Source organism: Apodemus sylvaticus, chromosome 21 (genome assembly GCF_947179515.1).
Source record: "Apodemus sylvaticus chromosome 21, mApoSyl1.1, whole genome shotgun sequence".
Classification (NCBI taxonomy): domain Eukaryota; kingdom Metazoa; phylum Chordata; class Mammalia; order Rodentia; family Muridae; genus Apodemus; species Apodemus sylvaticus.
Window position 1 is genome coordinate 36905528 of NC_067492.1, and position 72089 is coordinate 36977616.

General features: G+C 41.6%; 1 protein-coding gene across 2 annotated transcripts; it reads left to right on the forward strand.

Annotated features, from left to right (window-relative positions):
- Window positions 1-316: 316 nt before the first annotated feature.
- Ces5a (carboxylesterase 5A) lies at window positions 317-30368 on the forward strand. 2 transcript variants are annotated; one of them, XM_052166599.1, is made up of 13 exons: window positions 317-401; window positions 1303-1507; window positions 4611-4749; window positions 6695-6828; window positions 8886-9039; window positions 11858-11962; window positions 14618-14722; window positions 16003-16143; window positions 18782-18850; window positions 21429-21576; window positions 27832-27981; window positions 29980-30052; window positions 30137-30368. In XM_052166599.1, exons 1-13 carry the CDS (start codon window positions 317-319, stop codon window positions 30366-30368), a joined length of 1740 nt encoding a protein of 579 aa, XP_052022559.1. The 2 variants fall into 2 exon arrangements, with proteins under 2 accessions (XP_052022559.1, XP_052022560.1); XM_052166600.1 differs by having other exon boundaries at window positions 317-389.
- The last annotated feature ends 41721 nt before the right edge of the window (window positions 30369-72089 follow it).

The following is a 72089-nucleotide window of genomic DNA, read 5'->3' on the forward strand; positions in this document are numbered from 1 at the left end:
CTGTGAGAACCCTGGGTTAGAAGATCCTAAGAGTCCTTCCAACTTCTGTCATCCTATGAGTTCGAATCTATAAGGCCCTTTTCTCAGGACAAGTGTTAATCATTACCTACTCTGTATGTAAATCAGAACAGGAAAGTCCTGTTTGGCCAATTCTCTGAAAATCTCATCTTGACGTTATTCTTGATTTCTTCTGTGCCCCGTGTCTTGCCTGTTTGGCACCTGACTACTCGCAGGCAACACTTTCTGGTCCTGGACTGAAGTTCTCTGAGGCCGGGAGGAACTGTGGATATTCAGACAGTTCAGGCAGGCCAACCAGATGAGTGGGGACTGGGTGTATCCAGGACAGGCCCTAATCTGGGTCATTTGGATCTTTGCAGCCGTCATGGAGGGTGCAATGGCAGGTGGGAGATGAGGGCTCTCAGGCTGTGGGAGAAGGGCAGGATTTTCTATTAGGGGAAATGAACCTATTTCTCAGTGGTCTCGGGAAGGTGGGCATGGAGAGGGATGTGTAGACCTTGGGTTCCTCACACCCTGTAAGGAAAGGTACCATCCTGGTCACTGGCTAGACCTGTGGACTGGAGCCTGTGCTCTGTGGTGTTGGCTGTGGAGACAGGACTTGCCCAAATGACAGAGCAAATGATGCCAAGATTCCTGGGTCCTGCTAAGTAAGTAATTCAAGGCTTCATGCTCTGCAAAACTCAAGGCACTTGCATGCCTAGTTTCTCAAGGCACAATCTTCAAACTCTTGTAAGTGGAGGGGCTGATTTTGGCTATCATTATCATGAGAATTTTTTTTTCTGTATTCTCATTGACATATATTCACTTTCATTTGGAACCCAAGCAACTACCCTAGTCATCCAAAGAGTGACTCTATAGATAGCATTGCTCAGGGGTCCATCTAGGCTAAAATGTAAAGGCCGTTTACTTCATTTGTAAAAATGTCCCCATCTAGAAACTGCAGGCAATGACTGATGCATGGTGGCTTTGTCATGAGTATGGAAACGACAAGATTGTACTGGACTCCACAGTCCATTTGGCAGGGTCTTGGCATCTATAGAGTGCCAAAGAAAGGGCAACTTTGGTGTGGTACAAGGCAAGTTCTTTGGGGTGGTGGTGGCCTCTCAGAAGCAATTGAGGCAGGGCCCTGTGGTGGTGGTTTCCAAACAACCCTGAAAGAAGAGGACCTTGCTTCAGAGAGAAGGTCTCAGCTACTGTAGCCCCTGGGTGGTAAAAGGGCCCCATCATGACTGATTGTCTTTCTCTTTCCAACCAGCTTCTCAGCTTTCTCTTGTGTTTCCTCAGGGTCTATGACTGAAGAGCCGCATAGGTATACCACTGTGGGATGGGTGCAAGGGAAGCAAACTACTGTGTTGGGAAGTGTGGAACCCGTGAACGTGTTTCTTGGGATCCCCTTTGCTGCACCCCCTCTTGGACCTCTGCGGTTTTCCAACCCACAGCCTCCGATCCCCTGGAGTGATTTTCGAAAAGTCACTACCTACCCCAATTTGTAAGTCACAGGTGGCGTGTGTCTCTGGGAACTTGAAGAGATTGTTGAGGGGGAATGTAGGTCATGACGTCCGGGAGCAGAGGAAAGGGAAGATGGGCCCAGAGGTGGGAGGACATAGACCCGGGTGAGTGTTTCTGTGCCTCAGCTCTTCCACACGGCTGCTCAGCAGAGTTGCTGGAACATTGTTAGAAATGAATGTGTTCCTCAGTCTCTTCAAAGCTTCCTGAATCAGATGCCCAGAGCTGAGCCCAAGAATCTTAATGATCTGAAAGCTCTTTGGGGGTGCTGAGTCCCGAGCAGGTGTAGGAAGTGCTGTGAAGGGATCCCCGAGTCTTTCAATGCAAGGGACTTTCCTGGTGTTTCTATGTGCCTAGGCCCACTTTGTGGTCAGTCTGGGTGAGGGCTTCAGAGTGCAGAACCACAGTGTAAGTGTATGTGTATGTGTGTGTGTGTGTGTGTGTGTGTGTGTCTGTGTGTCTGTCTGTCTGTCTGCTAATGTCTGTGTGTCAGTATGTATCTGCCTGTTAATATCTCTGTGTGTTTGTCTGTCTGTTAAATGTCTGTGTCTGACTGTGTGTGTGTTAGTTTGTTAATGTTCCTGTGTGTGTATCTGTCTGTCTCCGTGTATATATGTGTGTCTGTGTGTCTATGTGTCTGTGTCTTTCTGTCTGTGTCTGACTGTGTGTGTTTGTGTCTGTGTCTCTGACTATGTGTATGTATGCATGTGTGTGTATGTGTGTGTGTGTGTGTGCACATACATATGTATGCTCTTAACTCCCATACTCTTGATTGTGTTTCATGCAAGGCTGGGTCCATGGTGGGAACTCCATGCATGCCGGTGGAATGGCTCTCTAAATGGCTGCTGCATTAGTTATTTTTCTAGTGTCTATGACCAAATTCAGACAGAAAACTACTTAAAGCTGATTTTGGTCCATAGTTTGAGCAGGCATGATCAACCATTGTATGGAAGGCTCAGCAGAGTCTGTGGTAGCAGGAGACTGCAGCTGAGACTCCTCATATCTGGCCGGATGAGGAGACAGAGAGAAGGATTTACTTCCCCTCTTCACCCCTTTCCTTCATTGTGAGACTTCAGCCCATAGGATCCATGTAGGGTAGGTCATCCCAGAGGAGCATTCCCTAGAAGACTCCAAATCCAGTCAAGTTAGCAAAGAAGATTAGCTGTCACAGACGCCTCTGTGACACAAGAGGCTTGGGAGGCAAGCAGCTCCCAGCCAGTGAAGAGTCTCAAGGCTAGGGGGAGTAACAATTTACCACATTAGTTGTGGAAGGGTTATAGAATGCTGTGTGGGGCAGGAAGTGAAGAATCTCCTGCATCATAAGGAAACATCATGTATCAGAAAAATAAAATGCTGTTGGCAGAAGCTTTAAAGAGCCCAGGGATGTCCAGTTCTTCTGATTTTCTAAGTTCTTAGGTTGAGTCACATGGGTCCCAGGCTTAAGGAGTACCTTGGTACCAGGATTTTCCCTACACCACAAAAGATGACTTCATGTGGCTCACACGTGGACTGGAAATTATATGACAAAACTCATTAGTTGATTTACTTATTTGTTTTTTGCTTGTTTACCTATTCAATTATTCATTCAACTCATTCAGAACCTACTCCAGAATCAGATACCATTGGGGATTTCCACAGTGGACTGAGGAGATTCTTCAGTTTATAATGGATTACATCTTTGTAATTTGTACATTGTAAATTAAAAATATATTTACTTTACCTACCTACCCTACCCTACCCTATATCATCCCCCAATCATAAAGTACATAGATATGTTTCTTGAGACACTGTGACCATTCACCTATACAACTGAATATCTCTGGTATTGGTCTACACAAAGTTCACCCAGATAAAAATAAGAATTCAGCGTTTGAAGATTATATATTGATTTTTTTATGTTATAAAGTTGAGAAACCCACAGGATCATTGGGTGATAAGTACTGTCCCTACAGCTTCCCTCAAGGAGCATGCAGACCAGTAAGGAGGGGGGGTAGAGAAAAATATTGATAATTAAAATGTAAGGAGTCAAGGCATCACTAGGGGTCAGAAAAGACAACTGAGAGAGAACTACCCAGCCCAGCTTTAAAGAAAGGTCAGGCGTGCCTCAGGCGGAAAGCAATGAGGCCTGAATTTATGAACGACAACATACAAAGAAGCCGGGAGCATAAACACCCCCAAAGGAATGCATTTCAGTGGCGGCTTCTCCTTGTTCATGAGTGTCCACACCTATATCAAGGAAACAATAATAACGGAGCACTAAAGTATGGAGGAAATATCCACAGACACAGTTTCACTTAAATCACCCCTTAGCCCTTGGGCTAAGATCAAATGTAGTAGGTTCTCACTGTGTGTGTGTGTGTGTGTGTCAGGCTCGGTGCTAGGAACTGTGAGATGCACAAGTGATTAATCCAGACTCAGAGGCTTTTGAGCTGCTCACAACAGAGCCGGAGAAGGGACTGATGTCATGTACAAGCCTGGGCCAAGGTCTAGGGCATAACCCACATTCTGCTGGGTGTTTCTAAAGAAGAGCTATGGTCATTTGGTGAAACCTCAGAAGGCTTCTTGGCGGAGGGTATTTGGACTGAATCTGAAAGGAAGGGATGATGGTCAACCAGAACATATTGGGAGAAGCAATCCAAGCAGAGATAGAGTGTGCAAACCCTGGGTACAGGAGCCTTCCTGCATCTGTCTGGGTTCTTGGTATGAAGGATGCTGAAAGATCCCTTTGCTTTTTTGGCTGTAGAAGAGAGACTGGTGGGAGAGGGCCTCTGCAAAGCAACTCAGTGGTAGGCACAAACAGTGCACGTGCTTACAGTTAACGACACAACTATTTTGGAAAATGAGTTTTCCTATCCAGGAACTGAATTAAAGGGGCTCATCACATGTTAGTGTGCTTACTTGTTTCTGAAAGAAGAGGCCTGGGGCACAATCAGATTCTGTGCCAATAGTTTTGACATGCCTCTGAGCTCAGAAGGGATGCCTGGTTCTTGCTTCTGTCCCAGGAATGGGCCCCCTCTCCAGGAAGGCATGTTGGCATAGATGCTGGAGAGACTAATGCTCCCCCTCCCCCTCTCCCTCCCTCTCAGGTGCTTCCAGAACTTAGATTGGTTATTCATATATCAAAAACTGCTCAAAGTACATTACCCTAATCTTGGAGTGTCAGAGGACTGCCTGTACCTCAACATTTATGCACCAGCCCATGCCAATGAGGGCTCCAATCTCCCGGTAAGGCTGCCTGATGCACTGGGGGGGGGGGGGGTCCATTAGCAGGTCTGGGAACCAGCTGGGCATGGGGCATCTGGGGTTAGACCTAGCCTCCTTTTGGGTAAGAGGAAAAGTCCATCACACAAGTAAGTTTAAAAATATATATATATATATAACATAATGGAAGCTGTCTTTGGTCATTGTCTCTGTTGAGTATTTCAGTGGTAGTGGTTTAACATCTAATTTTCATTTTGTTCTCTCCCCACACGATAAGTATTAAAGTTGTCTGTGCCTCTTAGAAAAGATACAGTTTTATTTTTTATTTTTTATTTTTTTAGTTTGAGAATGCCCTTTTAAAAATATAATTGAATTATTCAGCTTTTCTTGTCTAGTTGAGACAGTCAGGTACTAATATCCAGTAATTCTCTTGTCATAAGGAAAGAAAGGAAGGAAGGAAGGAATGAAAGAAGGAAGGAAGGAAGGAAGGAAGGAAGGAAGAAAGGAAGGAAGGCTTTCTGTGGTCTGCATTTTAGCTACCCCATCTCTCAGCACCCTCTCCCCATGCCTATCCATATATCATAGCATTAACATTTATCAAGTATTTACTGTGCACCAGTCATTGGACACCGCATCATTTAACACAGTGTGTAAGAGTGGTTGAATCCATTTTACAGAGGAGGAAGTTGAGGCACAGGGAGTGCACACATGCATGCTCTATGTTGTACAAAGATTCTGCTCCATGGCTCTCTTCTCTTTCCCTGACTCAAGTGCTATCGTCTCGGATATGGAGTTAGAGGAATGGAAGGGATTTATGAGCTATGACAGTGACCATACGATTCGATTAGTATTTTGTGTTCGTTGGTCCTACTTCTTCCTAGATAAGAGATTTCTGTACTCCCCTTTGCTCTCTTTATACTGAAGATTAAAGAAGGAAAAAAAAACTTAAAAAAACCCCTCTTCTCCTGATGTCTTAGTAATTAGAACACCCAGCAAAAGCAAGTTTAGGAAGAAATAGTTGATTTTGGCTAATGGTTCTAGGGGCCAGTCCACCATGGCAGAGAAATTCCAGCCTCTGCAGACTGGGTCAGCTGCTCCCACTGTATCTTTACTCAGAACCAGAGTCATGGATGGGGGTGCTCTCCAAGCTGCCTTCTCTTAGTGCAGCCCAGGACTCCAGGCTCACATTCCGACGGGATGCTCCACCTCCGTTGTCCAACTGTAGACAGTCTTTCACAACCATGCCCAGAGGCTAGCCTAATCTAGACGGTCCCTTACACACTCATTTGCAAGCACATCTTCTAGGTGACTGTAGAGCCTTCCTAATGCTGCAACCATTTAGTAAGGTTCCTTGTATGGTGGTGAACCCCACCTCCAGCTATAAGATTATTTTCATTGCTACTTTAATAACTATAATCTTGCTACTGCTATGAATCATAATGTTAGTATCTGCATTTTCTGATGGTCTTAGGGATCTCTGATAAAGGATCTTTTGACCGCAGAGGGGTCACAAGTCACAGGTTGTGAAATACTGTTTTAGAACCTATGAAGTTGAGAGTTTTAACGTCGTCACAGCTTTTGCTCTTAGGAGCCTTATAATGGTTTCTGTCTTCCTGTGAGTCACGGGCTCAATGGGCTTCAATTACCAGGCTCTGAGCATTTACAGATTCTTATTTGGACCTCACAGAACCCTCCTGACGGAGTTATACTTGTCACAACACTTACTACAGTGAGTGGGAGAGGATCTCAGGGTAGTTGAGTAGCCTGTCTGTCCTCACTCAACTGATCTAATCTACACACTGAGATGCCAGGAGTCTCTATGCTTACCTTTGGGTCTATACAAAAGACAAGACTTTGGAGCCTACTTAAAAAGAAGAGTGAGACACTTATATTTTCCTCAATTTTTTTTTTTTTAAAAGAACCCAACAATCATGGGAAAGGACTGACTGGAGTGATTCTGTCTCTTCAGGTCATGATGTGGATACCTGGCGGTGGCTTTGAGACTGGCTCAGCCTCCATCTTTGATGGCTCTGCCCTGGCTGCCTATGAGGATGTGTTAGTTGTGACCATCCAGTACCGCCTAGGAATATTTGGCTTCTTCAAGTGAGTCTCTTCTGGTGAATGGCACTCCAGACCGCAAAGTGAAGCTGTGTAGCAGCTGTGGGCTGTCTACCTTAGGATCAATGACTCTTCAGTGGCATTGTGTAAATGAAGTCCTAATTAGTTTGGCAATTTAGCACATTAACACAAAACCTCCTTAAATCTTAGCAGTTTAAAAAGACCTCTTTCTCATTGAGGACAGTCCACGTTTGTGCCTCTGATGAACAGATGTCCTTGCACATGATCATCCAGGGCCCTAGGACCCTTCTCTCTTGTGACTGTGATGCAGATGCTCTTCATTTGGCCAGCAAGGAAAGGCCACATATAGGGTCACACCCAAGAAGTGTTCCTGGGTCAATCTCAAGGAGGCACTCTCCACTCTGTTCACCTACCATGGGGTAGAAGATGTTCACATGGCCCATAGGGCTGCAAAGGAGGGAGACAGAGACAGAAATGTAGCCCAGTGGCGAGACCTGGAATATTGTGAATCTGATGTGGGGGCAGGCCTGATTCCACAGGGATAGATGCCATAGTGTTCACGGAATTTGGAACGTTATCTTTTAAAGACTGTGAGGGTCCTAGAAGTGCCCTGCTCAGAGAAGTGTAGCAGGAAGCGTTCTCTGGATGGGACTGGAGGCTAGACCTTGCTTGATGGATGTTCTTTTAACAAATGGGGGGTGCAATAGGGAGGCTACTGCTGACTTACTGAATCTATAGAGGGTTGAATCATAGGCTCAAGAGGACGCACATGTAACTTGGCGTGCCTGGCATCTATCTTTCCAGCAGTCCCAGAGCAGGTACTATGTTTAACCCTAGTTTCAGGAGGAATTCAAGGCCAAGCGGTTAGATGACTGTCCAAAGCTGCCCAGATAAGCAATGAATCCTATGCTGCACTTAAGAGATCTTAGTGATTTCTGTGAGATGCTTCTCCTTCAGGGAGGAATGGAACCATTGTGGGTTACACTGTGGAATGAGGGTTAAATTGGCAGGACGTGGAGAGGGCTGAGAATGAAAACACAGCCTTAACCAGCTGATTACAAACAAAGGGATAGAGGAGGAGGAAAAGCAGGTTGGAGAACTGGAGGATGGTAGGGGATAGGGTGCTGAGGTTTCTCTCACAGGCTGTAAACCCCACAGTAGTTCTGGGCCCCAGTGTTTCTGTGTTCTCTGTTATTTTCATGTGCTTCCCCATGAGCTGCTCAATAATTCTTGGAAGCATTCAACTTTCTGAGACACATGCATGGAGTGTGATTAGGCGAGTGGATTCTGAGGGCAGAATCATGGACTCCTAATTCTTTCTGACAAGGAGATTTAGTAATCTCTGTGCCTGAATTTCCCGGTCTGTTTAAAAGGAATGATTATCATGGTAGCACATTCACAGATTTATCTGAAATGAGTTGGCACAAGCATGGTCATGGGGTTATCGTGTTACTGCCCTATCCTTTGTCCAGCACGGAGAGCTCACAGGTGGCAGAATATCCTCAACCCTCAGTACCTCCTGCCAATGGCACAGACTGAAACCTAAGCAATGCAGTTTCTAGAAGCTAATCATTCAGTAGCAGGGCAGAGAAAACCCAGAGAAGCAGAGAGGACAATGACCAGAGCCATCTGTCTCACGGGCTATGGAAATTTTAGGAGTCTTAGCCGAACATTTCTTGGGGCAACGCTGGGCACACTTGCTGCTGTGGGTGCTGTCTTTATTGTTAATAAGGAGGCAATTTGGGATTTTTGTCATTCATTGGAATTTCTTTGTCCAAGAAAGCTTGGCTCAAGAGGCAGAGGTAACTCTTAGCAGCAGAACATTTTAGGGATCCCTGGGTTAAGGGGAGCCAACAACACCCTATCATTAGACATAAAATATTGTCTTTGCACTTAAGAATTCCACCATTCTTGAGGAAATCTCAGGAAATGACTAGGTCTAGTGCCCTTAGCTCATACAGGACTCTGATTCTCAGTGTCCTGCCAGCTCACCACTGACTGAGACTGGGGACATGATCTGACTGGGGACTGCGGGATTCATGCTAGCCAGCTAAGAGCTCTCACTTTGCCTCTTGCTCCAGCACACAGAACCACCATGCCCCTGGGAATTGGGCCTTCCAGGACCAGCTGGCTGCCTTGCTGTGGGTCAAGGAGAACATCAACTACTTCGGTGGAAACCCTGACTCTGTGACCATCTTTGGTGGCTCAGCAGGAGCCATAAGCATTTCTAGTCTTGTGAGTTTTCTGCTTTATGACTTTGCTGTGGTGCGGAGTGGTGTGGGCTGGTGGTTTACAATCATAAAGACAAGAGACCATCTACATTTGGTTGATGCCTGTCTTAGTCAGGGTTTCTATTCCTGCACAAACATCATGACCAAGAAACAAGTTGGGGAGGAAAGGGTTTATTCAGCTTACACTTCCATGTTGCAGTTCATCACTAAAGGAAGTCAGGACTGGAACTCAAGCAGGGTTGGAAGCAGGAGCTGATGCAGAGGCCATGGAGGGATGTTTCTTACTGGCTTGCTTCCCCCGGCTTGCTCAGTCTGCTCTCTTATAGACCCCAAGAGCACCACAAGGGGCCCTCCCCACTTGATCACTAATTGAGAAAATGCCCCACAGCTGGATCTCATGGAGGCACTTCCCCAACTGAACGCCTTTTCTCTGTGATAACTCCAGCCTGTGTCAAGTTGACACACAAAACCAGCCAGTACAATGCCCTTGTGTTGAATACATAGAACAATTTTATTTCCTTAGGGTTAAAGAAAAAGATACTTGTATCAATTCTTTGAGAAGTTTATGTGTGCACACAATAATTATGTCCATTCCCTTGATCCTCTCCTAAATGCCTCCAAGAGCCAACTCTCCAAACCTCACATCCCTTTTTATTTGAATAACCCACCTAGTTCAGCTTGTGCTGCCCACATATACATTTTAAAGAATACACATTGCTTCATAGATAAGTCATGAGTCTGGGGCACAGTCTTATTTCATGAACAAGACAGCTGCCACCAAGGAGAGTTTAGATGAATTCCTAAGGTCACATAATGAGTGATGATTTGAGAGGGAAAAAAATCCCGTGTTTGTAGAGTTGAATCTCTATAATCTAGTCATCTGGACTGGTAAATTTGTAGTGTTCTCTCTCTCTCTCTCTCTCTCTCTCTCTCTCACACACACACACACACACACAAATGGCAGCAGGTGGCATCACAGGGTGGGAGGCCCTGAAGAAAGAACATCACATCTTGAACCAGGAGGTAGAGATGCATGCAATTGGGCCTGCTCAGTTACCTCTCTCTCCTGAGATCCACTTAGATACTTTCTGACACTGGGGTTCCCCCCCCCCCCCGTCCTTGGCTTTACCCTTTTTCACACTATTTCCCAAATACTGTTAACCTGGAGACCAAACATCTAGCATTTGGACCGTCTTGCGGGCAGGGGAAGTCACACAAACCATAGCATTGTTCACTAGAAAAACTCATTTAAGCAGGAATAATGAAAGACATTGAAAGACCTGTAGATGCACACATATAGCATTCATTTCTCCCTGAAACAGGATCTAGGAATTGTCCTTTTAGAGACTGTCTGCTGTCCAGAGTTTGGATATGGATCCTTCTGTACAAATCAGCTGCAGAACTCATTGCGTTTGAGTTCAGTTTCTGAGGTTTTATTTCTTTCCAGTCAGCACCCATTTAAATATATATACAAGATAGTTTGTAGTCTGCAAAATAGTTTGTAGCAAACTGTTCTTATAGTACTGTAACAGCATATCATGTTTTTATAGTTTTCTCTAAAATATTTCATTCTCACCCACACCAATTTGACAGTTTTTTTTAAGCTAATCATTCATATTTACCAGTTTTTCCCTAGACACAATGCTTTCTTTTTATATGTGAAGTCCATTGGTTCATATGATAGTCCCTTGACTGTGTAATCACAATTAGTACAGCTGACAATACAACATTAGAAAAGCATACCTGGGGACTGGAGAGATGGCTCAGTGGTTAAGAGCACTGACTGCTCTTCCAGAAGTCATGAGTTCAATTCCCAGCAACCACATGGTAGCTCACAACCATCTGTAATGAGCTCTGATGCCCTCTTCTAGTGTGTCTGAAGACAGTGAGAGTGTACTCACATACATGAAATAAATAAATACATCTTAAAAAAAAAAAAAGAAAAAAAGCATACCTGACTATTGGCACAAGTCTGATGGGAATAGAAATGTATGAATCTGCTAGAAAATGACTGTCCCCACGTGGTCAGCATTTCCCTGACATAGATTAACATGTTAACCAGAGACCAGTTACATAGTAGTAGGTTAAGAGGGTTTCTGCTGTGTAGTGGCCACCAGTACTCAAGGTCACTTAATGATTTCAATATTGCCTTTTAAGGGTAACTATGTTAACCTACTTTGTATATACAAGGGCCATCTTTCGTCTTTCGTGAATGAAATTGACCAGGCACTGAGTGGATGTTAGCAATCAGGCAATCTCTGTGGAGGGGGAGTGGCTGGCCAGAGAGGGGGAGGGGCTGGCTAGAAGGGAAGGGAAAGGAAGGGGGAGGGGCTGGCCTCCGAAGGGCTAGCTACAGAGGTTGCCTCATATTCATTACTTCTTCCACCCTAAATAATGATAGCTATGACACTGATGGCATTTTTGCTACAGTGTTTCAGGGGGAATAAAGCAATGCTTGCAAATTAAGTGTCTTGCCAGTTACAAGGGGATAAAGACACTGGAAACTATGTCAGAATAGCTGACCTAAGGGTTCCTGAAGTCAATCATGGAGGTACATGCCTGGAATCCTGGCACTCTGGGACTGAAGCAGGAGGATGGAGGGAGCTAGGGCAACAGAGTAAGATCCTACCTTAAAAGCAGAAATGAGGACTCACAGCAGTGAAATAACTCATTTAAGCCTTGAACTCCCAAGCAGGACTCTCCAGGCCCAAGCGTGGATTCCAAAGCAGGCTTCCTGGGAGGAAGTCTTTAAGGAATGAACTGATCACTATGGGTGTGATTGTGGGATCACTAACTGCTGTATCTCCTACATTCTCTTCTAGATCCTGTCTCCTTTGAGCACAGGCTTATTCCACAGAGCCATCATGCAGAGCGGAGTGGCTATCATCCCCAGCCTGAAGAGCCTTGATAATGAACTGAAACGGGATGTAGGTATACTGTTCGTATCTCTCAGTGCTCCAAAGCCCACAGGCTGCCTGCTTCTCATCATATGCTTAGATTTCCTTACTATGTCCAAAGAACCTCATGCCAGTCCAAGGGCTGCCTTGTGCCTATATGGAAGATCCATTCAACAGGAAAGGAACCAGCTACACAGCACACCACAGTACTATTATTGTACCCATGGGTCTGTGTACATACAGCAGGTTTTCAACCTGTGGGTCACAATCCCTTGGTGGGTGGAGTCAAATGGTCCTTTCACAGGGCTTTGCTTAAGATCATCAGATAATAGAGATATTTATATTACAATTCATTATTTCATTTATTTTTATGTTTGTGAGTATACTGTTGCTGTCTTCAGAGACACTAGACAAGGCCATCAGATCCCATTGCAGATGGTTGTGAGCCACCATGTGGTTGCTGGGAATTGAACTCTAACCTCTGGAAGACCAGTCAGTGCTCTTAACTTCTGAGCCATCTCTCCAGCCCCTGGGAATTATATTACAGTTCGTAACAGCAGCAAGATTACAGCAATGAGGTAGCAATGAAAATCATGTTATAGTTTGGGATCAGTATAACATGAGGAACTGTATTAAAGGGTCACAACATCAGAAAGGTTGAGAACCACCATCCTAGAGGGACGGAGTCCAGCTATACAATGAAACATTACTGTTCTGCACAAGTGCCTTATAGTTCTCAAAAAATTTTGTGGGGATACAAATCAGCCCCAGTATTCTTACTCTGTGAGGTTAATCTTATGTGTCTGCCATATTTTATGCCACCCGAGTGTAATGTTGAGAAAGACTCTGAGGCTGTTTCCAGGGGTATGGTGCAGTGACTGATAGAATTCAGGGGGTATGGTAAAGGGTGTATCCCAAGTATTTGTTGGCCCCTGGAAATTAGTGATTCAAGTGGTTCAGTGTTCTTTTTTTCCTTCCTTGCTTCCTCTCTTCTCCTTCCTTCCTTCCTTCCTTCCTTCCTTCCTTCCTTCCTTCCTTCCTTCCTTCCTTCCTTCCTTCCTTCCTTCCTTCCTTCTCTTGAGGTGGATGTCTCACTATGTTACCTAGTCTGGTCTCAAATTTCTGGGCTGAAAAGACCTTCCTATCTGTCTCTAGAGAATATGGGAGACTCACTACACTGTGAACCCCTTCATTGGGCTCATGTGGTACATTTTCTTAAACATGTTGTAGAAAATAGCATACACAATCCCCAACATCTAAATAATGTCATAAGACTGTGAACTAGCTTCAATGCAGATGAATACTGATTTGGGTAATAATTAAACAAAGATACTTTCACCGTATGCATCATTCATTCACCCCCAAAGCAGCCATCGAGCTCGTGTGGTTTCTCAGTGCTCTGTTAGGACTCATGTCTTTATCAGTAGAGCAAGAATATCAACTAGAGAAGACCATGATCTTTTTGTTATGGAGGATGTTACTTGGAGTCTGTAGATTGGTGTGGAAGGTTGTTCTTGAATGACCTACAGTCACATGTAGATGCTATATGCTGGCCATGTATGCAGCTTAAGTTCAGTCCTCAAAGCATTCATGACTCCCAGAAGCATGAGGACAATTGTAAATGAATGAGTTCTACAAGTATGGGAAGCTTGAGGATAGGGTGCAGCGATGCCCAGCAATGGCTTGGGTGGCAAAGGTGGGGACACTGGAGTATATGAGATCAGGGGACGAAGAGCATTATGGGACTTCAGTGGTCTGGAAGGATGTCCTAGAGAAGGCATGGCTTGGGCCTCAACTTAGGGAGAAAAGTAAATAGAGGCAAATACAAAATTATAATTGTGAAATGAAAAAAGTAAGATCTTTAGAGACAAAGGACCTCTAGAGATTCTTAGCCATGAATGGGGCTAATCATTCGAGATAACTCAGCATGAATCCCAAGTCATGCCTCAGCTGATGATTCGAGCTCCTAAAGCTAGCCCTCACTCTTGAGGTCCAAGCTCTACTTAGCACCCCAAGATCAGAACCTTGTGGCGTTGTAGCTAAGTCTACTCCAGTAGACCAGTTCTGTAGACAGAACCAGTGGAATTCCACCACTGACAGAATTCTAACATAGGTTAGTGGATGAGTTTAAGGCTATAGATTCTTTGCCCAGCAGTTGTGTTATCTGATTGTTTTAAAATAGTAATGCTGTCTGCTGTTTTCCATTTGTATGACTCAAGTGGGCAAGAGAAAGGGCAAAGCCTAGGTAGTTGTAAGAGGCTTGGTGGAGCTAACTGGAGGGTGATTGGTCAGTGTAGAGAGACTGCAGCTTCCAGCATTCATGGGAAAAGCGTCATCTGGCAATTGGTAGAGCTGAGTGAGGCAGGTGGCTACTGATCACGGAGCCTCGCTGGGAGCGCAGAGGAACTCTTGAGAAAGAGCAAGCATGTTTTTAAAATTGCATGCACCAACCAGGAAGGAACTCTGATTCCAAGCCATGGCCACAGACTGAAACCTCTTTCCCCCAGCCCTGGTAGTTAGGATAGCACAAAGCTAACTTCAAAGTAGCAGCGTTGGCCTACAGTGAGTTGGGTGGCATGCTGAGCCCCACATGATGGACCACTTGTGGCTGCTGGGCTCCATTTTCCAGGTTTTGGTTCCCCTGGATGCATCCAGCATCACTGTGTCTGCCCTCTCTATAAACAGTTGCAGGTGGTTGCGGATATCTGTGATTGCAACGTGACAGACTCTGAGGCTTTGCTGAAGTGCCTGAGGGAAAAGTCTTCTTTGGAGTTGCTGGACCTTAGCCAGGTAAAGAGGGATGGAACAGCTGAGGGAGGGTAACAGCATATGGAGTGGCTATATAGTCTATCCCTTTTTATTTTTATTTTGACGAGAGGGGTTGGAGATTCATGGCAGCATCTGAATGTTGTGGGGTTTCAAATTCACTCTTACAAGTCATGTAAAGATCATGGGTTAGGTACATTGCTCGGCCCAGGTTGTTGCGTAGACATTGAAGGCATCATCACCTGGGGAAGAAGGCCATGCTTGTACCATGTGATCCTTAAGCTAAAGTCAAGACCAAGAGCTGGGGGTTCTGATTGGAAGGAATGTTTTCCTTGTTGTAACAGAATATTCTAAAACCTCGGATGCCTGAAAAGGAATGGGCAGAGAGACAGATGCCCACAGCTATAAGAATTCAACCAAAGTCTGGCTGGCACTTGTGGATTTCCACTATTAGATGGCTAATTGGAATGGGTGGATTTTAATAGCCCTTCCGATCTTGAGACTCTGCTAGTCCTTAAATAATAAAGATTGCTACTTATCAGACTCAAACATTTGTAGCTACTTGGCATGGATAAAACATCTGCAGTCTAGAGTCTACAAAGTGGGTAATAGTGACCCACCAATGTGAGCTCTTGCGTGGCCCCTTCTACACAATTCCCTAAATGCGACCCTAAAAAGAGTAGATATAATCAGGGCTGGTGAGCTAGCTCAGCCAAGAAAAGCATTTGCAGCATAAGCCTGATGAGACCAATGTAAAGCCCAGAACCCACCTAATGCTTAAAGGAGAGAACCCCACACAGGTGTCCCTGGCCCCACAGAGACACTATGGCATGCACAAATCACATGCCACAGCCCCTCTCCCCTGATAAAAAATACCAGAAAAAGATCTTGCATTCTGAGGCCCAACACACAGGACATCAGTATCACCTGGGGGCAGCCCCAACAACAGCCTGCTAGACTGCCCTTAGAGTTCTCTATTCAGCAGATCTGAGAATTTATGTATCTAATAAACTTCCAGATGCCATTGATGCTGGTCTATGACCCCCTTTGAGAACTACTGTGCTAGGCTCTTATTTTGCCTTGAGTGATATTGTTTTATTATTTAGCAGATGACAAACCAAGGCACAGAAAAGATTAGATACTTTTTTCCCTTAAGTGCGGGGCAGGCCATGTCAGAAAGAAATACGTTTGTTCAGGCAATAGTATTTTGCTTTTCCTTTTTTTTTTTCTGCATGCATTTGGACTTCTGAGGACAGTAGATTTCAAACAGAAACAACTGTTGGTTTTCTTTTTCCCTGTTGCAGAAGGCAAAGTCGTTCACTCGAGTGGTCGACGGTTCTTTCTTTCCTGACGAACCACTAGAACTGTTGTCTCAAAAGAAATTTAAAACAGTCCCTTCTATCATCGGAGTCAACAACCAGGAGTGTGGCTTCTTATTGCCCATGGTAAGAATTCTGGTTGTCCTCCCTGCCTCTTCCTCTTCAGCAAGGAAACTGTTTGCTTCCATAGATGATTCCCTGTGTGATAAGAATTGGGAGCTCATGGGTCTTTATGTAGCAATAACCTTCCCACTGACTGGAAGAGGGGTTGTATTCTGCTTGGAGGGAAGGGGGTTTATTCCGCTTGTGATTTTGGTCAATAGAAGTAAAAACAGTATGGTTCCAGCATTTGGAGATGACATCACATGATGGCCAAGTAGAAAGGGGAAGGTTGCATGCAGAAGGGACCCAACATAAAGAAGCTGCCCTACTTTGTAATGACTCATCCTCTTGAGAACTAACCAGGTCCTAGGAGAATTATGCTAGTCTTTTCAAAGGACAGTGCTCCTGTGGCTTAGTGACTTTCATCAAGGTCCTACCTCTTAGAGATTTACCATTGTACAATACACTTATAATGGGAACCAAACTTCCAGCACATGAACACTTGGTTGGATATACTCAATCACATCTAAACTATAGGCAAGAAGAACTGGAGTCTGGAGGATCAATGATGTGTCCATCTTGGCCCTTATACTGATTTATTGAAGTAACTGCATACAGAAAGAGTTGGATCCATTTGCCATTATTAAAAATAAAACAAAACAAAACACCCCTACAGTTACTATTTCAGATAGATTTTGGAAACTTCACTCCTTCAAATTCCATCCAGTCTTGGTCCAGGCATTTTGACTTCTAAGAACACTTTCAAAATTTGCATCTGCTGTAGAATTATGAAATGTAGAGAAGTTGTATACACTTAGAAACACAAACCTTTGATAGTAGCCATTCACAGCTTCCTACTTCCTGTCAGGTCACATTCTCTGGGGCCATATAGTGGATAGTATAATGAAATGATGCTTTCAGAGAGCCCAGAGTAATGAAGAGCATGGGGTAGGGAAGAAGTCTTCATCAGGAGTTTCAGAGGGCAGTGGGGACAAGCATTCTGAGGAGGGGTGAATGTTGCACAGAAGCCCTGGGTGAGCAGAGGGAGGGACACTTTCAGAGCTTTGGGAAAAAAGCTTTTCATCTGCTTTAGAAGTTTGGAGGAGGTCAAATTGATCATGACGTCCAAACTCACTCACCTAGGCAAACCACTGTTTTAAACGGGGACATAGGACTAAAATAATGGAATCAAGGATTGGAACCACTGGGACCAGTCCCTGGAGTGTCTTCCAATATCAGGCACATACCACCTGAATGAGAGCTAGCAAACAGGCGGCCTCTGTTCTACTTTATAGTTGAAAAACCTGACCTTCAGAGGGTAAGAATAGTGTTCCTGTCTCCTAGCCAATAAGTAGACAGTGGTGTATAACTTTTATGCATTTAATCTCTGCTTTTCAAGACAGAAACATTAAATAGCCTGGCGTACTGCAAGCCCTCGGTAAATGCTATCTCTTGGAATAATGCTGAGGATAAGGGGAGTCAGTACTCAGATCTGCACCGTTCAGGGGATACCATGCCTATGGGTTTCAGCCAAATCTCTTCTTGTTTCCTGGAGACCTAAGGCAAATCCAGTTCTTAAAATGTGTATGTTGGAAACTATCAGGGAAGAAGATAAGATTTTCAAGTGAATTTATTTGACTAGTGAGTTGTAGGTCTACCTGATGAGAACCACCACTGTGAGTGTGTTTCAAAAAGCAACTTTCTACTCCAGCATCAGCACTCTTTGTGAGCAGTTCATTGTTTTTATCCCATGAAGAATCTGAGGCATGAGGAATTATTTACAAAGCCCTCACCCCAGACCCCTGAAAGGTCCTCTACCCGCAGTCCACTGAGAAGGTTTTGGAAGGAGAGTAACAAGCCAGTGGCGTCTCTGTGAATCTGGGGTGCAAGCCCAGTGTGTATCAGTTCAGATCACCATAATGAAGTGAATCTTTACCATGGAAGTGCATCTTCTCTAAGCTTTGGAGTCCCCCGTGCCCGAGACCAAGCTGTCATAAGTTTGGTTTCTCTTTGAGTTGTGGATGGTCACTTTCTCACTGGGTTCAGTATAGTGCTTATTCTCAGCATTATTCCAAGAGAAGAGAGCATTTACTGAGGGCTTGCAGTACGCCAGGCTATTTAATGTGTTTCCATCTTGAAAAACAGAGATTAAATGCATAAAGATTACACACTACTGTCTCCTTATTGTCTAGGAGACAGGAACACTATTCTCACCCTCTGAAAATCAGGTTTTTTAACTATAAAGTAGAAGAGAGGGCTTGGATTCTAGATCGGTGAGTCTAAATTTCTCCTCTCGGGGTGCCTTTAGTGGCCTCATTGAAATCATGTCACTGCTTTAAAAACCAAATACTGTTATGCTCTGATGTACAGGGGTTTGGGAGGGGTGTTCAGAACTTCAACCAGTTTAATCCAGCTGGTAGCCCGTGATCAGTAGGACCACACAAGGCCATAGGTGTGACAGGGAATGACTGTCTTTAATAAGATATGAGAAAGGGACATTCATTGACCAACTGATAATGGATGCTGCTCCTATGCATGGCTACCTGGGGCTGAGAGGGCTCTTATCTTTTCAGTCTCCCCTGGAAAACATGACATGTCCTGGTCCTGTTTTGCTTTCTAATGCTCAGATAGCTGACAGAGGATACCCTGTTTCTCTCCACAGAGGGACACTCCTGAGATTCTCCTCGGCTCCAATGAGTCTACTGCCCTCACCTTGATACATATTTTGCTGGTGAGTGACTGTGGGTGATGTGGCTCTCCAGAGAGTCATTCACTTGGTAAATATCCCTACCCTCCTCCCCCACATGGATGGAGCTGAGAATACAGACATTCCTCAGTGAATCAACGAATTTCAGTAGGCTCATCACTGGCTCACAATCCCTTATTCCCATAATTCTTAAGCCCTAAGAGCTCTAAAAACCCAAAGGCTTTTGTTACTCTCATATTAGTCAAAAGAGAACTGTAGCCTTTGGGCCTTTTTCACTTCTAAGCATTTATTTTCTTTATTTATGCCATTATCTGTTTCTGGGACATATTAATGTGGATTTTTGGGGTACTTTCACCCTCCCCAAAGAGTGTTAAATACCAGCACATGTACTGAATCATCTATCATTTGAAAAGTTATGAATTATGAAATATACAAGGCGCTAAAATTCTATATTTACTATGTGGCCATCAAACATTGTTTTAAGTTCCAACATTAACAGCATTAACATTTCAGACTTTAGAAACAAACATAGCATCAGGATCAGGTCTAACTCTAGATAGGAAGAATGTTAGGATCGATTTATTTCTTTCCTTTCTGTTCCTTCCTTTTATCTTTCTTTCCATAACATTTATTTAGCATAATCTCAATGCCAAAGTTCATTGCCAAAGTTGATGGAATATATATTTACTGAGAAAAAACACTAGCATTTTCCCTTGCAATGAGATGTGGCGTAAGGTGGACAGATGTGACCATGACTGCGACATTGAAGCAGAGCACCATGGCCTGTGATGTCCTCAGTGGGATCTGGGTAGCCCCCTCCAAGGAGAAAGCATTTTAGGGAATCTTGAGTGAGTGGAGCATGGGAGGACCTATTGAGATCCACCGGGAGCTGGAGAATGTGAAGAGATCAGCTGTGGGGGTGACTGTGGCCAGAGAGGACCCGTGAGACTATTGGATACCAGAGATGGAGAATGAATTAATCAAAGTGCTAAGAAACAGAGAAGGTTTCCTTCTAGCTGCAGACGGGCCTGCCTGGGCGGTCCAGGGAACCCATTAGCCCCTAGGATGGGAAGAGAGATATGTAGTGAATATTGACTATCCAATGGAGTGAACTGAATCTGAAGATTGAAGAATAGTCAAGGTATAAACTGAGTAATGGGTTCTCTCTAGTTGGCTGTTCGATTCCCCTTGGAGGAGATTTCCAATGGTCTGGGTTATAGGGAAAGGGACACTGGAGAAGAGAAAGGACATTTTAAATGTTGAATGTATCTTGAGCTGAATCAGGGGTGGACGTAAGTAGGTTTTCTGGGATGGCAAGAGTGAAGGGTGTGGTGCAGCATCTCTGAGAAAGACCTGGTAGCAGACAGGAACTGCTTCACAAATGGTGAGCAGTTAGTTCTCTGACCTTGCTTCAGAAGCCTAAAAGTCCACCTTGTGATTGTCTTTTGGTGACATGCCAGTGGCTGACAGCCCCTCTCTATTCTGGACACCTCCAGGCCTCTAAGGTCCATTTATCCCATAGTCCAAGTGGACAGACTTGGACTTCTGTACCACAGCCTGTACTGCTGCAGTCCTTTCTTGGCATGAGCCTGACTAAAACAGTCTCAGCCCTCAGAAGTCCTGAAGAGTGAGTCTCAGCTGCTATCCCAGATGTGCCTTATGCATCCTTACCTCCAAAATCCACAGAAATGTGCCCATGGCTGTGTTGCCAAAGTAAAGGAGTAAGCTACAATCAATTTCCCAGGATTCCCTAGACCACTGGACTCTTTTAAATAGTCACCATGGTGACAGGTCCTTTGATCCTCAAAAAAGTTGACCTTCTCCAGTCTGCCACTGGTGCTCAGGACAAGGATAAGGTTAGAAGACTGGGAGGCAGCTAGAGTTGGTTCAAAGAAGACACTCAATTGTCCAATGGAAGCGCTCAGCAGTGATGATCAGGAATCAAGAGGTTCAAGGCCTGCTCCCTGTCAGGCAGCACGCTCTGTTTGTCCTCTCATATAGTCCTTAGAAGGAGCCATTTTTAAAATGACAGATAAAGAGACTGAGGCTGCAAGACACCAAATGGCTTAGAAGCAGAGATTGTCTGAGGACAGGGACAGTTTTGTGGCTATGTGGCCAGTGTGCCAGATACCACCTCCTGTTCCTTCAGCTCGATGCTCTACTGTCAATACCCAGAAATTCTTAATAACGTTGGGACACAAGGTCTCAGATTTTCATTTTGCAATGAGTGCCACCAATGTGTACTGCATGTGGCCCAGGACATGGAGTTTGAATACAGACTTGTGAAAGAATTGTGGTTCCATCTGTTTGGACCAACCATTTATTCTCTTGACGTCTAAGTTTCCAAATCTGTGGTGATATTCTTAATGCATCCTAGGATTGCTGTGTGGGTGAGACGAGGCAATGTGTAGACAGTATTTACACCTCGACCTTCACAGGCTAAGGCTTCATTAACAGGTTGGCCAATGTTGACTTGGATTTCCCATGACCATTATTTTTTTCTTTTTCTTCACTTTTCCTCTTCCCTCCTCCTTCTGTCCCTCCCTCCATCCCTTCCTTCCTTCCTCCCTCCCTTCTTTCTTTTCTTCCTTTCTTTTCACAGCATATCCCCACCCAGTATTTACACGTTGTGTCTAAAGAGTACTTCCATGGCAAGCATTCTCTGACTGACATCCGAGACACTTTATTGGACTTATTTGGAGATGTGTTCTTTGTGGTTCCTGGGCTGGTCACAGCTCGATATCACAGAGGTAAGTTCCTGGTGAGCACCTTTCAAGGACACAGACAGTGAGACAGAGTGTCATGGGGTCCATGTTGCCCACTGAGGACCCATCCCTGGCCTCCTTCACCATGAGGATCTCTTTGGTGTGTTCATGATGGAAGAACACTATACCCGTCTTTGTGGCTCAGGAACATAAACTACTTATTATTTCAGTCCTTTACTTCTTCACTGGCTGCTTATTCAAAAATCTTAGCTATAGGAATAAGGGGGAAATAAGTTGAAGGAAAACATCTTTGGGGAGCAGATATAAAGGTGATCTTTTCCCTTTATCCATTCTTCCCCCTCCCCTTTCCTCTTCCTTCATCTCCTCCTTCCCTCTGTTTTTCTTGTTACAAATACTTATCAGCAACTTCCTTTGTACTTGATTCTGTTCTATATCTTGGAAGTTTGACAGCAAGCAGAATAAATACCCTGCCACTGTTCTAGTGAGAAAGACTGGAAAAAAAATAACCAAATTAATTTAGATTGTACTCAATGGTGATAAGTGTAGCGACATCAGAGAGGGACAGAGGCCATGGGCCAGGTTGCCTTGGGAGGTCACCGCTGCATTATGTCTCTTAATGACAGGCAAGGTGAGGACTGTTGAGATCACTGTTAAGTTTGACAACACAGAAGTCACTGGTGACCTTGACACTGACTTTAATTGAATGATAAGAGAGTGAAAGACTAATTTAAATGGTTTAAAGGAAGAGGGGGTTGGTGGTTGGGGATTGGGATGGGGAGTGCAGGACTGGGGAAATTATCTGTAGGCACACTAGGAAACTTCAATTCTTTTGTAACAGTTTTGTAGAGATTAACAACCTAATTCCAATTTTTTCATGAAAATGCAGGGATAGCAAAATCAATCTTGAGCAAGTGTAACAAAATTAGAGAAGAAACAATTCACTTGATTTTAGGACTTATCGTTGAACTAGAATAATTGAGCAGGCCCCACCTCTCACTGAGGAGCTACTGGCAAGGGACAGTTGCTGGGGTAGAGAGAATAATTTTTGTGGATGTGAACGCTGCTTGGTTGCCAGTGTTTCAGTGGGTCACCTCACCCAGGCACATACGGGTGGCACTAACTGAGTTAGTAGGTTATAAAGTTAAATATATGAAATTGGGGGGGGGGAGAGTGGGCAGATATAGTCTTATTTCATTATATACATGTACAAATGTTCAAAAATAAAGAAATGTAAAAAAAAGGAAAGCACATTCCTTTAACCCCAGCATGCACGCAGGCACACACATGCACACTCAAATGAGTCTAACTGAAAGGACTGTGACGTGAGCTACTGTTTTTCTTTCTCTGCTCTGTGTCTTTGGTCCCAGAGATTTATGGAAATCTCAGCTGGCCTACTATGTCATAAACTGATCACTAAGTATCAGAAAATAGGCCACAGTAACTACTTTATAAAGTTAGCATAGTGCATCAATTAAAAAAAAAAACCAAAAAACCCAAAACAACAACAACAACAACAAACCCCACCATAACTAACAACAGCACCCTCAAACAAAATTCTATGCAGTTAGTAGGATTAGATTCCATCACTTCCATACCACAACTTCTGTTGATATTGTTTTCAGTTTTGCTTTTTAAAATTAGACAAAGAAACAAGAACATATTGATTACATACAGGAAAAGTAAATGAACAGAAACTGTTCTTTTTTTTTTTTTTTTTTTTTTTTTTGAGGAACTCCAAACATTGCAAATACCGAACAAAAACTTTAAATCGACCATTTTAAATATGGAATGGCAGGCATGCTAACCACCGTATCACCAGTGCCTGAGCCAAAATTTACTATTTTCAATATATTCAAATGTCTAAAGGAAACCGTGAATCTAAATTGTCACTGAAGAGTGGCTATGAAGAGATAGAATTTATTTCTTAAAAGGGAGAAAAAAAACTGAATAAAGTGTAAAGATAGACTAGCTGAAATGAACAACTTGCTCTAGGGATCCATCACAGCTCTGAGCACATGAAAGAAAGAACAAGGCACTTAGCCGTGCCATTCCAGACGCAGTGCGAAAGGGAAAAGAATAAAGGAAAATGAGCAGAGCAGGGATCCGTAGGACGAGCTCCCACCGTGTTGCTATTTGTTTTCTATGTCTCCTACAGCAGTTTGGATTTTAAGTGGCTCCATGACTGCCTTCTTTTGCATCAGAATTTTCTAGTGCGTCATTCTGATCCACCTCTTGGTTTTGTTTTTGTTTTTTTTCCAGATCAGGAGATTTTTAGTTATTTTCTAAATTAATGTTGAGGATCGAAATTCACATCTTAAGTTATAATAATCAAGTTCAAATTATTATTAATTTACTCTTGATAGAATACAACTTTTATGTTATTAAGACTGAAGTTATCTCTCTCTATCATATCTTCCTAACAGATTTACAATTGATCTTTGCAATTGTCTTTAACATCATTTAGGTAAGGGGATGTTGTGAACAAAAATGGACTGAGAATGATTTCCGTGTTTACTTACATGGTTAGTTTTACTGTATTATCTGCTACGTGGATTTGAATGCTTTCTGTATCCTTTCGTCTCAGCTTAAAATCTCCAATGGACTCCCTTTCCTTCTGGTAATTTTGTTAGCTACATTCTGTGTACCTGGAAGTCATAATTTCTCCTTCTTTTCTGAATGACAGTTTTGCACAGATATCTAATTCTTGGTTAGCAGCCTTGGCACTTTGAATATCTCATCCCCATGCTTTCTGACCACTGTTGTTATACTTAATAGATGCTATGATAATCTGATTCATAGATGACAAGTATCAAATCTTTTCCTGTGTCCTTGAAGCTCTTTTATTTATCTCTGACTTTAGATATGGTGTGTCTCTTTGTGGTCTCTAAGTTTTTCCTATATGGGGGTTGTTAACGTTCTTGGATGTCCAACTTTTATTAATTTTGGACCAGGAAGCAGGGCAAGACACAGTGAAGGACATTATAAAAGGGCAATGACACCGAGAAGGCATCACAATTAAAAACCTACACGCCCCTTATGATAGAGCCAAAGAATATATGAAATAAAAGTGACAGAAGCAACTTGAAGGGATGGTTTTATTATAATAGTTGGAGACCTGAATATCTGACTTTCATTGGCAGAACAATTATGTACGGAATGACGAGGGAAATCGATGAGACAGCTGTAAACCAGCCAGATCTAACACTGCACAAAGAACATTTCATCTGATAGCTATCAGAGCCTCCATTTCTCTCTTGCACTTGTAATGTACAGGATAAAGTACACATTTGACCACAAAACAAATCTCAGTGAATTCAAGAAGGTGGAGTGTGATCACAGTGGCGTGAAATCAGAAATCAACAAGAAGAAATATGAAAACTCAAGCATGTAAAAATCAAACAACACAGTTTTACACTTAAAATATTATGTTAAAATATGCATGACAAAATATTTAGTACTTTAACCATTTTACATATATTTCCTATAAGCGAAATGCAGTATTTGTCATTTCTGTCTACATTATTAACATAATGCCTCAAGGTCCATCTACTCACTACCACGTATGAGAATTTCTTTCTCAGGCTGAGGAATACTCTCTGCCTGTACATACCATGCTTGTTTATGCATTCATCAATGGTCGTTTGAGTGGATCTACCTTCTGATCATGGGGAATAATGCTGTTTGAACATGGAGAGTATAGAGATACTCACTCTTTTAGATGCATATTCCTAAACCACACAATCATTCTATCTTTTGAAGAACTGTGTGTTACTTTCATAATGGCTGTGGTGATTTCACACCCTCCACTCAGCATGAGAACAGCAGCTCCTCTGCACCAACACCTGCCTTCCTGCAGTTTCCGAAGGAATAAGTATCACATACATGTATGTGTGGGTGAAATGTTATTCAAATATATGGTGTTTATATGTGTTTCCCCAATGGTTAGACAAGTTGGGGATGTTCCCATGTACTTTTCAGACATTTTAAAATTAAGTTAAAAAAATACAAAATAATGGATCTCATGGTAAGGTTTCCATACACAAATATCATCCATTCTCCCTCCATATATCCATCTCCCTCCCCTCCCCCATTCTGGTGTTTGTTCCCTTCCTTCCCTTAAACTAATATTCCTATGCCTTCTGTCTCCTCTTTTCTCTCTTTTGATATCCCTCCATATGTGTGTGTTCATATGTTTGATATCCCTCCAGATGTGTGCATGCACACACCCACACCCACATATATCACATGTAAGAGAAAATGTGAAATATTCTCCAAACATTTTCATGCCTCTTAGCAAAATGTCTATGCAAGTTCTTTACACTTTTTTCTTTTAACTGAGAATTAATTTTTTGTTTTAGAAATCCTTTGTGTATTTCTATTGTACAGACAATGGTATAATTCTTTGTACAGACTAAGTCCATCTGGGATATGGTTTGCAAGTATTCACACTAATTTGCAAGACATTCTATAGGCTGATTTCTTGCTCTGTTGATAATGGATAACAGGATACTGATTTTAAATGTTCATGCATATTGCTTCGCTTATGTTTTCTTTAATTGTGTATTTTGTATTGTATCTAAGAAACTACTGCCAAATGCAAGACAGTGGGAATTAAAATGTGTGTGTGCATGTGTGTGTGTGTGTGTGTGTGTGTGTGTGTGTGTGTGTTTGTGTGTGTTGGGTTAATGGATATATTCTATTTGATGAGTAAACGATTATGCATTTAGATTTACAAAAGTTCCTCAAATTCTACATGTAAAGTAGGTGCATTTGACTATGTGAGAAAGAGACATGAAGAGAGGGAACGGAATAAGCAGAAGGCAGACGTATTATACTGTCTCGTTGGAAGAGATGCCAAGAAATGAGTCAATAACTGGAGGAAGATACGAGACCAAGCATGTGTTTTTGCATGTGAGCGCCTGTGTGCTCAAGTATGTCTGTGTGATGTTACAGAGACAGGAGCTTTGTAAGAGGAGATAGGATGGAGGTTGCATGTGTGCAGACTGTGTTGGAAAGAGGGAAATTCTGGATACCTCCAGACATCTGAACCAGGGAGAATAATAACAGGAAGTTATAAGGTTTCTTTTTTGTAAGTAAAATTCTTTCCTTCTCAGATTGTGCTTAAGGTTGTTACATCTTTGTAGTAGGGGTAAGGTGGCTGCTATACAGGGAAATTTCAGCCTCAAATAAGGAAGAAAGGGAGAAGAAGAAGGAAGGAAGGAAGGAAGGAAGGAAGGAAGGAAGGAAGGTAGGAAGGCAGGTAGGTATGCAGGTATGCAGGCATCAGGCTGGTTTCTGTAACTTCTCTGAGCAAGCACACCTCTGGGTCTGTAAATTTAGCCTTGACAGGTAGGAATGCAGAACCAAGCCTGTAGGGCACCTTGATGGCTTGTAGTGTGCATGGCTTGGGGAAAAGGGGAGTGGGGGAAAAACCAAGTCTCACCAGAGCTCGCTGGCTCTGGCAGGGCAGACTCAGGAGACTGTTGGCGCATCCCCATGCTACTGGGTGGGTGTTTGGTTGTGAGAAGTCACGGAATCCCAGTCCACAGGGGTGGGAAGGTAGCCTCTAGGCTTCACGGAGGCCAGGGGAGACAGGTTCCCTAGCTCTTGGGCATCACAGGATACCGCAGAAGAGCTGACAACCGAGTTGGGGGGGGGCAGTTCCGTCAGCCCTGGGGCCTAAGGGGAAAGGGGTGTGGCAAGGGAAAGAGTGCTGGGTGGTTCCCGCACTGGTGAGCTTCCATGATGGGAGTCCTTGGTCCGGTTTGGCAGCTGGAAACACTAGGAGATGATCTATGGTTTTAAAGTCTTATTATATAGAAGTAGAAGTCAGCCATGACCATGTAGAGAGGGGGAAGGGAATGGAGAGAGAGGAGGAAGGGACAAGAGACAGGAGAGAGTGACAGGAGAGTAAGATGATGAGAGAATTAGAGAGAGAGGAGGGGTCAAGAAGCCCCTTTTATAGTGGACCAGGCTACCTGGCTGTTGCTGTAACTGTGGGGGCAGGGCAAACTTGGCTATAGCCAGGTAACTGTGGGGGTGGAGTCCACCCAGAATACTAGGGACTTGGGGCGTGGCCCTACGTGACTGATAGCCACAGGATTATGGCTCCTGTCAGGAGCCTAAGTGTCTGGGAGTATAGTTAACAGGGTCTGTCCCATGTAGATTAATCTACTGGGTCTCCAGAAGTTAGGCCTTGCTCAACCAGAACACAGACTACCTTTCACGGTCTGACACATGCCTGCCTGATGATTTTTGCCTTTTTATTTTTTTCTTCAGATGCTGGTGGACCTGTCTATTTTTATGAGTTTGAGCACAGACCCCATTGCTTTCAAAACACAAGGCCATCCTTTGTGAAGGCTGACCACACGGATGAAATCCGCTTTGTCTTTGGAGGCCCTTTCCTGAAAGGCGATGTGGTCATGTTTGGTGAGGAACTGGTAGTGGGCTCCTCTTGCAGGGACATGGGATGTGGAATGCCCTGAGAAGAGTTAGTTTCTCAACTGCTTATGTAATGTCCCTGATCATCTGCCCCACCCCACTGTGCAAGAATCAGTAAAGGCTGGCTGACTAGGATTTCATCAGCTCAGTAGTTTACAAGTGTATACATGTTACACACACACACACACACACACACAGAGGAAAGAAGAGGGAAGGAGAGAGGGATGGGGAGAGGGGGAGAGGAGGGAGAGAGGGAGTGACAGAGAGAGGGAGAGAGAGATACTGAAAAGTTATAAGCAAATTCTCCATAGGAGGATTTGCTAAAACATTTAGTTTAAAACACCATTAAAATGGAGGATCTTAATTCAGCCTTTGACAGAGAATATGAGATTTGTGGATTGTGGTTTAGTCATTTTGTTTGTCTGTCCATCCTCATTTTAGAGATAATGATGGCAGAGGTTTCTGTTTGTTTGCTTGTTTGTTTTTGCTTTTTTAAAAGTAAGGATGAAGCTAAATGACTGATAAAGCAAACAGTAAGTGCTTAATATATGCTTTTACTCAGCAGTGGCCTCACACTCTGGGTGAAGAGAGGCCTCTCTAAACTGGAAACAATGACTAGCCTTAGTGTTGTGGAGGGAAATTCTTTGAACTCTAGAGTCTTTAAAGTCTGTAAGAAAAGAACACGCTAATAAAAACTTGAACAACTTATGGAAATGTAGATGTGTGGGTAGCTTTTAATGTATGCAGCCCGTTCAATTTCAGACACAGCAGGAAAACAGCAGACGACCCTTGGCTAGTGAATCATTCTATCCTAAATCAATCCTTGTTTGGAAGAATGGTACATTTTATCTGGTCTATTCCAGCAGGTGTGGGAAACAGACAATTGCATATGTTAGAAGAAGACCATAAATATTTACAGTATGAACAGTCCTTAGCCTAACAATTCTGTGTGCAGAAGTTTTGGGTAATTATATCCACATGTGGAAAAACAAAAACATATACAAAACATTGCCTTTTCCAACAAAGATGAGATACCATGCTAATATCTGTCAGTGGAATGTTGGATACACATACTATGTTTAATACTTTCTTATGTGCAATTTCTTTGAACATTGAGTATATTATGATTTTATAGAACACTAATTGGCAGATTTAAAGATGACAATGTAGAACTTGTAGATATAATTTCCAGATCCAGCTTCTTTAGAGAGAACAAGGTTTGAAACATGTGCCCATGCATGAACAGATGTGTAGAGAGGTGTGTCCACCTGTGCCGTGTGCCCATCTTCCTGAACATATCCAAAACACTGATAATAGTGCTTGCCTTTGAGCTGGCAGTTAATATCTGCAGGGCAGTGATGAGATTTACCTGCTCTGTATGAGTTATTGCAAGTGATGGAGGAAAAGTGATTTAATGTGTGTGTGTGTGGGGGAGGTGCAGATGCTATATGCAAATTGATGTTTTATAGAAGGGTTGTTAATATCCTTGGAATTTATTACTGTCAGGGGCATCTTGGAAACAACCTTTAGCAGACAGCAGTGGATGGCTGGAGAGAGAGAGACAAAGAGAGAGAGAGACAGAGAGAGACAGAGAGACAGACAGAGACAGACAGAGACAGAGAGACAGAGAGACACAGAGAGACACAGAGAGACACAGAGATACACAGGGAGACAGTCACATACACAGAGACAGAGAGAGTCAAAGAAACAGAGAGACAGACAGGGAAAGAGAGAGAGAGAGAGAGAGAGAGAGAGAGAGAGAGAGAGCAAGCAAGCTCTATGTCCAAATGGGAATGGGTAGAACAGAGGATCAGTGCATTGTATGGAAGCCAGGATTCCTTGGGGAGGTGCCTCTGCTGCACATTGGAGCTCGGACTTAAGGATTCGGTGAGGGGGGGTCAAGGCATGACTGGGCTCACCAGTGGGAGGAGTCTTGGGATCACTGTGAGCCAGGTAAGCATTTGCATTTCTGTTCATCTCCTACAGAGGAAGCCACTGAGGAAGAGAAGTTGCTAAGCAAGCAGATGATGAAATACTGGGCCAACTTTGCCAGGAGTGGGTGAGTGAGCCAGCCAGCCTCCTTGCAGTTGGGGGATGCCCAACTTAGGATGACCCTCTTACTGGTGTCTGCTCTCGCTTTCAGGGATCCTAATGGAGACGACCTGCCTCTGTGGCCAGTCTACGATCAGAACGAACAGTACCTGAAGCTGGACATCAACATCAGCACTGGACAGAGACTGAAAGACCGGAGAGTGGAATTTTGGACAGACACCCTCCCCCTGATCTTGTCTGCTTCCAAAGCGCTGCTCAGTCCCGCTTTCTCCTTAATCCTCTTTTCACTACTGTTGTCTTTCCTTCTCTCTGTTGCTTCTTAGAAGTCATCATTGTTTAGTTCTGATTTTCTTCTAAGTTTCTCCCTCAGTCATTATCCCTGTTCCCAGTTGAGCTGCTTTCCTGGGGATTTCTGTGTGCTAATCTGCTTTAGCTGGTGTTTTATGGGCTTAGGGATGAACCTCATAAAATTCTTTTCAGCATCAAAAAAAAAATTCAATTTGTCTTGGAAGGTAATGAAATTTTCTCAATGAGTCTGGAGGAGGGCTGGTCCATTACTTGTCATAGAATGATCCCATTACTCATATGAAATAAAATCAGAATGCAAAATGTATGCAGGGAACACAATTTAATTTGTTCTCATAAATCCCTTCCCACCCTCAGCAGTCAAGATGCAACTGTTAGATACAATAGGAGTCCCTTAGCCCAGAGTAGTGCAGCTTTTAGTATGAGCCACGTCTTGGCACCTCTGGGTTCGATCTGTGTCTTAGTGAGATATGTGGGGGAGGGGAACTTGCTGGAAATGTTCTGCTCTGACATCATTCAAGGTCCAGGGGTGTGGAGGTCTAAAACCAGACAGCAAGGGTCGGGCCAAGAACAAGAAGAAAAGGGGCTTTGATGTTGTATTTGGTTAAAAGTGATTCCCCCCCCCCAAAGTGATTCCTCAATTCATCAAAGCTATACCAAGTGCATCATATGTACCAGGTATGTCCCCAATGAGTACAGTGGGTTTTAGGAAAGATCCACACCTCTGAATATCTTAGGATATAAATTTGGTGAGTGCTACTCAGGAAAGGCAAGGTGTGTTAAGATTTAGAAGAGAGGGGACTTGGTGTAGAGCAAAGCTGTAGGCTTTCTTTGGAGAACTCACATTTGAGCTAGAAAGGATGGAATCAAGTTAGTCACCTGGGAGATGTGTGTGTGTTTGTGTGTGTGTGTGTGTGTGTTTTCTTCTTGCCACCATTCAAAAACAAAATTAAGGTGACTCTCTTACTCTATATATCCCTACTTTACCTGTATAACTTGCCCCAGTATCTTGTTTTTGCTGTGACTGCTTCAGGATTATATATAATGTACAAACATCAGGCAGGGTTCTGTGATGCCAGTAACTTTGCATTTATCAGGCTTTCAAAGATCTCCAATTGACAGACTGGCTCCAACTGCCCATTCTTCAGCCCACGGGGGAAAAAAAAAGAAAAGAAATGGTTTGTAATTAGTAGTGGACTAATTTTATTGCAGGAACTTTGTATTCAAGGCCGTCTTTTCAACTTCTCTAGGAAATCAAAACAAATTCTGGAGTCAGCATAATTCTGCCCCCATTTGCTGCGAACCAATGGACCACTTTGGTACATGCCGGAAGGCAGCTCTTCCTCAAGACTGTCACTGACAGTATCCAGGAAGCTGGGATGCCCTTCCACAGCAAGTCTCTGCCTCTACTTAGTCTACGACACCATCCAAAACTGTGGGCTAACTCTAGCTCAAGTAGTTTTGGAACAGGTGGATCAGAGATACCTGGATCTCTTTATGGTTCTAGAAAGCGGTCACTCCATTTATAAGGGAAATAGAAAATTTCATGACCTCTGCAGCTATTGAGAGATCTTTCCTTTATTGATATATGGAAAAACTCTCAGGTAGAAGCACTTATATAAACCAGCAAAAAAAAAAAAATGTTACAGCGCTGGGGCAGTCTATAGAGTGTTTGGCTTCCAAGTGTGAGCAACAGACTTCACATACAATTTTTAGGTGTGGTGGTAAGCACCCCTAATCCTAGTGTCGGGGAGGTGGAAACTAGAGGATCCCTGGGGCACTGGCTGACCAATCTAGCCTCATTAATGAGATCCAGGTCTGTAAGAGACCCCATCTTAAAGGGTATGGGCTGAATTCCTGAGGGAGAGTGACACCTGACATTGTCCTTTGTTTTCCACATGCATACACATGTGCCATGTACACACATGTGAACACACATGAACACAATGCATTATATTACTACTACATTAAACGATGTTGAATGTTTCACATGCATTGCCAGTGTCCAGCATCCTTGAGTAGGGTTCTAATTTTGGCAGGTGTCTTTCTAGTGACATTTTCAAGTCACCCAGATGTAGAGTCCTATCCCATTCTCTTCACAAGCAATCTGATGTGTTGTGGATTGTTGACATATAAATGAAGGTTTGTGTATCTTAGGGTTACCAATGCTGTGAAGAGACACCATGTCCTCAGCAACTCTTATAAAGGACATTTAATCAGGGTTGTCTTACAGTTTCAGAGGTTCAGTCCATTATCATGGCAAGAAACATGGCAGTGTCCAAGCAGGCATGGTGCTGGAGGAGCTGAGAGTTCTCCATCTTGTTTGGAAGGCAAACAGGAGGACACTGGCTTCCAGGAAGCTATGAGGAGGGTCTCAAAGCCTACTCCAAAGTGACATACTTCCTCCAACAAGGCCACACCTCCTAATAGTGCCACTCCCTGGATCATGCATATTCAAGCCATCTCATGATGTCTGTGTTTGCTTGTTTGGTTGTGACTCCCCTCTCAGGGGCATAGAGGAATCATTTGGATGAATATTCTAGTATCCAGTGGTTAACCAATCTCCAGGTACAATGACGTAGAAGCCCACTGCATGGGCCCTGGACATCTGTATTTTCAGTTCACAGATGTCTGATGCTCACTCTGATTAAGAACCCACAAGTCCATGTTCAGCCTATGTATATATACATTCTCTCCAGAAGTCTGTTTTAAATCCTGGATAAGGATGAGTAGTACAGTTCCATTTTTAATCTTTGGCATTTTGAGACACATTTCATGTAGCCTGGTCTGGCTTTGAACTCCATACATAACTGAGAATGACAACCTTGGACTCCTACCTCCCGGTGCTGGAATTATCAATATATGCCTTCGCTCCTAGCTTTAGAGGTGTCTAATTTCATGAGCTACTTTGGGAATGACTATTTTTTAACTTAAGAAAAATATTTATGGAATCAAGATTTTTAAGAACAAGGGCTCATGTAAGGCCAGATTCTTTAAGTGTACTCTCTGTGAGCTATTTTAATTCACCAACTGGAAGACCACGGTGCCTCCTTCTCATCTGCAATACAGTGTGCAGGTTATAGCAGCCATCTATGATTTCCTCCGTTGTACAAATACAAAGTATGTAATAACTTCATTATGTGAGGCTAAATACATTTTTTATTCTTATAGAAAGCCTTTTTAGCTACCCCACTTCCAATCTTGGGCCCCTTTCATTTAATCAAACAAGATCAAGATTTAGGAACAAAACACGTCTTTACCTGTGAATCTCGTAGTGTCCAGAAGATGGCAGCACGACAACAAGGAAAAGGTGCTACCTCCTGCTGGAGGCTCCAGGCAGCTGAGGCACTACTGTTACCACCTAGGATGGAACATAAGTGAACTAGAAAGAACAATATCTTCATCTTTCATTTTTGCTGTAATATTTGGCATGAGAAGCAATGTTCTCCTTTACCTAAAAGGCTAGACTCACAGGCAAAAGGGAGGTTGAGCAGGGTCTGAAGGGTTTTGTTTTGCACTTTGTGTAAAGTTCCTGAAGAACCTAAGGTAAGACAGACCTTCGTTCCAGGCTTAGCTTTTCTTCTGTTCTCCAGATGGCCTCCAAACTGTGGATCGTTTTTGCTAAAGTCAAAAACCCAATTCTCCTCTCCTCAGCCTCTGGCCAGAGATGCTTATCAGCTTCCATCTTTCTCAGAGGTGGAGAGAGACTAAGGACTGTGCTCAGTCTTACACTGAGGAAGATACCATACCTGGTACTTCCCACACATCTTGACCACAGCTGAGAGAGATGCCAGTTTGCTCTTAACCTTGGTTTTCTGCTAAAGTACGTTTAAGTGTGCCTCAACTGTTCCTTGGGAAGGAAAGGGTAGTTAAAAAAAACAAAGCAAAACCAGAACAGCAACAAAACAAGAATAAATATATTAATAATAAGGAGGAGAAGGAGGGGGAGGAGGAAAAAGAGGAGGAGGAGGAGGAGAATCTATTCTGCCATTTGAGTACGTCAAAATACAGGGCACACGTCACTTACTGATGAACGTTGGCTTGAATGGATTGGAGCTCATGTGTAGACTTAAGGATGACTAGTAAGGGGACCTGACAGGAATTGTGAGTGCTGTGACAGGGAGGAGGCAAGTATGCAGGCGGGGGAGGGGCTGACTAGCACACACTGCGCTTATGAGGAGGTTGCTAGAGTACATGTGACAGCTTATGGGGACAGCTTTCATGCTCAGATCTGTAGGAAATACTCAGAAAAAGATAAAAACCCAGAAAGTCATATTAGTCCATCGTCTGTTACCATAACAACATACTCAAGGCTGAGAAGCTTGCAAAGATGAAAAGCGTATTGAACCCACAGTCATGGGGCCTAAGGGCATAGTGTTGGTGTATGCTTGACTTCAGGGCAGATGACACGGCAGAGGTGGGAGCATGTTCAGAAGAGAGCACCTGTGGGGAAGATAGTCTCACCTGCGAACGGCAGCATGAATCTATTCCATCCTTCCACAGTCAACAAATACCACAGCTGAATGTTGGAGAGCCAAACACCCTATCCAAACTTCTATCCCTTGAGTGGAAGCAGGCCCAGAGAGAAGCTTGCTTTGTATAAGTCTTGAATTCCTTGCCTGATTTCCCTCAGAGAAGGACCAGGACGTAGAAGTTGTAGGCTGACATAAATGCTTTCTTCTCCAAGCTCAGGAGATGATTGCAGTGACCGTGACCCATGATCAATCTAATGCCTGTCACCTACCTGGCAATGGTGCTCAAGATAGTTGTCTGTATGTTAGCAAGTGACTATTGATGGTTTATTTCCCACACAAGTAGGTTGTTTTTTAGGTATATATCATTTTGCAGATAGAGTATATTTTTTATATTTTATTTTTATATATATTTTTATAATAATAAAAATATTTATATTTTCCCACTTAACTTTTTATTTTATCATTTAATTTTTAAGTATGTTGACATATTTCCCACATTTACCTTTAATTTATTGCATGTAATAGTTGCCTTTCATTTATAAAAAAGTGTCTGAAATTAAAAATTAGTGCATTTAAAGAAATCTAAAGAAGACCCAGTGGCATAGATGGTATGCTGATATGATGTGAACCTTCGAATATAAAGCAGAATGGGTGGGAATGGGGGAGGGGGTGGGTTCATGGATGAGATGCCCCTTCAAAGTATGCCTGGGTAACTCATTTCCTCTCCCTAGGTCCCCTCTCCTGACAGTGCATTCAGCTGTGGATTCATCAAAGAATCATTAAACTGCCCAAGTCAGTGTCCTCATGATCCACTCACATCAATAGCACCATAATCTGGGGCCCCGTATTCAACACTTAGAAGATACAGTTAGACACATGATGATGAAATCACAACATCAGCAACTTGGGTAAAGTGCATGATCATGTCTGAACTTGAAGGCCTAGAACCATTAGAGATACTAGACCACAGAAGCTGAGAGATGTGTCCTAACATCCTAGCTGAGCAACTTTGGGGCTTCAAGTTGCTCTGCAGGGTTGCACTTTCTTCTTAGGACCCAGATAGCCCAATTATATCTGACTCTGAGGCTGGGGTTCTACAATGGAGGAAGTCTTATATACAAAGTTGGATATGTTTATCCACATCTGCTATGGACTTGTTACCGACTGTTCAGATGAAAGAGAGTAGACATGGTTTGGGGGCCCTAAAGGAATTCTGGGAAACCCTTTGAAGGTGGGAGGTGTTTCCTCTACATTAGATGATGTAGTTGGTCTGTTTATGAAGGAGAGTGATTGAGCTTTGGGGTGGGGACAGCACATCCTTTAAGAGGAGCACAGAGAAGTCAGAGAACTGTAGCAGTACCATGATGTAGTCCCATGCTCTGGTCCTGGTCTCTCTGTCTCTGCTTGCATGGCTTATAGTGAGTCCCCTGAAATACAAATATATAGAAACCCTGTTCCAGGGAAGAGGTGGGAAGAACTGTAAGGGCTGATGGGTTTGGTTCTGTAGCATGCTTTATTTTCTGAACTTGGACTTGAAGTTGAAGAAGTGTCCAATCAGCCATGGTCATGAAAGATAACACAGAAGTGTTGCAGGATTTTCCCTGTCCAATCATTAGGGCAATGGAAGGCCTGTGATTGGATAGGAAAATGGAGAAGGAGCTAGGAGTTAGGGAGACAGAGGTCACAGGAGGAGAACTGAGATGGCTTCCGACATGGACCTGCATGACATTTACTAGCCACAATGTGTTTATAAGGTGAGAAATATTGGGATAAAGCTTTTACCTTTATCAATTGGCTCTAAAATTATTGTATTGACATCTTGTATAATAGGTATAACATTTATATTTATGTATAATATAACATGTATGATATTATTTATATAGAAACTGATTGGTTAATTAAGCCTTAAGAGTTGATTCTACTGGGTAATTAGGTGGTGAGGAGGCAGATTGTGGAGTGTTGCGTGGTAGTGAGAGGAAATTGTGGTTCCCCGCCAGAGAGATGGTGAGCAGAGGGACCACTGAGTGAGATGGCCTAGCAGAGGCCCTACGGCCCTGCAGGGCTGGAGAGTTTGCAGGCCAGGGCCGGAGAGTTTGCAGGCCTAGAGACCAGCAGCTCCAGAGAGTTGGACTTGGCAGGAGCACCGGAGTGTGGTCAGAACCCATGAAGAGTTGGCGGGTTGATTATTTTTTAATATTTATGACAACACAGAAGACCATAAAATTCCTGAGATCTCTGCAGGCATCAGGTTCAGGAAGCCAGGGTGCTAACTGCAGGTTTCTCTCAGGGGGATTAAAAGAGATTGGATTATTTACTCCTCGATTCTTAGTCTAATTCTAGTTAGATCTGAAATATCTAAAATGGATCTTTAAAATGATGTAGAATTTTAGCAGAGTATTAAAGTATCAACTAGTTCCAGCTGGAACATAGGTCTAAACCCAGCTCAGGCTGTTAGCTGTGTGTCCTGTGGGCAGACATTTGTTTCTGTGTGCTGGATGACCCTATGTTTAAAATAGGGATTATATTTATTAGGCTGTGGTGAGAGGAAAATCAGTGCTTGTTTCCAGAACAGTTAGGATAGGCTAAGGGAGGGTATACACACAGGACGTGAGAGTTGCTAAAAGGCACCAGGTCATTCAGTAGGTACTGGGTAGACAGACTGTGGGCAAAGGCCTTCTTGTGTTTTTGCTGAAAGAAGTGGGGAGGTAGAGGAAACTGGTATGTAGAGTTATTTCAGAAGACTTTGGGGTACATGTGCTGTTCCCAGTTTTCTGGTGTTTAGTTTTGGGTGACTGGATTGTGGATTCTGGAGTGGGTGGATACAGGTACAGGAAATGAGAGTGTTCCCACCCCCACCCCCTTCTCTTTACAACAGGAAAGAAGGAAAACAGAATCCATGATTAGTAGGGATGTATGATGAGGAGCCTTGTCGTCGTTACATAGAGGGAGAAACTGAGGCTCCCATGGAAATGCACTTGCCCAAGGTCACCTGAAAACCACATCTGGACACATCTCTGATTCCAGAATCTAGCCCAGGGCTCATATATCAGAGCCAGGACAGCCAAAGCCTCTTCAGGATTTTATGTTTTTTCTGGGAATGTGACATTATGAGAGGCCTGGTGCTGAGTGCAAGGCAGAGCTAGGAAGGACTCAGATTTCAAGTGGGATGTTATTCTGGCAATGCCAACCTATTTTCACCTTCAGGAGCTCCATATCATCTGCTTTCAGATTCTGCTTACACATCAGTTACATAAACATAGTAATGGGCACCTAGCAAGGTTTCTTTGAGGAATTAATTGTTCGAGGGACTGGAGCCCACACCGGGCACACAGTAAGTGCCTGATGCGTGTACCTGCGCACAGTTCCTGTTATGTAAGTGGAAACTGCTCATGGCCTTTTCTTTCCTTTTCTTTTCTTTTTTCTTTTTTTCTTTTCTTTTCTTTTCTTTTTCTTTCCTTCTTTCTTTCTTTCTTTCCTTTCTTTCTTTCTTTCTTTCTCTTTCTTTCTTTCTTTCCTTCTTTCTCTCTTTCTTTCTTTCCTTCTTTCTTTCTTTCTTTCTTTCTTTCTTTCTTTCTTTCTTTCTTTCTTTCTTTCTTTCTTTCTTTCTTTCTTTCTTTCTTTCTTTCTTTTTTTTGCCCTTCCTCTTGGAATTTATTCCCCATGGAATTCACCAAGCACAAAGGCAAGCTGCAAGGCTGCTGACCATAGACATTCAGAGCTGTGGCGATGACTTATGAAGCAGGGATCTGGGTCTGTTACTTCATTTTTACAGTCCCTAGTATCAATGATTATGTATAGTGGGGCTATGTTTATGTTCTAGGATTAAAATCATTTTGAGTCAGAACACAATAAATTGGGGACTATCTGGACATGACTCCCTGAAAGTTCATAACAGTGATATTCATAATATTAGCAGCCACCATATAAAACAACCTGAATAGACATAGCATGGAATTGGCCACTGGCGTAACACTTGGATACTGTATTTATTTACTTATTTATTTATTTAGCCTCTCAATTTATACAAAATAACTTATTCAACAGGTTCTGTTAGTCCATACAATATGTAATACTTTATCAGTAATGTAGTTCATCTCTATAAATTATTAGTAATAATAATTACTCAAGAAACATCCAGAGTAAATAAGAGAATTAGAGGTTTAGATATTGTTTTTAAAACTTTTCCTGTAAGGCATTCCTATTATGTGGTCTATTATTTTGTTAGGTCATATCTAGGCTGTTGTTTTTGTCTCTAACCACACATACTTTCCTATCAGGAGCCACCTAGGAAAGGCTAAGGCTAGCAAGTATCTTACTGTATTTGTATGATCTTCTATGGGTGAGCTCTGAGGGGCAAGGCCTCAAGCTAATATGCCTTTCCTGTCACTATTATATAGCCCAAGAATTCCTGGGCATTGGGCCATCCTATTGAACAGATTTCTTGCAGATCAACAAAAGATGAACTTTCGTGAATTATGTTTAGGTGAATTAATGATTTTGTAGAATTCCTGATTTGATTAAAATAATTTTAGGAAGAAAGTTTTAAGAATTTTAAAGTTTTGCTTATCTTGCTAGAAAGATGTAATAAAGTTAGAATCAAGAATAGAATGTGCCCACTTCTCATAAGTAAAGGTTGCATAATAAGAAATACAATGAGCTTTATCGTTACACTAAAAAGAGATATAGGCTTGGGACAAATCTGTGTTCAAGGAAAAACATTCAGGTACAAGGATAAAGCCACAGGCCTGCACTATGATAGGCCAGGGCCTGTAAAAATTGTTGCTTTGAACTTATAATGAGCTTACAGTATGAAACACTTTGAACTTGTTGTAGATACCACTCTGTAACTCCCCTTTTATGTAACATTATATCTATATGGTAATTCATTTTTACGTAGAGATTTTTTTTTTTTTTTTTTTTTTGGTCTAGAGAATTTTCCAGTACTCTTCCTTTTTCAGAGACCGAGGATGGTCTCTGATTTAAAGTAATTTAGATTTTGGGGATGAATAAGAAAGTAAGGGTTGAGCCTTAATAGTAGTTTATGTGTCAGGTTGACAAGGGGTCAATTGTACTGGCTTGTTTTGTGTGTTAACTTGACACAGGCTGAAATTATCACAGAGAAAGGAGCTTCAGTTGGGACATGCCTTCATGAGATCCAGTTGTGGGGCATTTTCTCAATTAGTGATCAAGGGGGGAGGGCCCCTTGTGGATGGTACCATCCCTGGGCTGGTATTCTTTGGTTCTATAAGACAGCAGGCTGAGTAAGCCAGGGGAAGCATGCCAGCAAGGAACATGATGCTGATAGAGGATTTCAAGAAGGACATAAATAACTCCCTAAAAGAAGTACAGGAGAACATGAGTCAACAGGTAGAAGCCCTTAAAAAGGAAACAAAAATATCCCTTAAAGAAATAGAGGAGAATATGGGTCAACAGATAGAAGCCCATAAAGAAGAAACAGAAAAATCACTTAAAGAAATACAGGAGAACATGGGTCAACAGGCAGAAGCCCTTAAAAAAGGAAACACAAAAATACCTTAAAGAATTACAGGAAAACACAAACAAGTGAAGGAAACGAACAAAACCATCCAGGATCTAAAAACAGAAGTAGAAACAGCTAAGAAATCATAAAGGGAGACAACTCTGGAGATAGAAAACCATGGAAAGAAATCAGGAGTCATTTGATATTCAATTCTTTGTTTAGCTCTGTAACCCTTTTTTAATGGGGTTATTTGGCTATCTGGAGTTTACCTTCTTGAGTTCTTTGTATATCTTGGAGATAAGCCCTCTAGAGGTCAGATGTAAGGTTGGAAAAGATCTTTTCACAATTTGTTTGTTGCAGTTTTGTCTTTTTGACAATGTCCTCTGCCTTACAGAAATGCAGTAATTTTATGAGGTCCCATTTGTCAATTCTTGCTCTTAGGGAATAAGTTATTGGTGTTCTGTTCAGGAATTTTTCCACTGTGCTCATGTCCTCAAGGGTCTTCCCCAGTTTCTTTTTCTTTTTTTTATTAGTTTCAGTGTGTCTGGTTTTATGTGGATGTCCTTGATCCACTTGGACTTGAGCTTAGTACAAGGAGATAAGAATCCTTAGTCATCAGAGAAATGCAAATCAAAACAACCCTGAGATTTCACTTCACACCAGTCAGAATGGCTAAGATCAAAAACTCAGGAGAAAACAGATGCTGGCAAGGATGTGGAGAAAGAGCAACACTCCTCCACTACTGGTGGGGTTGCAAGCTGGTACAACCACTCTGGAAATCAGTCTGGTGGTTCCTCAGAAAACTGGGCATGATACTACCAGAGGACCCTGCTATACCACTCCTGGGCATATACCCAGAGGATTCCCCAGCATGTAATAAGGACACATGCTGCACTATGTTCATAGCAGCCCTATTTATAATAGCCAGAAGCTGGAAAGAATCCAGATATCCCTTAATGGAGAAATGGATACAGAAAATTTTGTATATATACATGTACTGGCTGGTTTTGTGTGTCAACTTGACACAGGCTGGCATTATCACAGAGAGAGGAGCTTCAGTTGGAGAAGTGCCTTCATGAGATCCAGCTGTGGGGCATTTTCTCAATTAGTGATCAAGGGGGGAAGGCCCCTTGTGGGTGGTACCATCCCTGGACTGGTATTCTTTGGTTCTATAAGAGAGCAGGCTGAGCAAGCCAGGGGAAACAAGCCAGTAAGAAACATTTCTCCATGGCCTCTGCATCAGCTCCTGCTTCCAACCCTGCTTGAGTTCCGGTTCTGACTTCCTTTTGTGATGAACAGCAATGCAGAAGTGTAAGCTGAATAAACCCTTTCCTTCCCAACTTGCTTCTTGGTCATGATGTTTGTGCAGGAATAGAAACTCTAACTAAGACAAATTGGTACCAGTGTAGTGGGGTATTCCTGTGACAACCTGACCATGTTCTGGGGAGGACTGTGGAAGGACTTTGGAACTTTGAGCTAGAAAAGCCATTAGAATATTAAGAGCTCGGTGGAAAGTTCTGTAGGAGCTTGGAAGACAATGTTAAGAACAGTGCAGAAGATGGGGGCCTGGCTTGTGAAATTTCAGAGGGAAGATTAAAGACTCTTACAGTGGCCATGTTTTGATTGTGAAGATTCTGTGGTTTTGGTTAGCTGGGGCTGAAGAATCAGCTGTGATTAACAAGATACCAGAACCACTAAAGCAAACCTTTGTGTTACTGGGACTATTGATGCTGGTTAGCTAGAGCTAAGAAGTTAGTGGTGATTAAGAAGAGATCAGCATTACTGAGGTGAAATCTTCTGGGAAGTGTTTTCTGAGAGCACAGAGGCTGTGTTCCAGAGATAGACACAGTTGTATTTTGTGCTGTGGCTGGACTTGGTACTGTGTAAGAGTCACCCAGTTGGTACTGATTTTGAAGGCATGAAGAAGTCATGAAGAGCAGATGAGGCTCTTGACACAGTGAGAGGCCACGGAAGGCCATTGGTAAAGTTGCAGCCTTAGTTGCAATTGATGACCCAGGACTTGAGGGGTCATGCATAGGAGCAGAGGCTTGCCACCATGAAGAGAGTCTATGAGAGGCTATTGGTGAAGCCTAATTACAGTGGAAGATAGCAGTGTTTTGGAGATGCCAGTACCATGTGAGACCACCAAGAACAGCAGTAGCAGTGGAGTACAGGCAGCTGGAGTCTAGAAGACAAGCTGTGTGCTATAAAGGGCAGAGCCAGAGGAGTGACCCAAGCCCTTGGAGGAGCCCGGAAGATCGTGAGTTGGATCACAGACATTGAACCATTGGAGTTTGAGTTTTGCTTTTGGTTGTGACTGTGCCCTGATATGTTTCCCTCTTGAAGGAAGAAAGTATTTTAGTGGAGCCCACAGTTAAGAGAGTTTGAATTTTTAAAAGACTTTGGATTTTAAAGATATTGGACATTTTAAAGTGATTGAACTTTTAATATGTAAAGACTGTGGGACTTTTAAAGTAATTTAGATCTTGGGGATGAATAAGAAAGTAAGGGTTGAGCCTTAACAGTGGTTTATGTGTCAAGTTGACGAGGGGTCAATTGTACTGGCTGGTTTTGTGTGTCAACTTGACACAGGCTGAAATTATCACAGAGAAAGGAGTTTCAGTTGGGGACGTGCCTTCATGAGATCCAGTTGTGGGGCATTTTCTCAATTAGTGATCAAGGGGGGCGGGCCCCTTGTGGATGGTACCATCCCTGGGCTGGTATTCTTTGGTTCTATAAGAGAGCAGGCTGAGTAAGCCAGGGGAAGCAAGCCAGTAAGGAACATCTCTCCATGGCCTCTGCATCAGCTCCTGCTTCCAACCCTGCTTGAGTTCCAGCCCTGACTTCCTTTTGTGATGAACAGCAATGCAGAAGTGTAAGCTGAATAAACCCTTTCCTCCCCAACTTGCTTCTTGGTCATGATGTTTGTGCAGGAATAGAAACCCTGACTAGGATAATACACAATGGAGTACTATTCAGCCATTAAAAATAACGAATTCATGAAATTCTTAGACAAATGGATGGAACTGGAGAATATCATCCTAAGTGAGGTAACCCAATCAGAAAAGAACACTCATGGTATGCACTCACTGATAAGTGGATTTTAGCCTAGAAGTTTGGAATACCAAAGACACAATTAACATATCCAATGATGCCCAAGAAGGAAGAAAGGAGGAGAGGCTCCTGGTCCTGGAAAGGCTCAGTACAGCAGTGTAGGGAAATACCAGGACAGGGAATCAGGAAGGGGTGGATTGGGAAACAGGGGGATGGAAGAGGGCTTATGGGACTTTCAGGGAGGGGAGATCAGGAAAGTGGAAATCATTTGAAATGTAAACAAAGAATATATCGAATAAAAAAATAAGAAATAAAAACTAAAAACCCAGATACTGAGGAATTTTAAAACTTATTAGTTCTACATGGTGAGTGGATGGGAGGGGGTATAAAATCTGGAGTGTAAATAAATAAATAAATTTAAAAAATAAACAACAACAACAAAAAGAAATCAGGAGTCATAGATGCAAACATTAATAACAGAATTCAAGAGATAGAAGAAAGAATCTCAGGGGCTTTCTGCATTGACTCAACAGTCAAAGAAAATGCAAAATGCAAAAAGTTTGTAACCAAAACATCCAGGAAATCCAGGATGCAGTGAGAAGACCAAACCTAAGGATTATAGGTATAGAAGAGAGTGAAGATTTCCAACTTAAAGGGCCAGTAAATATCTTCACAAAATTATAGAAGAAAACGTCCCTAACCTAAAGAGAGAGATGCTCATGAACATACAGGAAGCCTACAGAACTCCAAACAGACTGGGCAAGAAAAGAAATTCCTCTCATCACATAATAATCAAAACATCAAATGTACTAAACAAAGAATATTAAAAGCAGTAAGGGGAAAAGAGCAAGTAACTTATAAAGGAAGACCTATCAGAATTGCACCAGACCTCTCACCAGAGACCATGAAAGCAAGACAATCCTGGGCAGAACTCATACAGACACTAAGAGAACATAAATGCCAGCCCAGCAAAACTCTCAATCACCAGAGATGGAGAAACCAAGATATTCTATGATAAAACAAAATTTACACAATATCTTCCCACAAATCCAGCCCTACAAAGGATAATAGATGGAAAATGCCAATATAAGGTGGGCAACTACACCCTAGAAAAAGCAAGATAATAATCTTCTTTCAATAAACCCAAAAGAAGATAACCACACAAACACAAAAATAACAAGAAGCAGCAATCACTATTCCTTAATATCTCTTAACATTAATGGACTCAATTCCCCAATAAAAAGATATAGACTAACAGTCTGGATATATAAACAGGACCCAGCATTTTGCTGCATACAAGAAATGCACCTCAGTGTCAAAGACAAACACTACCTCAGAGTAAAAGGCTGGAAAACAATTTTCCAACCAAATGTTTCCATGGAAACAAGTAGCCATTCTAACATCAGATAAAATTGAGTTTCAACTAAAAGTCACCTAAAAAGACACAGAAGGACACTTCATACTCATCAAAGGAAAAGTCTTTGAAGAACTCTCAATTCTGAACATCTATGCCCCAAATACAAGGGCACCTTCATTTGTAAAAGAAACTTTACTAAAGTTCAAAGCACACATTGCACCTGACATAATAATTGTGGGTGACTTCAATACTCCACTTTCCTCAATGAACAGATCAGGGAAACACAAACTAAACAGAGACACAGTTAAACTAACAGAAGTTTTGGACCAAATGAATTTAACAATTATCTATAGAACATTTCACCCTACATCAAAAGAATATACCTTCTTCTCAGCACCTCATGGTACCCTCTCCAAAATTGACCATATATAATTGGTCACAAAACAGATCTCAACAGATATAAGAAGACTAATCCCATGCCTCCTATCAGATCACTATGGAATAAGGGTGGTCTTTTATAGCAACAAAAACAACAGAATGCCCACATACACATGAAAGCTGAAGAATACTCTACTCAATGATACCTTGGTCAAGGAAGAAATAAGGAAAGAAATAGAAAACTTTTTAGAATTTAATGAAAATGAAGGCACATCATACTCAAATTTATGGGACACAGTGTAAGCAGTGCTCATAGCTCTGAGTGCCTCCAAATAGAAGCTGGAGAGAGCATACACTAACAGCTTAACAGAACACCCAAACACTCTAGAACAGAAAGAAACTAATACACCCAAGAGTAGTAGACAGCAGGAAATATTCAAACTCAGGGCTGAAATCAACCAAGCAGAAACAAACAAACAAGCAAAAAACTATACAAAGAATCAACAAAACCAGGAGCTGGTTCTTTGAGCAAATCAACAAGATAGATAAACCCTTAGTCAGACTAATCAGAGAGCACAGAGACAGTATCCAAATTAACAAAGTCAGAAATGAAAAGGGAGATATAACAAAAGAAACTGAAGAAATTAAAAAAAAATCAGATCCTACTTTAAAAGCCTATACTCAACACAATTGGAAAATCTGGAGGAAATGGATAATTTCCTAGACAAATACCAAATAACAAAGATAAATCAGGATCAGATAGACCACCTAAACAGTCCATAACCTCTAAAGGAACAGAAGCGATTAGTGAAAGTCTCAAAAACAAAGAAACAAACAAACAAACAAACAAACAAAAAAGCACAGGACCAGATGGTTTTAGTGCAGAATTCTATCAGACCTTCAAAGAAGACCTAGCATCAATACTTTTCAAACTATTCCACAAAATAGGAACATAAGGAACACTGCCAAACTCATTCTGTTAAGCCACAATTACGCTGATACCAAAACCACACAAAGATCCAACAAAGAGAACTTCAGACCAATTTCCCTCATGAATATCGATGCAAAAATACTCAATAAAATTCTTGCCAACTGAATCTAAGAACACATCAAAATGATCATTCATCATGATCAAGTAGGCTTCATCCCAGGGATGCAGGATGGTTCAGTATATGGAAACCCATCAATGTAATCCACTACATAAACAAACTCAAAAAACACCACATGATCATTTCATTAGATGCTGAAAAAGCATTTGACAAAATTCAGCATCCTTTCATGTTAAGTCTTGGAAAGATCAGGAATTTAAGGCCCATACCTAAACATAGTAAAAGCAATATACAACAAACCAGTAGCCAATATCAAACTAAATGGAGAGAAACTTGAAGCAATCCCACTAAAATCAGGGACTAGACAAGGCTGCCCTTTCTCTCCATATCTATTCAATATAGTACTTGAAGTACTAGCTAGAGCAATTAGACAATAAAAGGATGTCAAAGGGATACAAATTGGAAAGGAAGAAGTCAAATTATCACTATTTGTAGATGATATAATAGTGTACTTAAAGCAACCCAAAATACTCCACCAGACAACTCCTACAGCTGATAAACAACTTCAATAAAATGCCGATTATATAGTTAACTCAAACAAATCAGTAGCCTTCCAATACTTGAGCAATAGTGTTAAAGACTGCATGGTATTGGTACAGTGACAGACAGATAGAACAATGGAATAGAATTGAACAGAAATGAACCCACACACCTATGATCACTTATCTTTGACCAAGGAGGTAAAACCATCCAGTGGAAAAGATAGCCTTTTCAACAAATGGTGCTGTTTCAACTGGTAGTTAGCATGCAGAAGAATGCAAATTGATCCATTCTTATCTCCTTGAACTAAGCTCAAGTCCAAGTGGATCAAGGACCTCCATATAAAATCAGACCCACAAACTAATAGAAAAGAAACTGGGGAAGAGCCTTGAGCACATGGCTATAGGGGAAAATTTCCCGAACAGAACACCAATAGCCTAGGCTCTAAGATCAAGAATTGACAAATGGGACCCCATAAAATTACAAGGTTTCTGTATGGTGAAGGACATTGTTAATAGGACAACCAACAAATTGGGAAAAGATCTTTACCAACCCTACATCTGACAAAGGGCTAATATCCAATATATACAAACTTCTTCCCTGGGAAGAAATAATCACAGATATTGAATTGTTCTCTCTCCTAGAACTGTCCCTCCCTGCCTACTGTACTCCAAAGGTCCCAGAAGAGATTCTGGCTCAGAAGAATTTCAGCACTGTCCCCTACATGGTGAGGACTAACACTAACAAGCAAGTGTTTGATTGGCTCCTTCCACTGGTAAGAAAGTACAGATGTCACACAGATGACCCCACTCTGGGTCATTCAAGGCTCCCCTTCTTTATTACCCCTTCTCTGAGTAGAAGCTATGCTCATTGTCATGAGTGGACATTGCCATGAAGATAGTTTCTAGCATGGTTCAAATGTCTCCTGCAGAGTTCATCCCTAGGATCTCCTGTCATGAATTTCACAAATGTATTCCCATTAAAGAGTCCTGAGATGTTCATGTTGGATACACCCATATAGTGATAACAATTGTGACTTTCTCACAAGATGTAAGGATGTCCAGAAAGGGGAAGGATGGTGGAGTGGAGGTTCAGGAGAGTCAGGACTGCCCTAACTGCTTCCAGCCTGCATGTGGAATCACAGGTCCTATAAGTCTTCACACAGTATTGCAGGCACCTCAGTGGACAGTTAAGGCAGAAATTGGTTAAAATAGTAGGATAGACTTTATACACTAATGTGATCACAGTAAGTTAAACAAATAAGCAAGACCTAAACCTAAATCTCTGATACTAAAAGATGTAGATGATTTGGGAATGGGGTGAGCTTAAAGACCCAGGTATCAGTCCAGGTGGCAGCATCCAGGGTTTGTTAATCAATGATTACCTGCAGGGGAATTGTCAAACCTTTCTTCATCAGAGCAGTTTAGTAAGGTCCTCATGGAATTCAAACATTTTTCTACAGAGACTGGTAGCTTGGTTAAAATTTATCTCCCCAAATACTGAGAATTCAAAGATGTTTCAAAGTATTTAAATTTTTAAGATTGTTCCCAGATTCTCCTTGAGGAAATGGTTTTGTATAGGAGATGTATACCTCCAGCAGGGAAATGGCCACTAATTGAAGCTCTCCAGAACAATTGTATCTGAAAACATCAAGCTTTCTCAGGCAGGCATTTTAGGGGACTGTGCTTATCCTGGGGTGTGCTTTAGGCTGCTGGACCACATTTCTGAGTGCAGAGATTTGAATATGGCCAGCATGTGCTGAGATGCCTGAGATCGTGTGTGTGTGTGTGTGTGTGTGTGTGTGTGTGTGTGTGTAGATTATGGAAGTCATCATGGTCACACCCATAATGGTTGATTTTGGTTTCCCTGTCACCTGAGTCTGAGGGGTGTGTGTCCTCTGTCCCTGAGCTCTCTGCTTCTATACTCTCTTTCATCATTAAAATTTTCTTACATTGACTGAGTATACCCCATAGACTGACATGCTAGACATACATATACACACGTGCACAAGCATGCACATGCCCATTTAGCTTTGTATTTTTAAAAATTTCTAGATATAAATCCTTTTCTTTTCATTGACTTTTTTTCTAATTCATGGATGAACTCTGCTCACTGAGACTCAACACAGAAATGTCATGCTTTTTATTGATTTGATTGATTTTTCTATAAGATTCTTTCAGTTAATTCTCAAGGATTCACAAGTACTTAATTTCCTCAATGGATTATGGGATATCCACTTTCTGCAGGCAAACTGGATCAGAAGACAGCCACATCTCTTCTGAGGAAGTCTAGCTCCTATTTTGTAAGAGGCTAGGGGCTAGTGAGAATTGAGGATCGCAGAAGGGCTGAGAATTCATCTCAAATGGCAGACAACCAATGCCCCAAATATATGTAGGCTTGCGTTCTATTTTATTTTCATCCTTTTAACACTATCACCCCAGTAGAGACTGAAAGGATGAAAAGATTTGTGATCAACAAAGACTCCTAAACTGTCCAAAGAAGTCACATTGCTCACCATTTAAAGGCAGGGGTTACTTGAATGATTTATTTCAGATTATCCCTAAGGATATGATTCCAATGATCACTGAAGAATACTTAGGAGGAGCAGAAGACCCTGTCAAAAACAAAGACCTATTTTAGACTTGATTGTCACCATCTAGGTTTCATCAACCTGAATTGTACGTGGACCTGTGTCTTCTCATTGCTGGAGCCCCTGTCTACATGTAGGAATTTGAACATCACCCAAGCTTCTCATCAGATCTGAAACCTGTGATGGTGCTGGGAGACCAGGGGGATGAGCTCTTCTCAGTATTTGGTGCCCATTTAGTTTCATGGCTCATTGAAATGGAGCTAAGCTAACTTTGGCAGTCCCTAGCCTTTCCCTGACTTAATGGCCATGAAAGAGGACTATATCTGTGTGTGACTTAAAGATCCACGAGCAGATAAGCAATCCTATGAGGCAGAGAAAGCACTAGATTGTGGCATTTTGAAGGCTGGAGATGTGGTTACTGATGGACTATGTGTACATTGCTGAAAGTGTGAAGTTGGTCAGTGTTTTATTCAAATGCAGATTTTGACTCAGTTGATATGGAATAAGGGTAGAGAATCTACAATGTTAAAGGTTCCCAAGGCAGCGATGCTGCTGGCCTGTGGACCAGTATGAGCAACAAAGGGCTTTTATCCTTTTCCTCACAGGGGTGCCTCAGGTGAAGAGATCAACATCAGCAAGATGGTGATGAAGTTTTGGGACAATTTTGCTTAGAATGAGTGAGACTACGGCAATGATGGACAGGGTTGATGGGTGAGGTGGGATGTTATGGGGATACCCATGGGGAAATGGTGAATTTTAAAGTTTAAGTCATCAAAGGCCTGGACATATGACACTAAGAGCTCTCTAACAGTGGTCAGGCTGTTCAAGTAGACAGAGCACTCCTCATCTCCAGGGACATATGGCCCATGGCAGCAATATACCCAGGTTCCATCCAATTTTCAGAAAAAGATGTGAACCACATAGCACATCTGAGAAACTTTGATTTTGATTTTGATTCTAGGAACCCTAATGGGAAGACATTGCCTGAATGGCCAGAATATAACCAGAAAGAAGGATACTTAAAGATAGGTACAACTACTCAGCCAGTCCAAAAGATGAAAGATAAGGAAATGGCATTTTGGACTAAAGTCTAGACTAAGAAGGCAGTAGAGACACCCTTCCAGGAAAAACAAAACAAAACAAAACAAAAAAACAAAAATCTGAACTCTGAATAGAAAGCCCAGCCCAATAGAAATGTAACAAAGGCAGGATTAGACCTCGTGGTATTTGTAGGTGAAAGGGACTTTTTATTACAGGGACTTCAGGACTGTGTGATGGGCTCGGGAAGGCAAGGAAAGATGGAATGCTATCTCATGGCTTCAATTTGCAGAAAACATCGGCTTTTAAGAGACCAAGTCTGTGTTACGTCTTTGACTCCAAATGGATGCTTTTTTTTTTCTGGCAGAAAATGAAGAGAGTCACCATCTTAGGAAGACAAGTCCACAGGGGTGGCTGGAGGAATGGTCACCCTAAAATATAAAGGTAGATAGGTACTTTGGAGGAGGGAGGTGTGAATACTACCTCGCTTACTTTCCATCTCCAGGTGGAAGTGTTCTCTTCTTACACAATAGGAGAATGACTCAACTCTAGCGTTTACTAAAGTGCTAAAAGCTGCCTGTGGACTACGTCAAGTAGACAGAATTTCTGGGAACTGCAGACCCAAGAAGGCGTTTACATCAATCATAGACTCCTTGCTCTGAGTGAATGACGGGTGTCTACAATTGAGGTTGAGGGCAGGTAGAATGCCTGGATAAGTCTTGCCCCTAGAGGTTCAGGTACAAAACACTACACAGAGCCTGCAGAGTTGATCTAGCAGTTAGAAGCACCTGTTGCTCTTCCAGAGGACCTGGGTTCAATTTCCAGAACCCAAGCAGCGGCTTACAACCATCTATAATTTCAGTTAGAGGATCTAATGCCTTCTTATGACTCCTGTGAATAACAGGCCAAACTCTTATAGAAGTAAAACAAACAAACAAACAATCCAAACACTGTAGACCACACAGGAACAAAATCCAATAGCGATTGAAGAAGAATAGCAAGCTAATTTCTTCTTTGGTCCTGATGAAGACTGATTAAGGGGGCAAAAAAGGGAAAGTTTAGACAATTTATACTCTTAGTAGAGGACAGGAAAGTATTCTGGACAAAGATCATTATGGATCTTATATTGTTGCTATCTTAGGGTTTCTACTGCTGTGATAAAACACCATGATCAAAAGCAACTTGGGGAAGAAAGGGTTTATTTTATCTTATAATTCCTTATCACAGTCCATCACTGAGGGAAGTCAGGGTGGGAACTCAAAGCAGGGAACTGGAGGCAGGAGCTGATGCAGAGGCCATGGAGGAATGCTGCTTACTGACGTGCTCCTCATGGCTTACTCAGCCTGCTTGCTTATAGAGCCCAGGACCACAGTCCTAGGGAGTGGCACCACCCATATGAGATGAACCTCCCCCCACCTCTGGTCAATTAACTAGTTCAGTTAATTGTTCAACAGACTCGTCTACAGACCAATCTTATGAAGGCATTTTCTCAATTAAGATTCCATTTTCTCTGATATGCCTAGGTTTCTGTCAAGCTGACAAAAAAAAAAAAAAAAAATAACCAGCACAGTTTAGAAGACACAGGATCATTAAGAAGTCCCTACCTCCAAGGTTTATATTAACACAGGGTCCCCCTAAAATTGAGACTCAACCTGAATTAGATAAATGGCTTCTGGATGCTACCACTGAGTCAGTAGGCAAGAGCTGTCAAGTACTAGAAACAACCTGGACAAGGGACAGTGTGGGAAACAACCTACTCTGGAGAGTGGTGGAAACAGGCAAAACATAGAACAAAAGTATCATCAAAGATGGAAGGTAATAATTTATGCTGTTAGAAAAAGTTGAAATGATGCCTGACATGTATTGTTTGAAGAGACAATGAGGTGAAACCTGGATATGGAACTCCCAGGGAAATCAGTAAAGACTTTCTTTCCTTCCACATGAGGAGAACATGCAGTGCCATAACTCTAGCATGCTACATGCCTAGAAAACCCAGCATATTATTGATGGAGTCGTTACTAGTTTTGGCTTATCTGATGTTGGTATAATTCATCCTCTAGGATAGTGGGCTGTTTTAAATTTTATCTTAGTATCATTATATTTTATCTACTATACATGGTATATTTGAGTGTTTTGAATTGTGCCATAATTTACTGGTCCTGGGCAAATAATAAATTATATCCCATAATTTTTCCAATCATATTTTTCACATTTGCTTTAGGTTTGTGGTTGTCCAATCCAACGTTTTTATATTGTGGGTTGGGTAGTAAATAATAAAAATAATATGGGAAGCTATCATGTCTAATTTTCAAAATGGCCTTCATATCTCAACCCCAAGTTTTCCACCATTGTTCTGTCTGATTCTGTATTTCTGGGATGGAATACAATACCCTATAATCCTTTAAATCTTGTGGTGTGCCTACCTTTTGCATATTTTATAGGGCAATATGTGGCTTAACTATATTCCACCTGTCATTATGTGTTCACTCTGAAAAATTGAAGGCTGATATTTGTTGTGTCTCTCTATAGTAACATTTTTGGCTGGCATTGTTTTCATAGTGTCATGTATTTTATATCCCATTGTATTGGGAAATCCAACTTTTGAGTGTTCAGTGCTGTATTACATATTGATCTCAACTGACTGTAGGATGTCACTCTATTACCTGTGTCCCAAAAGGTCTCATTACCTTGATGCTTGTCACTGAGTAAAGGATGTGGAACTCTGCCTATTAAGTCCTCCTTTAGAAAGGAAATGTTTGCCAGGGTCCTGTTATGTTTGCTATTCTCGATGTGTTAGTTTTATTGTAAGTATTGAGCTTAAATGGTATTACTCTCATTGGGTACCCAAACAGTACTGGGATATTCTATTTACTAATATATGACATTGCTGATAAACTTAGACATTGGTGATACACTTATTTTGTTCTTAATTTTCCATCCAAATTTTTCTGTACTCATGATTTTAAAGGTTGAAGAGGTATGGTTTTCAACCTTTTTTGTAAAGTGGCCTATAGCATTCTGACCTACACAACTTGGTGTTACATTTGGTATTGTTTTGCTCAGACAATTACAAGCTATATTGAGTGTCTGAGTCCTTGTAATGTTACAAGCCTTCTTGCAAGCCTTCTGCTCTTACTGGATAGCATGTATGTGTTGTGACTATGGTATTAGAACTAAAAAAACCCAAGACCTAATACAATGATGGAAAACAATGGTATTAGACGTACAGCATTACAGACAACTGTAATTGACCCCCAAAATTCCACCAGAGAACTCCTAAAGCTGATAAACAACTTCAGCAAAGTTGTTGGATATAAAATTAACTCAAACAAATCAGTAGCCTTCCTCTACTGAAAGGATACACAGGCTGAGAAAGAAATTAGGGAAATGACACCCTTCACAATAGTCACAAATAATATTATATACCTTGGTATGACTCTAACCAAGCAAGTAAAAGATCTGTATAACAAGAACTTCAAGTCTCTGAAGAAATAAATCGAAGAAGATCTCAGGAGATGGAAAGATATCCCATGCTCCTGGATTGGCAGGGGTGATATAGTAAAAATGGCCATCTTGCTGAAAGCAATCTACAGAACTCAATGCAATCTCCATCAAAATTTCAAATCAATTCTTCATAGAGTTAGAAAGAGCAATTTGCAAATTCATTTTGAATAACAAAAAACCCAGGATAGCAAAAACTATTCTCAACAATAAAAGAACTTCTGGGGGACTCACCATCCCTGACATCAAGCTGTATTACAGGGCAATAGTGATAAAAACTGTATGGTATTGGTATAGAGACAGGCAGGAAGATCAATGGAATAAAATTAAAGACCCTGAAATGAACCCACATACTTATAGTCATTTGATATTTGACAAAGGAGCTAAAACCATCCAGCAGGAAAAAAGACAGCATTTTTAACAAATAGTGCTGGTTAAGCTGGTGATCAGCATGTAGAAAAATGCAAATTGGTCCATTCTTATCTCCTTGTACAAACTCAAGCCCAAGTAGATCAAGGCCCTCCACATAAAACTAGATACACTGAAACTTGTAGAGGAGAAAGTGGGGAAGAACCTTGAACAGATGGGCACACAGGACAATTTCCTGAACAGAACACCAATGGCTTATGCTTTAAGATCAACAATAGACAAATGAGACTTCATAAAATTGTGAAGCTTCTGTAAGGCAAAGGACACTGTCAATAGAACAAAATGGCAACTAACAGATTGGGAAAAGATCTTTACCAATCCTACATCTGACGGAGGGCTAATATCCAATATATCCAATATATCCAATATATACAAAGAAGTTAGACTCCAGAGAATCAAATACCCCTATTAAAAATGCTGTACAAAGAATTTTTAACTGAGGACTATCAAATGGCTGAGAAGCACCTAAAGAAATGTCTGGCATCCTTAGTCATCAGAGAAATGCAAATCCAAACAACTTTGAGATTCTGCCTCACACCAGTCAGAATGGCTAAGATCAAAAACTCAGGTGACAGCAAATGCTGTTGAGGATGTGGAGAAAGAACACTCCTTCATTGTTGGTGGAATTGCAAGTTGGTACAAACACTCTAGAAATCAGTCTAACTCCTCAGAAAATTGGCCATAGTATTACCTGAGGACCCAGCTATACCACTCCTGGGCATATACCCAGAAGATGCTCCAACATGTAATAAGGACACATGCTGTAGTATGTTCATAGCAGCCTTATTTATAGTAGCGAGAAGCTGGCTACCTAGATGTCCTTCCGCAGAGGAATGGATACACAATGGAGTACTACTCAGCTATTAAAAACAATGAATTCATGAAATTCTTAGGCAAATGAATGGAAGTATAAAATATCATCCTGAGTGAGGTAACTGAATCACAAAAGAACACACATGGTATGCACTCACTGTTAAGTGGATATTAACCCAAAGCTCCAAATACCCAAGATACAATTCACAGACCACATGAAGCTCAAGAAGAAGGAAGACCAAAGTGTGGGTGCTTCAGTCCTTCCTAGAAAGGAGAACAAAACACTCACCGGAGCAAATATTGAGACAAAGTGTAGAGCAGAGACTGAAGGAAAGGCCATCCAGAGACTGTCCCACCAGGGGATTCATCCCATATACAGTCACAAAACCCAACACTGTTGTGGATGCCAAGAAATGCTTGCTGAAAGGAGCCTGATATAGCTGTCTCCTGAGAGGCCCTGCCAGAGCCTTACAAATACAGAGAAGGATGCTTGCAGCCAATCACTAGACTGAGCACAAGGTCCCCAGTGGAAGAGTTAGAGAAAGGACTGAAGCAGCTGAAGGGGTTTGCAACCCCCTAGGAAGAACAATATCAACCAACCAGACCCCTATAGATGGCCCAGTGTAGGGGAATTGAGGGCTGGGAGGCAGGAGTGGGTGGGTGGGTGAGTGGAGGAACACCCTCATAGAAGCATAGGGAGGGGGGATGGGATAGGGGGTGTACTAGCTGGTTTTGTGTGTCAACTTGACACAGGCTGGAATGAGTTATCACAGAGAAAGGAGCTTCAGTTGGGGGAAGTGCTTCCATGAGATCCAGCTGTGGGGAATTTTCTCAATTAGTGATCAAGGGGGGAGGGTCCCCTTGTGGGTGGTACCATTTCTGGGCTGGTCTTCTTGGGTTCTATAAGAGAGCAGGCTGAGGAAGCCAGAGGAGGCAGTCCAGTAAAAAACATCTCTCTGTGGCCTCTGCGTCAGCTCCTGCTTCCTGACCTGTTTGAGTTCCAGTCCTGACTTCCTTTGGTGATAAACAGCAATTTGGAATTGTAAGCTGAAGAAACTCTTTCCTCCCCAACTTGCTTCTTGGTCATGATGTTTGTGCAGGAATAGAAACCCTGACTAAGACAGGGAGTTTCTGGGAGGGAGGAAAACCAGGAAATAACATTTGAAATGTAAATAAAGAAAATATATAATAATAATAATGATGATGATGATGATGATAATGATAATAATAATAATAATAATAATAATAATAATGTGGAACTGATGGCCACATCATAGTCAAAGCTTGCTTCTGTTTCTATGCCAATATTTGGTACTGTGGTGGTTTGTTTTGGTGGGAGAATACTAACACTGCTGTTTTCTGTGTCTCCTGTGCTGACCACTGTGCCTGAACCTGGGGCGCTATGTATTGTGCTGGTGGCTCCTGTGTTCACTGGTGCACTGGTTGTGCACCCAGTTGTATTGCTGCCTAATGTTTCCTGATGTAATCCTAAAACAATAAGAGCCCCAGAATAATGGTAATCACTTGTGGGGAGGCTATAGTAATTATGACTATTCCTGCTATTGTTCACAGAAGCATATACAGGGGGGCAGGCTGAGATGTTTCCACATTTAGGTTATAATTAGCATCACTGCTATCCAGTGTGATGCTTGTGAAACCAGTACCAATACCAAGAGGACTGCCGGGGTACCTTAACTTGTATGATGATGTATAAACTCAGTCCAGCAAATAGTTCAATTGGTGAATTTTATTCCTGCCCACTTCATGTTAATATGTTTATGGTTATTTGGTCACACCAGTGTATTGCAAAATTTACCACCAGCACTACAACGCATATAATTATTATTACTAGGCATGCATAATAGAGGCTTTTGTATAGAGCTCTACTAAGACACGATGTGTCCGTACATTATCTTCAAGTCTGGATAGTTCTAGGTTGGCTTTACCTTGTGTAATTCAGGTGCTGTTTCCCTGTGCTTGGGTCACCACTTCTACTGCTTCAAGTGTCTGATCCTTCTTATTCCCGTGAATGCATTTATAGTCCCTAATTACTACTTTTTATCCTGTTTCATTGGGTAATTTACATCTGTGTTATATTTTATTGCCTCTTGTATAAGGGATTCCCTATTCAGCCTTGGCCTAATGTTTAGTGCATGCATACATTTCATTAGTTCTTGTGTCAGGAAGCTACTCTCATTTTACTTGCTCTCATTTTACTTAGTTTGGAGCAAGCAAGCTGTTAAGTCTCTTGATGGCTCTTGCTGCTGTTGGCTGATAAGCCATGTGATACTCCCATTGTATATTCGTAATCTTACAAAAAATTGTAATCTTGCACTTTGTGAAATGTGTTCCTTGATCAGATCGTATAAGATTTGAAGTCAATCTATAATACTATACTGTGGTATGAATATGGCTATGTAATGTGAGTACTATAATGTGAATATGGTTAAAGATTGGGTTGGGTGTGGTCCCTTTTGGTGGATCCTAATCTGGTGTATATGTCTACCAAGGTGCATGCACATGTTCCTTTCCATTGACTTAATGGTCCTATAAAGTCTTTTTGTAAAATATGATTGAAACTCAGCCTATGTCCTATGTTTCCCTTTTAATTGTCTGTGAATCTAGTTTTATCTCTTGGGCAAAGTTTGCACTGGTTTATTGCATCTTTGATCCTTTTCCATGTTGCCTTTAAATTTCTACCTGAAAACCAATGGACAATGGCATGCACTCATGCATGTCCCAGGGTCTCGTGTATTTTAAATATTTCTTCAGTGGTAATCACTTTCTCCAAGTCTCTAGCTGGTATTTGCTTCCATTCTGCTTTAAGCCTTAACTTGTTGGATCCTATTTTTTCTGCCTTCCAATTTCATTTGACTCTAATTGCCAGACCAGCTAATTTACCCTCTGTATAATTATGTCTATATTGGTCATCTTCTTTATTAGTACTAGTATCCACATGATATATATGCACCCTAACTTCATTGGCTACATTATATAATTCCATGCAAAATTTCTTGGACCATTAATTTTCCAATTGTTCACTTTCCATTTTCCTGACCATACCATTGCTATGCCATTAGCAACACACCATGAGTCAGTGAACAGATGTAGTACATTTTGGGTTTCTTTGAGGCTTTGCCTTGCTGCTAGTGAGGTTGTTACTACTTCTGTGTGTAGTGCAGATTTAGCTGGTCCTTGTTTGGTGACCACCATTCCATCCCTGGGTCTGTAGGCCTTCTACAAGGCCATGTTCTGTTTACTTGTTGCACAGCCATCTGTAAACCAGGCATTAACCAGGGAATGCTGGTACCCTCCTGTCCCCCAATGTCCTAGGGTACCTGCTTCTGGGGTAGGTGACATTTGGGATGATTAATAATCCCTGTAGAGTCATAGGACAGTCAGTCTGAGTATTGACTCCGATGCCGTTGGCACTGACCCCTTTGCAGACTGGGTACCAGAGCGAAGGAGCTTTGCTAAGTACCATTTCCATTGTAGTACTTTCCCTTCCATGAGTAGACCAGTCCATGTCTCCTCTGGTGCCTTGATCCAATCTAGGATCGGGATGATGGCTCTGAATAGTACTTGGTTGTTCTGCAGTATGCTGTGGCAAGTTTTTAAGGCCTCATATCCCTTCCAAATTGTTTTCTCAGATGAAGAGAATTTGTTTTCTGACCATGGAAAGTGTTTAGAATAGAAACTTACTGGTCATTCTGTAGCTTACTGGTCATTCTCTACCATTTCTTTTGGCAAAAACATTCCAGTTTCCATACTGTTTTAAGTACAGTATGTCTAAATATACTATATCATCTGGTTGAATGTATTATAGCTTAGAATACTCCTTTATATATTCTAGCACTGTTTTCACAGCTTGTTCTTGTGATTTATCCTAAATAAAATCATTTGCTTTCCTCATAGTATTTATTATAAAAGGGTTGCAGAATGGCTTGTAAATATGTTGTATATTGTCTCCAGTATCCAAATAATCCTATACGATATTGTAACTCTCTCTGTTTTATGCTGTTATAACTTACTTATAATTTCTGTAGGTATTTCTGGTCCTGTAGTGGACCATATTACACCCAAGAACTTGACCTTTGTATCTGGTCCTGATGTTATCCTTACTGATGTTCTAGCCATCATCTCTCAATATTTGTATGGTTTGGTCTACTCTACTGGGTTTTTTGTCTTGTTTTGTTTTGTTTTTGTACATTTTCCTTTTCTTGTTCTATTATCAAAAGGTCATTAACATATAAATGTATATATAATACAGTAAGGTGCTGGTGTGACCTTATCCAGTGACCATCTTAGAATGTTGTAGGCAATTATTGGACTGTTTATGTATTCTTTTGGTAGTTTTAAAAACTGGTACTGTCTTTCTTGTCAAGTAAATATGCTGTATTCTCTGCTTTGTGGGTGCAGTGGTATGCCAATGCACAGGTCTAGCAAATCTATACCTGATAGTCATTCTGGTGCTGTTATCTTAATCCTCATGAAACTATCTGGTAATTGTCCTGGCAATTTAGGGAACAATTCATTAATTCTCTTATAATCTACTGTTATTCACCATTTACCATTTGGTTTTAAAACTGGCTAAATTGGAATATTGAAATTGAAATATTGAATTAGTTCAATTACTCCTTCCTTTAGAAGGATTTCAACAGTTTCAGTTATTTCCTCATTTCCTCCTTTAATTGGGTGTTGTGGTGTAAACAAGGGTTTAATTGTTGGTAGCCTATAGGTTCTATTTTTATTTATACTAGATTACAGTTTACTTTAGCAATCTTTTTAAGTTTAGGGAAAAAATTAAGATCATTTGGAAACCTAGAATATTTTTTGTTGCCCTGCAACATGCAAAATCCAAGGGAATTATTTTATCATATACCATTAATTCTAATTTACTATAGATTCTACTCCCATTCCTTGTGTAATTATTTTTTCCTTGCTTGGTATAGGGTCTGGTAGTCCTGTGTATATGTATATATTAATATCACTGTCTGTGTCAAACATTTAGCCATCAAACATTTGTCTTCTTATTCTTAATTCTTAGGGGCAATGTAATATGTGGTCTTATTGGCACCTGACCACTTCCTGTTGAAAGTCTATATGTTTGCCATCTTATAATTGGGCACTGATCGTTCCTTTGTGATCGACTAAACACGGCTTAGGTTTGTTCTTTCCAAAAATATTATTTGGTGTACCCCTCTGTGGGGTTCTGTTTACAAATGGCACTCTAGGTTTTTTGCCAAAGGGTCTACTGTTTGTGAATGGTCTGAAAAAATCTGGGTGTTCTCCTTAATTTAAATGATGTTCTTCTTATATTTAATGTTACTATTTTTTTTCTTGGTCTAACTCCCTGTATTCTTGAAAGGAATCAATTACCTAAGAAATAGTTCTGCAGTTTTGAAGTGGTCCTGCCATATTAATTCTCATGTGTGGTCTTGCCCCCTTAATTAAAATTCTTTTGAATTGTAGTGTAAATGGAGCAGCCTCTGACATTATACATAAACCACAGTACTCTTGGTCTTCTCATTAGCTGAATGGCCTCTTGGAAAGTGTTCCATCATGTGGCTGCTTCAATTTTTGTAACGTCTAAAGATAGAAATGGTATCTCCAGGCTGTGGTATCCCTGTCCTGGAGAGGGTGTGCATCACCCTGAGTAGTCCCTAGGACTCGCTCTAAAGCTTCACACACTGCTAGGCTTTCTACTATATTCTTAATTTTCCTCATCTCTAATTCTGACAGCATTACCATGTCTTCCCCTTTTCCCCAGAGCTTTATTATCTAGGATGTATCCTTCATTCCATTCTGGGAATGCTCTCATCTCAACTGATTTCTTTCTTGAGGAATGAGAGTGCATGGTCTCATTTCTCTTTGTTGTTCAATCTGTTCCTGACCATTGTTACCAAACAATGTGAATCTTCTAGGTGTGTTAACCTTGAAAGACATCACCGGGAGGGATATGGCTGTCTTGCCTGGGCCCTGGGTTAGGACAGCATCTTTAATGGGATTGTTTACCCCCTCCCCCATTTCTTATTTATATTAGTGGCTACCTTTGCCCATTAGTCTGTCTTTATCAATGTTCACTATGGTATTCATCAGTACCCATTATTCTTTATTTATATTCACTACCTTTTTTTTTTTTTTTTTTTGAGACAGGGTTTCTCTGTGTAGCTTTGACTGTCCTGGAACTCACTCTGTAGACCAGGCTGGCCTCGAACTCAGAAATCTGCCTGCCTCTGCCTCCCAAGTGCTGGGATCAAAGGCGTGTGCCACCACCACCTGGTTTCACTACTGTTTTCATCAGTATTGCTGGAACTTCTTTACTAGCAGTGGCTCTATATGCCTTGTGGATTTATTAGAGGCACCTCAATCTTCACGTCTTTAAAGCCTGCTTTCCTTTTGACCTTTGTTCCAAGCAGTTTCCTTTCTGTGGGATCCGTGGCATCTGGATTTACTTTCATGGCTTTAAAACCACTAAGCAGTTTCTTCATTCTGATGTTAATATATATAACAGGGGATATAGAGCTTTAATAGATTTCTTTTTTACGTACCATCCAAAGTTAGTTTGGGGTGGGTTTCTTATTACTTTTTCCATGATTTACCTGCCCTTCTCATCAGACTACCCAGTCTCTCATGGGTTTCCCTGGACCTTCTGCTCTTCCCAGCATGTATATATATGCAGCAGTGTTTTCAAGTGTGGTAATCAGCCAATGATGAGCTCCTTCATCTGCTGCTCTTTCTACTGCCTCAGCACCAGTTGGCTTTGGGTGGTGGTCCCTTCCTTCACTAACTCCCTCAGCATGCTCTGGCTAGTTCTGCACCTGGGCTGAGATTAATTTTGTATGAACAGATGCTTATTGGCAAAATTTAGAATTAGAGCTACTATGGTCCTTAGAGGGTCCAGTTTCCTTCTCAGGATCCCACTTTGAAGGTGGAATCCCGCTGGCTATGCCAACTGTCTGGAGTCCAGCTTAAGGCCAGGAAGGACAGATGGAGTCCAGATATCATTTGATCTCAAGATTTAGTCACTATAATGACAAGCATCAGTCCACATACACTCATGGGGTACATGACTCAGAAGTAAGCAGTAGAGAGAAGCTTGTAATCTGTCAGATGTTCATTGTGTCATGTGTGGCAGTTCCTTCCTCTGGATCTTTTATCTCCACACAGCCAGGGGTGGTCACAAAACATTCACATACCTAAACAAATGGGGACTCTGGTGACATCTCACATGATCCTGACACACTGGATCAGTGGACACATCTATGTGTCCAAATAGACAGTGCCTTAACCAGACTTATTTCCAGTGGTGACAGAGCAGGATACTTTCTAGTTTTTTTTTTTTTCTTTTAGGATGGAACAATGAAATTCCATTGAAGCCTTAGGCAGTGATTGATCAAAGGGTGTCTGGGGCCCTGGACCTTTTCAGGTTGCACACCCCTTAGGAGCCCCTTGAACCTCCATACTCTTCCTATTCTGGGGCAGGGGTTGAAACCCCTAGTGTCTCAAGGTCTGGACTCTTGGGATCTCAGTGTGACCTCCAGAAATGTGGTAGTCTTCTTGGACACCAGAGGAAGTCCTCTTGGACATGGGTTTAAGCCAATAGAAAGTCTTTATTAGCCAGCAGCAATTTCATTGACCGTTTGGCATCCATATTCTAGCTTGACATGTTTCAGTTAACAATTACAGTTAGCCAGAAGTAAAGCTACAGAAGCCACAGCATTAGATTGTTGCATTTAGAGAGATTTCCCAGAACTATGGACTTAGATGGACTAGGTCTTTGTTTTCATTTTGGTAGGTGGTACTGTCTACATACTGAGTTTTGTGGCCTGAATGGTATTTTCATCATGGAGTCAGTTATGCTAAAGTCTGGGGAGCCTACTAAGGTCTGGGACCCTGTTACACACACACACACACACACACACACACACACAACTTATCAAATTGTCTCAAATCAGCATATAATGTCAGTACTATTCCCCCAATCTAAAACTGTTATATTCCTATTTATTCCTCTGCCAACCTTTGAAGTATTTAACAACTTCTTTACCTCAAGTTTTTCTAGAATAGACCTTTTGGTCGCTTCCCCAATATACCTCTCTGAAATGCAAACTTGGTTCCATGTCAGTGGGAAATTCACATTCTGCATATCTTTTCTGCCTCTCAATGCTCCACACCATTTTTACTTCATTAATACAAATTATTCCTCATTTCATTGCACTTCAAGAGCCAATCTGAAACCTCAAGTTCTTTCAAAGAAAGATCCTTGACTGGAATGTGGTGTACACCTTTGACCATTGTAATAGTGCTCCACTCTTATTAGAGCTGCCTTCAGTCTACATAATTGGAAGACCCTGTTTCCAAAAAGCCAAAAAACAAAAACCAGAAAACCAAAACCAAACCAAACAAACAAAAAGCAAGCAAGTACCCCTATAATGCAGAAGTACTCCTGTAACATAAATCCTACCATGACACAAGATTCTTAATGCGTCCCGTGGCATTTTGTTGACTGGAGAGTACAATCAACATTTTATAAACTCTTAATACAAAATCATGTAAATCTGACTCCAGCCAATTTCCCTTGCCTGGCCTCCTTCTAGCTCTCCGAAAAGGTAATACAGGCTACCATCCCTCCACGTTGAAGGACCTTAGAGGCCCACTTAAAAAATGTTTTATTTTATGTGTTTTGTCTAATGTCTGTGCATGATGTGAACACCTTTTGCAAGTGGTGGCCAGAAGAAGGTCTCTTATCTGGAAGATGTGGAGTTATAGACCATGTGGGTACTAGGAACTGATCCAGACTTCTCCTAAAGAGCAGAATGTGCTCTTAACCACTGAGCCATCTCTCTAGGCCTTTGGGCACACTTAAATACAGTTTTTGTTTTCTCTTACTGGAATATTCCTCTTGCTAGTTCTACCTCCTGAAACTTCTCCAAAGCAACAAAATGTATTCATGCTACTTTATGAACAATGATAATATCTCTTTAATTCATTTTAAAAGTCGAACAAAGCAACTGGACAGTATTTTAATAAAGACAAAAAGAAATTTAAATTAGAGACCGCAAGAAAGATGTGTTTGGGTCATCGTGAGTGAATTATTTCAGAATAGAGCCTGAGCCAACTGTGGAGAATTTTAAGCAATTATCCTGGCGCTTGGAATCTAAGTGTTTGGAGCATAAGTGAAAGTATTTTATGCAAAACCCATTTTGCACAGTTTGGGTAAAAGCATTGCTTGAAGGGATGGTTGAAGGAGTCAGCCTGAGGCAGCTACAGTGTGAGGTGAGAGCCCAAGACAGATTCTAAGTCACACTAGGTAGCTTAGATATGGTAATGAGCCAACCCCAAGGTGGTGCTGATATGTGAAATTGTGACCCCAGGAAGAGCAAAACTAACACCCACTAACCAATACAAAAAGCTGGAACTTTGGATCCTGGAATGGAAGATGGCACTATGCTCCCAGGCAGTATCCAGATCCTCGCACTGATACCCATCTGCCTGGGGGACTGAGACTGGGCACTGTGTGCCTCTGGTCCCTGTTGTGTTTGAGATTGCAGCACCATTGCTGAGTTTAAACATACCAGCCTGCCAGAGGAGGGGCTGGCCAGGGGTCTCAAGGATCTTCTGGATCTTCCAATAGTGCCATCATCCTGCCCGCCTTAGCCGATGGACCTCCTAGAGGATGCAGGTCTAGCTTGTTGCAGAAGCATTCTTACCAGATATGATTCTCCAGTGGGAGCTTGCAGTGTTTCCTGTCCTATCAGCCATTCCCCAATCATGAGGTGAGATTACTGTAGACTTTATACTAGTGTGGTTTTCTAAGGAATGTTTGTTTGAATGAACCTAACATATTTGAAAGACAAATCCCTTGTGGACATCTTAAGCTCACAACTCACCGAGAGGCTAACAACCCTGAAATGGAAAATTCTGGGTTTTTTTTTTGGAAAGTCAGTTGTGTCAAATGATGTTTTACTGGATCACACAGGTGAAAGGATGTCTTGCTAAAGTAGACATGTGAAAGAATGTTTTCCTGAAGCAGATACAGATGAAAGGATATTTTGCTGGAGCAGACATGTGAAAGAACATCATATGAAGTATAAATATGACCTCACAGACAGTGGGAACATTGAATATTGGTTTGGTTTGCTGTGCATGTATTGATTTGCCTTACATGGGGTTGTTGAGCTCCATTTGTGAAAATACCACCATTGAGATAAACTCATCAAAGAACTGCTGGTGAGGTTCCTGGGGAAGCTTGCCTCAGCCTTCTGGGGGAGCTTTGCAGTTTTGTCAGCAGTGAATTACAGCTTTTGTTTCAAGCCTGGTATCTGCCTGCCTTGAGGACCTAGTCACATCTGGTGTTTGCTATGGGACTGAACTGCTGCCAAAAAAAAAAAAAAAAAATTGAGCTCACCCCCCCCCCCCAGAACTAATGCTAAACAGGTATACTGTCCCCATATCCTAATAACTTTTCTCTTCAACTACCTCTGGTGGGTGATGGGCAAGAGGAGAGATTGAACCCTTATTAAAGTAAACTGCAAAAAATGTATGCCTATAGGTGGTACCTAACATGGGGCATAATGGGTAACTCTGCTTCTAACTAGTAGAGGAAACAGCGACTATGAGAGGTTAGCAGCGCTGCTTAAAGATATTGGCAAAATGGCAGCTACTGACCCTGGGTGGTCTCCTACTGTGTTTCTGGAGGGTGTTCTCTGGTTTTTCTTTGTAGTTTTCATATATACCATTTTTGAAAAAGATTGGAGGAAAAGCTGAAAACTCAGAAAGCTCAGTCAGTTCTCTCTGTGAGAAAGGATTGCAGAGCTGGCTAGGCACATAAGAGAGTTTGTAACTAGAGGTAAAAAAATGCATGGAAAGCAAAAATTGTCCAGGGGAGAACAACAGAATTCAGGCTTGGTGAATAAAAGGGAAACTAAAATGGTCTGGAAGGTAAAGTGCTGCCCCGCCCAGGTCCACGGACTTTCGCTACCACGTGCCCAAAACGCCTCAGTGAGACAAGGTGCCAGGAAGAGCAGGAGGTGGCACAGGTACAAAGGGCTAATGTGCAGCCAAGTGTACCACCAGAAGATTTACTTGGGCCTATACGGGCACTTTAGCCTTCCCAGTCTTTGTGCAGCATATGACTTCTAAAGATGGTATTCCTGCTTATAATGAATTGACCTGGTGACTGACAGAAATGTTAGATTTAAAGCAGTTTAAAGAGTCTATTGTATCATATGGCCTACACTCTTATGTTAAAGAAATGCTAAATAACTGGGCTACACACCGTAGGGTGATTCCACAAGACTGGAAAGGATTGGTATCAGCTGTTCTAGAGGCTGGTCAACAATTACAATGGTTGTCATGGTGAAAGTAAGAAGCCTCAAAAATAGAACAATGAAATATAGCAAGGGGGATAAATGTTAAAGACCAGCTGCTTGGTGAAGGTGGGTTATGTTGACTTACAAGAACAAATCAGAACTGATGGTGATATAATTGAACAATGTCATGTTGCAGCTTTAAGAGCTTGGGATTTGGTTGAGAAGCCTGGGGTAGGGGTGGGGGAATCCACCTGATTTACTAAGATAATACAGGGTTCTGAAGATACGGTCACAAAATTCTTTCAGAGGTTATGAAAAGAGCCAAAACAGACAGTCATTGATTGAAATACTGGCATTTGAGAGTACAAGCATTGAACATTAAGGGGGCAATCAGACCATTGAAAGCATGTGGAGTCTCTATAGATGAATGGATAAGGGAAACAAATGGTATTGGTTCTCAGGAGTATAATGCAAATATCACAAGGGGAATTGTAGCTAGAAATATCAGGAATCAAAATGTTTGATGTAATAATTTTTGGTGAATTTGGTCATTTCCAAAGAAAGTGTAAGACTAAGAGATTCAGAACTCAAAATGACAGGCACGTTGACTGTAAAAATGGGGTGATCATGAAGAGAGCAAGAGCCACAAAGGTTTCCAGGGTATTGTAGGCACTGTAGAAAGGGCAAACATTGGTCAAAGGATTGCCAGTCCAAGGGAGACATGTGAGGTAACTTACCTCTTGCCATTGAAAAATCAACTGAGGGGCCTGTCAGCTCGAGACCCTGCGGCAAACAATAGGAACTGTTTTCATTTGATTAATCAGTAGGTACCAAGCAGGCAAGAAAATTAGGTAATTCTGACCTTATAGATGCTACAGATGGAAGTGCAGCTTTGGATCTGGCCACAGATACCCCAAAAGTTGAATGTTATAAGTTAACTACTGGTGTGTAGTTCCTTACCATCAGGGACAGTGAGAATAATCTTGGGAAGAAGTGGGTTAATGTCTCAAGGATTTATTGTCTATCCAGGTGTAGTAGATTGGGATAGCAAGGAAGAAAAAATCATGGCAAATGTGAAAAAGGAAATGCAAATTGAAGCAGGCGATAGAATTGCTCCATTGTTCTTTTCTTACAACAAGGGTAATGGGACAGAGGCTTTTAGGACATCTGAAAACTTGTATTTTGTCAAACAATGGTCAATGATCAGAGACCCAAATTAATGATACAAATGAATTATCATTTGACAAAGAAGGGTTGATAGATACAAGAGCTGATTTTAGTATACCTTCCCAACGTCTTGGAATCCAGACTTGCCACTTCAGAAGGTTAACACATAATTTATAAGAAATGGTTAAATGATCACAAATAAGACAAAGTGTTCAATGGAGTACCTGTGTGGGACCAGAAGGACAAACAGGGAAGTTGAGACCTTATGTGACTGACAGAGCCATACATTTATAGGGAAGGGATCTTTCACAAAATGGGGTATTCAAGGGAATATTTCTACAATTTTGGGGGCAGCAAACAAGGACATTAGATGTGATTTGGTAGATACTCTTGAGGAAGGTATTGATACAGGCGTTAGAGAACAATTACAAGCTGTGTGCCTGTGGTAAAAAACAGGGAATATTCCTACGATTTTAGGGGCAGCAAATAAGGACATTAGATGTGATTTGGTAGATACTCTTAAGGAAGGTATTGATACAGGCGTTAGAGAACAATTACATGCTGTGTGCCTGTGGTAAAAGAAACAGGACTAGCAGTTATAGAAAGAGCCAATCACACCTTAAAAGAGATGCTTAGTAAACAAAAAGGGAGAGTAAAAAACCCCCAGGGACAGACTAAATAATGCATTGTTAACTCTCAGTTTTCTTACTGTTGGTGAAAAGGAACAGCAGCAGCGAGAGACACTGGGTTACTGAAAACACTGAGGAACTAGACCAACCAATATACTATAAGTGTGTATTGACATTAGAATGGAAACCTGCAGTAGTATAAAGATAGGGGCATGGTTATGTTGATGTATCTACAGAGAATAAAAAACATGGCTACCAACAAAACTTAGAAAGATTAGATCTGACCAGGGAAAAAACTTTTATCAACTGAGACGTGAATGTGATTCACAGACTGTCTCAGTTACTGATTTCTCCAAAATATGCATGCAACTCAACTTCAAAGAAGCTGGTCCTAATGACTGATCACACTGAGAATGGACAAAACAGAGCCTGGAGAGACAATACAGAGACTGGATAAACACAGAGATTGGGCAACAAATGCTACAAACTAACCTTTTATCCCCCCCACCTTGGGGCCCATAGAGAAATTCACCTCCCCAATTCAGCAGGAAGCAATTTTATGAAGACCTTTGCCCTGGTTCCTTAAGTTGGGGTGGATAGATTTGGTCATTTGATGTATTATAGTTTATAGTTGTTATAATTTACGATGAAAGGTTGTTATTAGCTATTATCAGGTATTGATAAAAATTGAAAGTCATTTTGTTTGAATAATTTAAGATTTCTTCTTGAATTATTGTATATTGATAGAAATTTAAGTTTTTTGTTTAATTATTGTACATTGATAAAAATTTTAAGTCATTATCTTTGAATTATTGTATATTAGAAATTTAAACTTTTGTTTAATTAGTGTTTATTGATAGAAATTTAAACTTTTTTGTTTGAATTATTATATATTGATAGAAATTTAAGGTTGTTTTATTAGACAATTTTTTTACTATCTTGTACATAAGCCATCTATTTAAAATGTGATGGTTCTTACAATTATTCCTACTGGGTGTAGGTTATTAATGTTAGAGAAAAGGAAAATTCTTAAACAGAAAGGCAGATATAAAGTGAAAACTTAGGGTTTGTTTGGAACATCAGTTACAGATACGTCAAATGATGTTTGGCTGGGGCACACGGGTAAAAGGATGTCTTGCTAAAGCAAACTCTTGAAAGCATATTTTCCTGAAGCAGACATAGGTAAAAGGATGTTTGGATATAGCAAACACATGAAAGGATAAGTGATGAAGGAGTCTAAGCATGACTCTACAGACAGCGGGAGATGAGCACTGAGCAATGGTTTGCTCCATCTTGCTCTTCTTTGCTAATGACAGGCAAGTATTGGTCCACCTCACACAGCGTTGTTGAGCTCCATTTGAGGTAACGCTGCCATTGAGAAAAAACTGACCAAAAAAACTATTTGTGAGGTTCCTGTATCATCAGCTTGCAACTTTTGCAGCCTCACCTCAGGCCAGTTGGTGAGCCCTGTGGTTTCTTCAGGATTGAACTACAGCTGCTGGTTTGTGCCTGGTTTCTGCCTGCTAAAAAGACTGGACTGTAGTTGCTGGTTCATGTATGGCATCTGCCTGCCTAGAGGACTAGTCTGCAACTACTGATAGGCATTCGGTGTTTGTCTATGGGACTGAGCTGCTTACGAAGAAGATTGAGCTTGCCCCCAAAGAACTATTGTTAAATAGGTCCACTTCTCCCATATCCTACTAACTTTTCTCTTTCACTATTTTTGGTGTGTGGTGGGCAAGAGAAGTTGAATGCTTATTAAAATAGGCTGCAAAAAATTAATGGCAACACAACCCACAAGCCCTTCTCTCCACATTGAGATAGGAGGATGAATTATCATTTGCTAGAGGCCAGGCTGGCCTGGATAGTAAGTTCCAGGTAAACCAGTGCTAAGTTAATCAAAACACAACACAATACAACACAACACAACACAACAAACCAAAACAAGGCATCTTGGGCCAAAATTACAATCTGCGGACAAAGCTGCTTGAACCTAAGCCTAACGACTTGAATTTAATCTTTGAAGATCCATGAAGTATGAGAGAACCAATTGCAGCAAGTCATCTTCTTCCCTGCACTGTTATGCTTACACACACACACACACACACACAAACACACACAAACACACATGACACACACTAAATAGGTATATGTAAATTAAAAATACATACTAAACATCTCTCCTGTACTAGAATAAAATATTGAATCTGTACTTTGTGTGCTTAAATTAAAATTTCACACAATAAGAAATAGAAGAAACAAAAATTAATTCAGTAATTCTGATTTCTGAGTCTACCTAATAAACTAGGAAATTTAAAAACTGTCCCCACTTTTAGTTAAAGTTCATATATTCATATTGATATAATGGTGTTTTATATTGGTATTTTACTGTGACAGCTGTAAAAACAGTAAACAATCTTTTACAGGCCATAACACCTTTCTACTGCAGAATATAGATTTTGTACTAAAATTATTTCTTTACTCCAGAAACTATGAGCAAGGGAGTAGGTTTTAATTCTGAGATATATTATGTGAGCTAACAAACAGTTGAAAATTGCATAGCTTGTCAGCCATGACCATCAGTATGCTATCAATAGTATCAAATCCTTCATAAACAGGGCACAATCACTTCAATGTCAATTAGAATTGGTTTTAGATACATTATTGTAATAAAATTTATTTTATATGCCTGGTCCTTTAAAGGTCACGATACCCTTCAATGTCGGTTGGCTCTTGGAATTCTGGGAAAAGGAGAGGCTATAAAAAGCCAGTAGAGACAGAGAACATGGGAGTGGGGCTTAGGAGGTTCCAGGAGACAGAAGAATAGGATCAGAGAGCAGATCCTAGACAGTTGGTGACAGTTGAGATGGGGGATGCTGAGCTGAGCCACAGGAGATATTGTTAGGAGACAGGAGAATAGCCCACAAAGAATGAAGTGAGAAGACAAAAAAAAAAAAAAAAAAAAAAAAAAAAAAAAAAAAAGCAGAAAACCTCCATTTAGAGCTCAACATGGCAGGGTATTTTTAGGAAGAACAAACAGTGGAAAACAAGTGGCCACCAAGTGGGTAAGCAGAATGAGAGGCTTGATTTCAAGTAACAGAGAAAAAGACAGGAAGAGGAGGGATGGATACTTTGTTTCAAAAAGCCAACAGTGTGTTTGCTGAGTTTCTTGGGACATGCTTTCATGGTTTTTAGTTCCTTCCTTTACATCATTTTGGGTTATTTGGTTTATAAAAGACTAGTGGGACAACTAAAAAAATGTGATTGGAATTAGAGAAGCTTAGAAATGATGATGATGGTGGTGGTGGTGATGATGATAAAGCAAGAAAAACATCAAGAAAAGGGAGAACAAATAGGTTCATTCCCAGCCACTAAACCAGAGAGAGGGAGTTTCCCCCATGTAGAAAGAGGGCAAGGAAGGAGCTGTGTCCAAGGGCAGTCAAGTCGAAGAAATGAAAAGGCAGGAGATGGTCAGATGAGATGGCCCCTTACAGGAGACAGGGTTAAACCCACAGCATCACCCTTTGAGGACAGGCAGTCCTGGGTCACAAAACCACCAACAGCATTCTCAGTAGTTTTACAGCCTATGCCTGCTAATGGGAATGATGATCCACCAGGTTACAGTGAAATAGGATAGCGTCCAGTAGAAATGACGATGCTAAGATGTTTTCAAAGAAGCAATGGCATCTTATAGGGTACGTTCACTTTATGCGGAAAAAACTAACTCTGAATAAATGGGCTACTCAAAATAGAATTATTCCCCAAGACTGAAGGGGATTGGTAGCTGCTGTACTAGAGGATGGCCCTCAATTGCAATGATTGTCATGGAGAGAAGAAGCCAGGAGTTTGGAACAGTGCAATAGTCAGAAGGGACTAATATGAAGGAGCAGTTGATAGGTGGAGGTTGTTATGCTGATGTACAAG

Excerpts from the sequence above, each read along its gene's own strand:
- Ces5a (XM_052166599.1), top strand. The coding sequence starts at position 317 with ATGAGTGGGGACTGGGTGTATCCAGGACAGGCCCTAATCTGGGTCATT. Across the intron at positions 14,723-16,002 it reads AGTTGCTGGACCTTAGCCAG|AAGGCAAAGTCGTTCACTCG; the intron begins GTAAAGAGGGAT and ends TCCCTGTTGCAG. Across the intron at positions 21,577-27,831 it reads CACAGCTCGATATCACAGAG|ATGCTGGTGGACCTGTCTAT; the intron begins GTAAGTTCCTGG and ends TTTTTTCTTCAG.